General features: G+C 33.4%; 1 protein-coding gene across 2 annotated transcripts; it reads left to right on the top strand.

Annotated features, from left to right (window-relative positions):
- The first annotated feature begins 13,192 nt into the window (after nt 1-13,192).
- LOC126885066 (uncharacterized) lies at nt 13,193-67,523 on the top strand. Of its 2 annotated transcripts, XM_050651493.1 has the most exons (5): nt 13,193-13,282; nt 41,654-41,785; nt 52,822-53,038; nt 53,731-53,866; nt 67,300-67,523. In XM_050651493.1, the coding sequence occupies exons 2-5, from the start codon at nt 41,744-41,746 to the stop codon at nt 67,421-67,423; spliced, it is 519 nt and encodes a 172-aa protein (XP_050507450.1). In that variant the 5' UTR covers nt 13,193-13,282; nt 41,654-41,743; the 3' UTR covers nt 67,424-67,523. The 2 variants fall into 2 exon arrangements, with proteins under 2 accessions (XP_050507450.1, XP_050507451.1); XM_050651494.1 differs by lacking the exon at nt 41,654-41,785 and having other exon boundaries at nt 13,214-13,282.
- Nucleotides 67,524-72,089: the final 4,566 nt, after the last annotated feature.

Genomic DNA, 72,089 nt, shown 5'->3' with positions numbered 1-72,089 from the left:
ATAATACTTTTACTGTGTTGTTTTCATAAAACAATTCATTATTTCCTTTTCCTCGTTATATCCAAATATGCCTCGTTATAGAGGTGTCTAGTTCAATAGGAATTTCATGGGGGCCATTACAGCGCTAAAAATAGATAAAGAATAATAAACATACATATTTTTCGATTTCATTTTTCCTCGTTAAAATATCCAAATATGCCTCGTTATAGAGGTGTTCAGTTCAATAGGAATTTCACGGGACATCTAGTGTACCTCGTTATAAGCGAAACTTAGTAATAACCGCGTTCGTTATAGAGCGAATCTACTGCATTATAAATAAGAAAATGCTTAGCGCAAACGCAGTACTGCATTTTTCCTAAGGAGGAAGAAGTTAATTTATGTAGTTTACTTAGAAAGAATGCAGTAACATGAGTTTTTAGAGTAAATAATATATATCTTGCCATTCTTATGTATACCTAAATATGAATTCTATGATATCTATTATGTATATAAATTAGAAAACAAAAAAAAATTCTAAATAGTTTTTAACGGCTAGACTTTTAAACAATAACCGATTTTAATCAGATGTGATCTTTCTGCAGATACGGCGTTTTTCCTAAGGACGGCAGAGTTCATATCTTCCCCCTCTCAATATCTGTCCCAAGTCTATGTCTCTAAACCTATATTGCCCCAGTTCGCAATATATTTTTTCACAACTGTAGCAGTTAGTGCTAGGTTTTTTCTAGTTTGTTCTGTAATTTAGTAGTTTGTTCTAAAAAAATAAAAGAATTACAAAAAAAAATATGTGGCATTTAATTTTGTATAAACTTGTACGGCCCACTCGAAAACAATAACTTTCCAGAATATTCAAACAGATTAGCCACTAGTGCTAGGTTTTCTCTACCTCCAGGTGAAAGCAAGTAATTAGTTTCCCATAAACAAAAAAGTTATTCAACATGCAATGTGGCGCTCCAATTTTACGTAAAGCTGTACTGCCCCAAATAGAATCCAGACGATTAGAGAAAATCTGAATAAATCACAAGTTAGTGCTAGGTTTGTTCTGCATTTTTGCCAAAGTCTGTAATTTGTTCTGCATAAACAAAAAAGATATACAAGATATAATGTGGCGCTCCAAGTTTACGTAAAGCTGTACTGCCCCATATAGAATCCAAACGACTAGAGAAAATATGGCTAAACCACAAGTTAGTGCTAGGTCTGTTCTGCATTTTTGCCAAAGCCTGTAATTTGTTCCGCATAAACAAAAAATATGTACAAGATATAATGTGGCGCTCCAAGTTTACGTAAAGCTGTACTGTCCCACAGAGGCGTGCGATCCATGGAAACGGGGGAAGCACCGCTTCCCTATACTTCGATATAAGAAAATATATTATTAATTAATATTTAATTATCAACAAATTTTCCCTAATCTAAGTAATCTATTATGCAGACAATAGGATCGAAAATATTTAAAATTGATCACATAAACGAACTCAAATAATAATAAACACACAATTTAACGCATCCTATACCAAGGGTCCGTGCCTGTACGGAAGCTCTTTTCAAAATCAGCGCAGTTGATCCATCCAAGAGTTGGCCAGGGGTGGTCAGGGTTTAATGACCGCACCCACACCACAAGTCATCTTGAGTTCCCCTCGAATTTTCTTACCCTGGAAGCGATTCTCTGGTCGTCTTAGGGTTTGTTCACTACGCAAACCAAAGGATGGTATCCTAGCCTAGAGCTTAGTATCCTACTCTTCATTTTGGTGAACGCTCGCATTTAAAATAATGCATCTAGCGATCGATAATATGGTACGAACAGTACGAGGGACACCAGGGAGCGAGGGTTGGCGCCTCGTTGTGAGCACAACTTAACGGCCAGCGGCCAGCATTTACTTAAGTCAGTCGAAATCCGTAGGGTTGCGAGGCGACGTTTTTTTAAATTGTATTTTTGTGCTGTCGTTTATCTTTTTCTGCAATGGAAGGAGCGAGTGGACCGTCCTGTAGATTTATGAACAATATAGACAACTGTTTTTGTATTTGTATTGTGTGTAGTTTATTAAAAACTGGATTTTCAAGTCGAAGTTAAGTATACAGAGAAAGTGGACAATATGAAGTCTGGTAGGTCAAAGGAGCTCATTAATTTGGAGGCAAAAGTGGAAAAATCGGCAAAGAAATTTACCAGACATTTCCATGTGGGTTTTTATGAAAAATATAAATGGTTAACTGGCTGCAAAATTGTATGAAAATTATTTTGTTGGCCCTGTATTCTTTCTAATACAGGGGAAAAAGACATTGGAAATCGGTCGGCATTACAGATTTATATAATTTTCACAAAAGTGTAAAGCGACATGTAAATAGTAAGTGCCATTTAAGTGCTACAATTAAAGAAAAAACATTTGGGGCATATCGCATTGAACGTAGTTTGGACAATCATTTAAAAATAAGCCATAGGCTTCACAATGAAAGCGTTAAGAAAAATAGGGATGTGTTAAAACGGTTGATTCACGTAACCTGTTTCTTGGGAGAGCGTGAATTAAGTTTCAGAGGTCATAATGAGACAAGTGAATCGGCCAATCGAGGAAATTATATAGACCTTGTAAATTTTTTGGCAAAATATGATGAAACCCTAAAATCATTTTATTAATTCCGCAGTTTTCCTAGGTACCCCAAAGAGAATCCAAAATGACTTAATTAAATGTACTGCTGAGGTTGTAATGGATCATACTAAAAATGAGATAAAAAAAGCTCCATTTGTTTCAATTGCACTTGATGAAACAACAGATGTAACCAATTTTTGTCAGTTATCCATTGTTGTGTGATATGTGGTTGATGGTATTCCTCAAGAGAGATTTAAGAAATGGAGACTACAGCCAAGTACTACAAAAACTGAAGTATCAGCTTTTCATCTAAACAACAAGTTGGCAAACAGAGAATTACGAGTGTATTTTAATAACAAGCTGTTAAAACACAATAAATACCCGAAATACCTTGGGGTTACTCTAGACAGAACGCTCACATTCAGAGAACACCTGACGAAAACAGCAGCAAAATTGAAAACACGCAACAATATAATACAGAAACTCTGCGGCACTACATGGGAGTCCACAGCATCAACATTAAGATCCTCTGCTCTTGGCCTGATATATCCGGTGGCAGAATACTGTGCTCCAGTGTGGCTAAATAGCAGGCATACCCACCTGGTCGACACCCAACTAAACCGTACTATGCGTATGATAACAGGCACAATTAAGCCCACCCCTACAATGTGGCTACCTACCCTTAGTAATATAGCACCACCCAACCTACGCCGCGAACATGCATTGGTTAAAGAATATAACAAAATAATGGACAGTTGCCAGCTTCTAGTCCACAACGACATCCCCGATATTCTTGGAAACCGTCTCCGATCCAGGTTACCCCCTCTACAATCTGCTCAAGCGCTGCAGCAATCCAACTTTGACTTAAATACCCGATGGAGAGAAGATTGGGAAAGTAGGACAGATCCGCATTACCATAGTCTACCGGACATCATAGGGAAACCTGGCGAATTTGAACGTCCCCGTAAGATTTGGGCAGCCCTTAATCGAATTCGAACAAACTGTGGAAGATGCGCCGACTCCCTCCACAGATGGGGTAAACTCCCCTCGCCTTCTTGTGACTGCGGCGCTGCAAGACAGACGATCAGTCACATTGTTCAGGACTGCCCACGCAGAGCATACACAGGCGACCCTATAGACTTTGTAATGGCAACCGAAGGGTCAATCGAATATATAAAAAAATTGGACATCTGTTTGTGATGCGTTGTATAATGCATAAATCTAAATATATTCTGTGATATACTTAAGCCATACGCTAAATAAAAATAAAAAAATAAATGCAGTAACGGCTGGTCAGTTAGCAGGTCTCCAAACTAAAGTAAAGGAACAGTTTAAGCATGCAATTTTTGTTCACTGTTTAGCACACAGACTTAATTTGGTTTTATCGTGAGGCATGGATAATATTAAAGACGTTAAGTTTTCTTTTCGACGCTAAGTGGCTTGGCATCCTATTTTTCAAAATCGTCAAGAAGATCGTTTTTTATTAATTTTTTAATTAATGGTACTTTAATTACAGTTTCCGCTTATTCCTGATTAAGAATGTGAATCGGTTTAGAAATTAATTTGTTGCGATTCATCCCCCTAATGAAATCTCATAATAATATTTTTCCTGCTGAAGCTACTCTTAAATATTTTATTACTCAAGCCCTAGCTTCTGCTATTGTATTATTTTCAATTCTTTTAACTTTAAATTCTTCAGATTTTATTTTAAGAAATTGAAATTTAACATATAATTTAATTCTAAATTCAGCTTTAATAACAAAAATTGGAGCAGCCCCCTTTCATGCTTGATTTCCAGCATGCTTTGGATATGCACGTTCAGAAAAGGTTTCCAAAAGTTGCTCAGATTAGATGGACCTACAATGGACGCTTAGTGCAAACGGTGTTTTAATACCGTGATTCATTGATAGACTTTTTTCAAGAAGTTTGGGATAATAAAAAAAATGGGATGCTGAGAGGGGGGAAGTGGATAGTCTGGAGCATTGGGGCGGGGTGGAGTGACGGCCGCTTCTGGGAGTAAATCCTCCTCTCCCCAATGAATTGTATCACCGGAATGTCTTTATCAAGGAGCGTGCAAGTCTCTCAAGCTGGGTTAAACACTATTGCTTGCATGCTTCGTTCTACAGGCAATTTTTTATAGTTTTTGTTTTTAATCCATATAAGTTAAGAAGTCGTATAATATTAGGTATATACCTACTATTTACCTATTAATTAGGTACATAATATATACTTATCACATAGTATATATTTTGATCTCGACCCCCGTAAGAAAATAATTTTATACTCTTATTGAATCGCTTCCCCTTCCAAAAATGTCAACGCACGCCACTGCTGCCCCATATAGAATCCAAACGACTAGAGAAAATCTGAATAGACTACAAGTTGGTGCTAGGTTTGTTCTTCATTTTTGCCAAAGCATGTAATTTGTTCTGCATAAACAAAAAAGTTATACAAGATATAATGTTGCGCTCCAATTTTACGTAAAGTTGTAAGTACTGTTCCATATAGAATTAAAACCATTGAAGAACTTCTGAATATACGTCCTTCCACGAATATACGACTATTTTGGATTATCGAGACGATTATTAACGAATATTTTAGTGTGCAACAGAAGGAGGACGAAAGTAAATGGCTCTATTTATTTCAATTAAGCAGTAATATAATTTGAAATTTAGTTTCGTTCTTCACATTTTGCACAGTAAAATATTCGTTGTTGAGATAATCCCAAACAGTCGTATATTCGTGGAATACCCACAAGTTAGTGCTAGAATTATAGTATATTATTTAACGAGCATGTAATGATTAATTACTACATTTAATTTATTGATGTAATTAATCATTACATCAATCATTACTTTTTCTGCGACCTTTTTTATTTGGATTAGTAGAAAAATATAATTATCAACTACTAACATTATTCAAAACCGAAAGATTTTATTTTTCATAAGAAAACATATTTTATATAATATATAACTATGGCAAAACTGTTAGAATTACCCCCATTGAGCTTATGAAACAATGAAACAGTTGACATTAGTGTCATGGAATGGCGGTGCTTTTAAAAATAAGACATATTTTAAGGCAATTACACGAAAAGGAACGTGTGCTCTCAATAAAAATTTATTGTACAATCAACAGTAAGTAAAACAGAAATCATTGATAAAAATTTCATATCCGTAAGCCCTTTTACGGAATTAATAGCGATTGTTTATATTTACCTTTTAATAACGTCAATCTTAAAATGTCAAATGTTGAAATTTAAACGTAAAAATATACTAACCCATTGTTACAGTTAAAAATCCTTTAAACATTTTTCGAATTCAATTTTTGATATAAATTACAATGATTGTTTCATTCATAGGAGATTTTGACCAATAGAAAGCTACATAAATCTAAATTAAATCAATTATTTTTTAATGATTGTAACTTCCAATCGTATAGTAAGATATTTGATCACGTGTTTAATTCTGTCGACTCAGATTAAAATTATACTGAGAATTATCTAATGTAGAAAATTACCGATAGAATTTTTTTAAGTAGATTGTTTCTGTTTAATGGCAACCAGTTTCCTAGTTTTGACAACTGTGACATTTAAGAAAATATCCTTAATATACGTATTAAAAAATAATCTTAGGAATATCACACGACAGTAAGAATAAATAAAAAAATAATGCTTCATTTTTACACAAATTTGTTGTCATTGGGCAATAGCCACTCGAGCCCTGCGGGCTCTCGTGTCTATCGCCAGAAAACAAATTTTCGAAAAACTGTCGCATTATTTTCAATTTATTCTCACTCTGTTGTTATATTTATTATACCCGATAGTTTTTGATAATTTCCCGTCGTCAAGTATATCACATCAGATGCCCTTCGTTGCTAAGAAAAAATACATTCAGTGACATTAATGACAAGTAATGTTTTGAAAATTATTAAAGTGATGACTTTCAACCGTCAAATGAATATTTATAACAACTGTGTGTTTAATTGTACTAATTTGTACTTACGTAAATAAATTACAATAAAATTTTGGTGTTGAACAGTTTTATTCATGAAATAATCGCAACAATTTGCACTCGATCTCTAAAATTAATATAGAATTTTAGAGCTCTTGTGCAATTACTACTGATTATTTTATTAAATAAACAAGTTTAAGTACCGAATTTTATTTGCCTGTAAGTATATTAAAAGAGCTATTCACCACTTGAATCTTATTTCAACCCGTGAGTAATGACACGTGAGTAACTTCAGCCCGTGAGTAATGAACCATTACTCACGGGTAAAGTAATGCGTGTTATTATATAAATATTCAAAAAGAGCGAATAATGAGCATATTAATAAACGGTCGTAAAAAAAATAAATTACATACGTTCTTATTTTTGTGTTAATTAATTAATTTAATTTCAAAGAATTGGACGCCATGTACAAATAATTATGTTAATATTTATATTACTGATAGGGCAGTCAATGAGGGTATTTGGCTCCGAATTCCATCCTACTACATCGATTTACTTGATATTTTTACAGTAAGTAGTGAATAGCTCAAGAAACAAAGTCTACCCAATGCCGATGGGCACTTTTCTCAAAAAAGTGGTTCCCACTCCTTCTCGGGGGTGAAAAATGTTTTGGTTAAAATAGCCACGGAAGAGGCTAGAGAACCTAATTTAAATCAAAAACTGTTCAATAAGTATTTTTAGAAAACTCAATATTTTTTGAGTAATTCGTGGTTGAAAATTGGCCATTTTCATTGAAAAATGACACTTGTCGGACGGATTTTTGAGAATACCTTAAAACTACATATATAAAATATTTATGTAGGTTATAAAAAATCAATACGAATTAACAATACATTTTTCCCTCACAAAGAACAATACAAATACACTTTTGAAAACACTAGAGGACAAAGATCTATGATAGACTATATTCTGTCGAATAGAGAGTTACACCCGTCTCTAATCTTGGATGTAAGAGCACTAACATCAGCAGAAATAGGAAGCGATCATAAATTGGTATTGTGCAAAATCAGAATGAAAACACATCTATGTGATAACAAAACAGCAGAATACACCACCAAGATTAAAGTCGAAAGCTTACAGGACGACTACACCAGATACCTATTCCAAAAAAACTAACGGAAAAAAGCAGCAACATGTATATCACAGAAAGTGACGGAGTCGAAGAAAGCTGGGCAAAAATTAAGTCTAATATCTTAGCCTCAGCCAAGGAAGTTCTTGGTGAAAGAAACATTAATAAAAATAAATCGCTTCCAAGACGAAGAACTCCATGGTTTTGTACAGAAGTGAAGGAAAAATGTAAAGAGAAGAAAAAAGCCTACCTAAAATACATGTCAACTAAAACACAAGAGGCATACGATAATTATAAGACCATAAGAAACGAAACACATTCAGTAGTAAGAAGAATAAAAAACGACCACTGGGAACGTTTTTCGAAAGAAATGGAACATGATTTTTATGGTCTCCAAAAGGAAATATGGCGCTTTATAAGAGGTCAAAGAATGGAGGTAAAAGAACTAATAGAACCAAAACACATAGAAAAGGATACATGGATTGACTATCTAAAAAAGCTTTATGCAGAGGAAGAACAAATAATGCTAGAACCGGAAACACCAGAAATTACCACAGATGAAGATGTTAATATAAGTGCACAGGAAGTACGAAAAACACTCGAAAAGCTGAAGAACAGAAAAGCTGCAGGTAAGGATGGAATACCAAACGAACTACTGAAATATTGTGGAGCAGCAATGACAGAACAATTAACAACATTAATTAACAAAATCATAAAACACGGTAAAATACCGGAAGAATGGAGAACGAGCGAACTAATCCTACTATTCAAAAAAGGAGATAAAAAGCAGCCAGAGAACTACAGAGGTATCAACTTGTTAAATACTACCCTAAAACTTACAACTAAAATCTTACAAGACGTAATGAATCAGAGGATAAGTTTAGCAGATGAACAACAGGGTTTTCGTACTGGAAGATCGTGTACAGATGCAATATTCGTCATAAAGCAAATTACTGAGAAATCACTAGAGTATAATAGATCAGCATTTCTATGTCTGATTGACTTAAAGAAAGCATTTGACAGTGTAAGACTCAGGGATGTAATCCACCTTCTGTATAATAGAGAAATCCCTCTAGATATCATAAAAACTATTGAGAACATCTACCAAAATAACAAGATGGAAGTCAGAATAGATGGACAACTTACAGAACCTGTAGATATAGGCAGCGGAATAAGACAGGGAGACTCATTGAGTCCTCTGCTTTTCAATTTAATCATGGATGAAATCATCAAAAACGTCAACAAAGGAAGAGGATATAGAATGGGAAACAAAGAAGTAAAAATACTCTGCTACGCAGACGACGCAATATTGATAGCCTAAGATGAAGGTAGTCTGCAAAGATTAGTCCGCAGATTTAACATAAGAGCAAAAGAATTCAATATGACAATTTCATCTCAAAAAACTAAAACTTTAGTAATCAGTAAAGAACAAATCAGATGCAAAATAGAAATTGATGGTATCAGTATTGAACAAGTAATGGAAGTAAAATACCTTGGAATTACATTGTCAAGTTACGGAGACCTAGACAAAGAAGTAAGAAATCAAGTACAAAAAGCAAATAGATTGGCAGGATGCCTTAATAACACTATATGGCGAAACCGACATATTAACACTGAGATGAAGTCAAGAATTTATAAAGCCAGTGTAAGACCAATTATGACATATGCATCAGAAACAAGACCCGATACAGCCACAACACAAAGACTACTGGAAACGGCAGAGATGAGAGTACTGAGAAGAATTACAGGAAATACACTAAGAGATCGAAAGAGGAACGAAGATATTAGAAGACAATGTAACGTACAGTGTATAAACGAATGGACACTAAATAGAAAAAAAGAATGGAACAACCATATAACCAGAATGGGGGAGACACGTGTGGTCAAAATAGCACGAGATAAATCACCAATCGGCAGAAGAAGTATCGGCCGACCGCGCAAAAGATGGAGCGACAACCTTCCATAGAGGTATCAATCCGCCAATGAACAAGCAGAATTGCTTATAAAGAGGAAGAAGAAGAAGAAGATAAAAAATCAAACAAATCCTTTCCTTCATAAATCTTCTAGTTAAAATACAAAGAGGGATGTGGTAGGGAAGAAGAGAAACTGACGATTTTAGGTGTATAATGATACTAATAGATTTTGTAGTTCTTAAAAAGACCTTCAAAGTGAGCAATACTAAATGTCGATTACATTCAAACTAAGCGAGATGTTCTGCAAAAAAGTTGATGACTAATGTATTCTAAGAAGAAATGAGAAGTATATTTAACCCCTCATCCATCAGCATCTCTTTTTGTATTATAACTAGAAGATTTGTGAAAGCAAACGTCTCTTTTTTTTTGTATAACCTACAAAAATATTTAATATAGTTTTTTTAATTAGATGCATAGTTTTTAAGGTATTCGCAAAAAACCGTTCGAAAAGGTATTATGTTTTAATGAAAATGGCCAATTTTCAATCACGAATATCTCAAAAAGTGTTGAGTTTCAAAAAAATTTATAAAACAGTTTTTTCTTAGAATTAGGTTCTCTAGCGAATTCCGTGGTAATTTTAACCAAAAAATTTTCCACCCCTAAGAAGAGGTGGGAACCACCCCCAAGATAAAAGCACACATCGCCATAGGACAGACTTTGAATTAGGAGATAAGTATGGGCTAGGCCCAAAATTTCATTAAAATCCATGTAGTAGGATAGAATTCGGAGGTAATATGATCTTGCTCCCATTGACTGGCGTATGAGTAGAAAATGAGCTAGCACATGATTTTAAAATGAGATAGAACACAACCCCTGTGCTCGCTAAAAAAATCATCGGATACGTCATCACGCCCAGATGGTTGACGTCACTATGGTCTGTTTTTAAACCAAGAGGAGTAATTCAAATTTACCGCGCCGCAATGCTTGTTTGTAATTGGTCCAACCTCAGGCAATTTTAGTCCACTGTTATTAAATTTTGACACTAATGACGTTTATCAAATGTTGACACTACTGACATTTCATAGGTTAATTAAGTTATATCGGCGACTTTTTGTGTTTTCTGCATTATTCCTTTAATTTTTAGATTTTTAGTCTGCTTTTATATCAAAAACAGTTGTTTTTGGAACTCTTTAGCGACTAGTATAATATAATATTTATGAATTACCGTCGAACGCCGCCATGATCAACCAAAAAAGAAGATATATTTGGTGATTTTTCTAGTGACTTTCTTGGGTGTGAATCTGCCTTTTTAGTTTACTCCTCTTGGTTTAAAAACAAACTATACAAACAAACACCTGCATACCAAATAACGAATTTGTTCCTTACATTTGCACCATACTCAATATTTATATTATTTTATTATAAAAATATGTAGTTTTTATTTGTATATAGGGTGTTAATTTAAAAAGTTGCCATCCCTATAATTTGGTCCCTATAAAAAATCTAAAAATATACAAAAACACTTCAAATTTATTTGTGAGGGGGACAATTTATAGACCAGTTTTCAACTAAATTACACTAACCCTCTAGCGGGGGCGGACACAACCCCCAAAATCTTTAATGAAAAGGGGGGTTGAGTGATACCTCATTTTAAAGGTCGTTCGATTACCTTTTCAAAAATACCACATACATTATATTTCTTTTCAGTAATTTTAATTTTTTTATAATTAATTTTCATAATTAAATATCGAGTTTAGAACTCCAAAAAGTTTTTTGGAGTATTGATCTCCAAATAGAATTTTTTTGGGGTGCTGAAGTATTTAAAGTATTTTTTTAAAGTATTTTTGGAAAAATCAAGTAAAACCGTAAAGATATTAAGTATAGAGTTCAGAACTGCAAAATTTTATATAGTATTGAGTCCATGATTTTTCCAAAAGTACTGAAAAGAAATATAAGGCATGTGGTGTTTTTGAAAAGGTAATTTAATGACCTTCAAAATGAGGTACCACTCAATCCCCTTTCCATTAAAGATTTTGGTGGTTGTGTCCGCCCCCGCTATAGGGTTGATGTAATTTAGTTGAAAACTGGTCTACAAAATGTCCCCCTCACAAATAAATTTGATGTGTTTTTGCATATTTTTAGATTTTCTATAGGGACCAAATTATAGGGTGTGGCAACTTTTTAAATTGACACTCGTATACAGGGTGTTTCATTAATAATTGTCCATATAGTAACTGGAGAAACCTTAGTATAAAGTATGAAGATTTAACCTAAAACACTTAAATAAAATGTGGTTCCTTACTGAGTTACAGGGTGTTTTATCTAAAAATTTAAAAATTTTTTTTGCTCGGAATTTTAAAACTATTCGACGTATCCTTCTTATACTTGGCAGGAAGTATAGGTATTGTACAAACTACTAAATTATGTTGAACAAACGTTTCTGCCTATTACCAGAGGCGTACGACGGGGGAAAGTGAATGGTTGACCCTTTCCAAATTCTACGCCACTGGCGAAATTGCTATTTTAGTTCAATTTTTGGATTCTCCAATGCTTTCTATGAAAATAGTATGCTCTTCATTTGTAACGATAAAGTCATTAGTTTTCGAGATCTTTGAAGTTAAAAATGAAATGACACGGTTATTTTTATCAGTGTTTTGTGTCGCTTCATTTTTAATTTCAAATATCTCGAAAACTAATCATTTTATCGCTACGAATGAACAGTATATTATTTACATAAAAAGTATTGCAAAATCAAAAAATTACACTAAAATAGCAATTTCGTCAGTGGCGTAGAATTTGGTAAGGGTCGGCCAGCCACTATCCCCTGTCGTACGCCTCTGGTAGTAGCTAGAAACGTTTATTTATCTTAATTTAGTAGGATCTACAGTACCTACACTTTCTGCCAAGTATGATAAGGATGCGCCAAATAGTTTTAAAGTACTGGGTACAAATAATTTTTAAATTTTAATCATATGAATCATTCATAAATTAATCATAATAACTGTGCCGTTTTATATTTAACTTCTAATATCTCGAAAACTAATGACTTAATCGTTACCAACGAAGAGTATATTATTTACGTAGAAAGTATTGGAGAATTTAAAAATGGCACTAAAATAGTAATTCATCCAGTGGCGTACAATTTGAGAAGAGTCGACCATTCACCATCCCCTGTCGTGCGCCTCTGGTAGTAGCTAGAAACGTTTGTTTATCATAATTTAGTAGGGTGTCTAGTAGTCGTACTTTCTGCCAAGTATGAAAAGGATACTTTGAATAGTTTTAAAATGTTGAGCAAAAATAGTTTCTAAATTTTTAGATAAAACACCCTGTAACTCAGTAAGGAACCAAATTTTATTTAAGTGTTTTAGGTTAAATCTTCGTATTTTGTGCTAAGGTTTCTCCAGTTACTATGTGGACAATTATTAATGAAACACCCTGTATATTATTGTATGCATATTATATTTTATTTATATTTATTACAATGTATGTAGTGTTCATTTAGTTAGAAAAGACCGGAAATACCAGCAAATTTGGAAAATAAATTTGATAAAATATTATTAAATAAACAAATAGATAATTAAGCAAGCATGTATAAATACAGCTTGGTTTAAGAAATCAAGTACATATTAACTGAAAGTAGCTGTGATAGTGACCAGTACCAAAACTGCAGTAAGATGAAGTGGATGGTGTTAACCGTTGTTGTACTTCTTGGTGAGTATTTCTTGAGAAAAATTAAATAATTATAGTAAAAATAAAAGATAGTATTTAGTTTTAGATAATGACCCAAAATATATTTTTTTATAAAATAGTAATAAATTTGACAAAATGAGTGTGGACAACTGGTGGAGAGCATCCAGAAACAGAGATACTTGGAGTGGAGGCGGATGCTGGGGAAGGCCAGAGCCCGTAGCGCCATGGGGAGAGAGAGCGAGAGAGAGAGAGAGAGAGAGAGAGACAGAGAGAGAGAGAGAGAGAGAGAGAGAGAGAGAGAGAGAGAGAGAGAGAGAGAGAGAGAGAGAGAGAGAGAGAGAGAGAGAGAGAGAGAGAGAGAGAGAGAGAGAAAGAGAGAGCGAATAAATTTAGGAAGTTTTTAATTATGTATTAATTGTTAATTTAATTAAGTTATTAAATTTTTAACCCTCTAAAATATAAGTTACATTTTAGATAAAAACCTAAGTTATACATAGCTCCGTATTCTGTAAAAACAAAAATAAAATCATTTTTCATCTTTTTATTCTTTGTCTTTGTAAGCAATTCTGCTTTTCCATTTGCAAACTATTGGTATCTATATTAAAGGTTGTATCTCCCAGTTTTACGCATTCTCCTGATACTTCTTTTACCGATTGATGATTTAACTCTTGCTATTTTCTCCAAACGCGTCTCCGCCATTCTGTTGCCAAATAGAAAACATTAAAGGAAAAAATATATATACATACCACAAATTCATATCACAAAACAAAATAATAAAAGAATCAAAACACAAAATAAAAATAAAACAAAATTTATGTGTGATTTAAATAGAATTATAGTACTAACATTCTGATAATAAGAAATTTTTGACTATGAATCTACAATCATTCAAAAACAAATCTGACTTTTTACTTCTGCCAAAGCCATTTTTCAGGGAAAAGGGACACATAATTATTTATAGTAAAGTATATCTGTTCATATTTATTTACAAAAAGTAGAATGCATGTAATTTATTTAATTCAAAATAAACTTTATAAGCACGGATCCCGCGTACAAAAAAAATGTTTATTAATAGCAAGCTGAAAATTTGTTAATAGCTTAACACATTAATGCTAAATTAAAAATTTTTTTTTTGCCTTCAGGCTCCAAGTTCAGAATCTCAATATTAATGTAAATTATATTTAACTCACTGAGCGCCTGGACCAAACAAGGCATCAGTTAAATACAACTCACGTGGCGTGTAGTGTGGTAACGGTGTCTAGTCGGACAAATTTTAATGTATAGGAATACTGGAACAGGGGAAGTTTTAATTGTGGAACAGCTTACAGGTTTTGAACGTCAGACTACGAAGACGTTGTATGTACTAATGTACCTAATGATTACGAAATATATTTTGTCGGACAGAACTTCCAATTAATTTGTTACCCTTTCGTTGAACTTTCATACAAAAATCAGACATGCCCAACACATTTGTCAGCCATATTATATTAAAAATATAATACGGCTGTTTTTTTTCATATGTTTATAAAGTTTGCTATTAAATAAACTATTTTTCACAAACATAAACTTGTCAGGATGACACCTTCCACAATTAAAATCACGTTCCACAATTAAAACATCCCCTCTTCCAGTGTTCCCATGCATCAAAGTTTGTCCGACTAGACACCGTTTGTTAATAAATTTTCAACTTGCTATTAATTAACTTTTTTGTATGCTGGATCCAGGCCTATCACTGCTGTCAGAAAACATAATTTTTTTTTCATTTATATAGTTGTATCTTTTCAATAAAATAAATAAACTTTCGCTTGCTAAAAAATTTTTCTGTGATCTGACAACAATAAAATGTATTTTGAATGAATAAATTATATAATTTTCTTCTGTTGTGTCAACTAATTATTTTCAAAAAAATTTTTTTATAAAAATTTATTAATAAATATATTATGTTAGTGTATAAATAATGAAAATTAATAATATATCTAGAAATAGTAGTAATGTAGAGAGATTTTGAATTCCTGCGTTTGTCGGTCTGATATATATCTCAACCCCTTACTTTTCCTTAAACGTTTCGGCTATTTGCCACTTTCAATAAGCACTTTAATAATTATTAAAAATTACACTTCTATATTATTCTATAAACATTGATTCATTATGCATACATTAAAATTTACAAATACACATGTCACACCTCTCTTTTTTAGGTTTGACCTAAAATTAGGTTTGACCGTAATCGCTGAATGGCAAGAAACATTCGAAAAACGGTTCTAGGCCATACACAATGATTTTACACAGGAGATGAAATTACGTCTAGCAGAAATCCGATTAACATTCAATAATAAGCGAAATGTACTTTACAAACTTGTTCTGAGCCTGCGACTCAAATTTTGAATAATGAGGTGGTATGTGTTTTCTCTGTTAATATGGAATGGAGGCTTGGACACTAAAAAATGATATGAGTATCAGACTAGAAGCGTTTGTAGTGTGGGCTTTTGATAAAAGAATTATAAATTAATAATAGAAGAATTTTAAAACTCGTTAGACCGATCAGGTTATGAATAACGAGGTTTATTGAAAGGAAGAAGGAAGCAAAAGGAGATATTAAATACAACTAAAATAATAAGATTGCATTATCTGGGATATATCATGAAAGGGTGAGTCATGAGGAACTGTACATACTCCTACCTCGTATAGAGGCCCATATGGGGAATAACAAATGACCATTAAAAAGTGTCTGCTCCCATTGTTTAATAATATACAGGGCGAGTTTCGCATTTTGACAGAAATTTGTATTCGTCATAATTTTTGAACTGCCAGATTGATGTATCTCTTATTTTGGTCAATCGTTACACTATTACCACCTAATCGACTGATTTATTCAAACTAGAAAAAAATCAGGTCCGGCTTTATAAAATTAGTTCGTTTGTGTTTTAGAAACAAATTCACCCTGTATACGCTTTTTCAAAACTCTAATATGAATTTTACAAATTAGACAAATAGCTAATTAAAATGGCATATTGATTTCCTTCCCCACACGATTACTTAATTTTTTATCATCATCATTCTCTTTGCCTTATCCCTATGCGGGGTCGGCTTCCCTAATTGCATCCCTTTACCAACATGTCCTGCCTTATCGTCTCCCCCCAGGTCTTCTTTGGTCTTCCTGTCCTACTCCTTCCAGGAATCTGCACTTCAGATATTCTTCATATTGGGTGGTTAACGTCTCGACGTTGAACATGACCAAACCATCTTAACATATGCTCTCTCATTTTGGCATCAATTGGTGCCACACCTAGACTTCCCCTAATATACTCATTTCTAATTTTATCTTTCTTTGTCACTCCACTCATCCATCTAAGCATTCTCATTTCAGCCACATGCATTCGCTGTTCCTCTTTCTTTTTCACTGCCCAACATTCAGTTCCGTACATCATAGCTGGTCTTATGGCTGTTTTATAGAATTTTCCCTTCAGCTTCATTGGAATTTTTCTGTCACACAACACACCACTCGCTTCTTTCCACTTCATCCATCCAGCCCTAAATCTACTGCATGCATCTCCATCTATTTCTCCATTACTCTGTAATACCGATCCTAGGTACTTAAAACTATTGCTTTTTACAATCATTTCACCATCCAAAGATACCACTTTATTTGTAGTAGCTCCATCTTTAAATGAACATTCCAAATACTCTGTTTTTGTCCTACTAAGTTTTAAACCTTTTTCCTCCAGAGCTTGTCTCCACTCTTCCAGTTTTTGTTCTAAGTCTCTTTCACTATTTCCTACTAACACGACATCATCAGCATACATTAAGCACCATGGAATGTTACCCTGTATTTTCGCTGTTATCTGGTCCAAAACTAATGAGAATAAATACGGACTAAGCACAGAACCTTGATGCAATCCTACTTTCACATGAAATTTATCAGTCTCTCCCACACCTGTCCTAACACTAGTCATTACTCCCTCATACATATCCTGTAACAAAAGTACTACTTTGCAGTAGTATTTGGTTGAACTAAAATGATAAGATGAAATGAATGAAGGAGGGTGATGAACTGATAATGGAAGTATGGAAAGACAGAGGCAAACTGAATAGAGTTGGCTAGCTATAGATGCAAGAGAGCAACTTGACACTCAAGGATGGATACGGCTCGTTTGCATGCCTGTCGAAGAACAGTAGCTCAACCTAAAGAGAGATGATGACTAGAAAAAGGGAAATCTTTTAAGTTAAAAATATATGTTCAGAAAATAAATTAGATAAATATAATAATATAATAAAAATAGAAGAATATAGGAGATAAATAAAATAGACTGAATTATGGGCGCCAGAAGTTGGAATGGACCAAACTTCCAGGTATCTTACACTGCTGTTAAATAGTAAATATATTAAATTCAAAAATGGGAAAAAAAATAATGGATATACAAAACAAATAAATATTTATTAAATATAACTACTTAGATTTTTGACAACCTCTGAGTTAGAAAAATACAAACTATGTAACTCTAAAATGACAATAGGAAATAATTACCTATAGTAATATAAATATAATCTATAGTTACATTAGTAATGGAGTAACTCTTATATGGAGCATACCCCCAACTTACATATACTAGGTTAAATAACAACCTTCACCAAATAATTGTACGATTGCAATACGTACAGCAACGTTAAACCCTATAGAACTAATGAACCAGAATATAATTAAGGGAGGATTATTCACAATGAATAATTTCCGTAACTCTCAAAGAGTTAAATAGGCACTAGCCTCATTAAGGTGAACCTACGGTCTACTTGATATATAAAAATCAGTTGCTTCGACACGTAGTCACTAAAAAATATAACAAGTAAAATGGATAGCTATTCAAAGGGAATAGCGTCCAAAGATATAATTAGAAATTGATTAAATGAATTTAAGTAAAGTTAAGCAAATAAGTTAAATAATTATGATTGACTAAAGAAAGATTAAAGTTATATGAATAAGTTAATAAATTAAGCAAATTAAGAGGACAAAGTATATAAATTTAAATTGATAAGTGGAGACAAGCAAGGTTAGTACTAAAAATATAAAGTTAATTAAGTAAATAAATGGTACAAGTAAATTTCAGGTAATATATAAAGGTAAAGAGAATCTCATATGGGGAAAAGATGATCTGAGCTCAAACCTCTTTGACCAGAGAGTTTACTGGTTTGGGGAACACTATCAACTATTATAGATATATAAAAACAATATGCAACTTAAATATTGAAACAAAATATGTGCGATAAACTATAAAACTTAATCATCAAAATAAATGTCCCGAGTCTTATACAAAAAATGAATGTGGTGTAATAGTGGAAGTGACAATCACTAGCAGATACTAAGTGTCCCAAAACAAACCCTAAATGGTCCCCGAGAGTGTCCTTGCTACGGATTCCAAAATCCCTGGTAGGCGAATTAGCACAGGGATGGTGCTAGCTTGTACCAATTAATATACCGATGCCCTTCTGGGGTGCAGAGGGCAGGATACAAAGTAGGTATGTGGGAGGTTCTCCAGGCTGGTCTCCAAATGACCTGGCTTGGCGTAGAACGGTTGCTCCCAGTTGTGAGGGGAGCTGACGGACTGGTTACAGTTTAAGATTTCCCCCAAGTGGCTAAAAACAAACATGTCCCGTTTTAGTTTCAATGTCAGAATCTAAGGAAAGGTCAAAGAGCCAGAGGAAAAGAAATGAGATATCTTTTTTTCAGAATGAACAACAAAAAGATCATTAGCAAAAACAATGATGGATTTGACCTTGATTCACATTACACACATTAATTTGGGATTTAACTTTAAATTCAATATTTAATACAGAATATGATTTTTATCTGAAAAATATGTCTATAAAGGGTATTTTTTTTATTATTAAAAATGGTATGGGATAATGTAATGTGTTGTAAATTTTAAGAAAAATACTGGCTTTTGGAACGAATTTAAGGTGGCTAGAATACACACAATCTAATAGAATAGAGAATAATGAATGTAATCTGTAAAATTTGAATTCAATATTATGAGGTTGACATAACCACACAAATCAAATGATATAATTTACAGGATATGTGACAAGATAATCTTCATCTGAGTGTATATTTTCGAACTATGGATATAATTAAAGATACTAAATTCAAAGAACAACTTCGATTCATACATTTACAGAAATAAATTCAATAGGAATTTAATATGACATGAGAGCGGCCATATTCGTTCCTTTTTCTCAAACTTTTTTTAAGAGTAAAAAATTTACCGGATGACATGACTTCCAATTCCTCCGGGATCTCCCAAAACTTAGTCTCCTAGCTTCTCCAAAGCACCACCAATAATTTGCCACTAAATATCACTTATAAAAGCTTGAAACTATTGTATTAAAATTTCCGTCCTTTTCAATCAGTCATCCGCCACTTTTCCGTTCTAGCGTACCAAGCGAAGTGACAATTATTTCCCGTCGTTAGACGAGGAGCCTCACAGAACGAAACTCACATGACAGCGAATGGTGTCTAATACCAACTGAACAACTTGTGCCAACTAATAGTTAAGTATGACGTCAGTCAAAGATTTATTTTAGTTAGATCTTATTATTTTTAAGTATAATTTAATGACAACCCGTTATTAAAATTTAAATAAAATAACTATAAAGATAATTAAAGTTAACGGACTGTTATATTCCCCTTCTACTCGGAGAAAAAAAAATTTTAAGCAAAAAAAATTTTTTTTTAATTCAAAATATTAATAACCAAGTGGTAATAATCTATCATTCTACGTTGACCCGCAAGATTACAAGTAACCACAAATTAGGGATCAGGGAAAGAAGGATGATCACTACACCAAAACTATGAATCGGAAAAGATGACTCGAAGTCATATTAAAATGTCATCGACATTTTGTCTGCAAACCAAAACATAAGCTAAATAATGTACTAAAGTTCATAATGACAAATAAATGTCGAATTGGCACTAAATGCAAAATTGAACAATCCATGGACATCAAATTTATAAAGAGTATATCCAAGGACGAACAACCAGGCAAAGATATGAGCCAATTCGCACCATAAACCAAATAAATATACTAAAGTAAGACAAAAGAAATCAAAACTAAAATCAGTGACGAATCGAACACTTAATCCAAAATTGAACTACCAATGGACACCAGATTCATAATAGCATGTCCAGAGAAGAACAATCAGGAATATTTATGGAACAATTCTCACCAGTGCCAAATAATACAAATAGTAAGCATATCAAAGTTATCCAAAAACTCATTAATCAAAATAAATGTGGAATCGGACACTTAATCCAAAGTCGGACTATCAATGGACACCAGATTCATAAAGCATATCCACAGAAGGACGACCAGGAAGATTTATGGACCAATTCACACCAATACTAAATCACATAAATTAATTAGGCCTATGTACAACCACAACCGGTAATACGAGCCTATACAACCAAATAAACAAAATAAGTGAGGACTCGGACGCTTTATCCAAAATCGGACTATCAATGGACACCAGATTTATAGGAGCATATCCAAAGAAGAACGATCAGGAAGATTTGTGTACCAATTCTCACTAATACTAAATAAATTAAATTAGGTCCATCGACTCAAGTAAGTCGTTGACTAACTAAAATTGGTCCGTGCTGTTGTTCACTAGCTATAGCTATAGCTGATAACGTACCAATTGTAATAAAAAAAAATCTAAAAGGTGAACTGACAAGGTCTATGACACCATGATAAATGATAGAAAAAAAATATGACAAGAACGAGCAACCAATTTGGAATAAAACTGTAGATTCATACGTTCTCGCATACATAGAATTATCCAGGAAATATTCCTGAATCTCAACAACAAACTAATGCCTCAGGAAAGAAGAGGAAATCTACTAAAATAAGCAATTCATTTGTCCAAACACCTCAAATACTAAAAGGAACCTACTACCTATGAAGTACGGGACATAATGTAAACTAAATATTCCCTATCAAATGCTAAAATGTAACTGGAATGATTGGAATAATTACACAAGGATGGTTAGGACATGTGGCCAACATTTCCTGACCAGAAATATTTTGATGAATAAACATCTGCGTACTCTGCTATGAAAACATAGGTTACGAAATCGGATAGCAGTGATCAGTTGCTGAATTTCGAACCCACGCATTCACTAGGTTACCTAGGAACCCAAATTACAGAGCATTGGCAGACTAGTTCTTAAGAAGAAATCCATACATACATCAGAATTCCAAACTAATTCCAGAATCATACTGTGTAGGGCATAAGGATATAAATTATTATAAAGTATTTAGGATATCTGTGACAAATGTTGATAAAGTAAACCAATATAAAATTAAGAACCACCCCATCTTTCCAATATGGCAAATCTAATAACAAGATAATAAAAGATACATATAAAAAAAATAGTATGTAGTCAAATATCAAAAATACAACACACAACCTGAGATAAGTAGTGTATAATATTCTTAGTTCCATAGTTCCATACCAAATATCAATATTAAACCAACGTACTTGCATGAGCTTACATATTCAAATATATAAATATACAATAATCAACAACCCTTCTATGCTAAGGGGGTAGGTGCACAATCTAAAAATTACAAGTTGGTTCTTATTAACTGGGTAATCCTACTAACAGTATTAATAATTAATAATGTTGATGCATAATAATTAAAATGCAACATTAATAATGAAAAAAAATGATAAGCTCATACATAAGCGTACTAAAAAAAATAATTAACCTAATGATTCATAAATTGGAAGTCATCTAACAACCATGCCAAAAGATAAAAATGGAGATATGTACCTGCTCTATCTGGTGAATAAAATATTAAACTAAAATACTGAATCTTAATAAGGATCGAGCTAAAGACAAATAGAGGAAGAAGTTAGCTCAAACAACCCTATAAAGTTAATCTTCTTCCGAAGATGATGAATCAACTTCATCCATGGTGTTATCAGGCAGTAAATCCTTTATGTGAAATTGTCCAATTCGTTTGTTAGTCGAATTGTCCTTCAATTCATACACTAAAGGAGATATTACCTTCACAACCGTACAGGGAATATATTTCTGGCAAAATTTTGCCGAAATAGCATCACCCTTATTAGACTTTACAAAGTTTCGCTTCAACACTCTATCTCCAACGAAGAATCGCAGATCTCTTTTCCTCAAGTTATACTGCTGCTGGTTCCTTAGATAGGAAGTTTTTAACTTCTTCCGAATGTCAGAAAAAATTTGAGGTAGAGTCTGGAGATCTTCTAAGCGATGAAGGTTATCGGATATCTGAGGGAGATTTGTGGAAGTGTCGGAAATTGTACCAAAATAGTCACCAGATAAAGCAACATTTCTACCAAAATTGAGATATGCAGGAGAACATTGGGTAACCTCATGGACAGAGGTCCTTATGGCTTGAGCTATGGAATGGATATATTGATCCCAAGCTCTGTGATCTGGGAATGTATAGGACCTTAGGGCGGTGACGATACTGCGATTCACTCTCTCAGTATGATTGGCTTGAGGATGGTAGGCAGCATTATAAAAGGTCTTCTGGACCTTATATTTAGCTAAAAGATCTTTAAAAGCCTTCGACACAAACTGAGGACCATTGTCACATGACACAATTTGGGGAACACCAAACAACAAAAAGACTTGTTCCTCTAAATATTTCAGAATGGCTGGAGTTGTGGCCTGACGAAGAGGACAAACTACAGGAAATTTGGTGAAATAATCCACAACTACCAAGCAGTAAGTATTACCCCTATAACTACGAGGATAGGGTCCAATGAGATCCAACGAGATCATCTGCCAAGGAAAATTAATGTTCCTAAAGGAACCCATGAGTCCAGCTTGTGGTAAATTACTGGGTTTACAAGTCGCACAAACTAAACACTTAGAAATATACTTTTTGATAGACTTGCGCATGCCAGGCCAATAATATAATTCGGCAATACGATGAAAAGTTTTATAAAAACCAAAATGTCCAGCAGTAACTTCATCATGAAACATACGTAATATGTTCTCCCTATTTGGCGTAGGTACAACTATTTTCCAATCTGACATATTGGATAAGGCCTCTATAGGACTTAAGATATGTTTGTACAGTATATTGTTCTCTACCTTAAAATCAGGATAATTTTGTGGGTCTTGAGTAACCCTATCAATCATATTCTGATACCACTCGTCAGGAGTTAAGGTGGACAAATCTAAGACATTAAGATCATGGACACGGGAAAGAGCATCAGCAACCACTACACCGTTGGCCTTTCGATGAACAATCTTATATGAATAGGCAGCCAGTTTGCATATCCATCGGGAAAGTCTCTGAGATGGGTTTTTCATACTATGAAGCCATACCAAGGAACTGTGGTCCGTAATTATGGTGAAATTACGGCCCTCTAAATAATAACGAAATGCTTCCAACCCATGTATGATAGCTAAGAGTTCTTTCTCAGTGGTGGAATAGTTTTTCTGGGCCTTATTCAATTTCTTACTCGTGTAAGCTATGGGATGTTCCGAGCCATCTTTCAACTGGAACAATACGCCACCAGAAGCAGTATTAGAGCAATCAGTCATCAAATAAAAATGCTCATTAAAATTAGGTGACATCATGACTGGTGCGCTAGTTAAAGCCTCTTTAACGCGCCTAAAAGCTTCATCAGCCTCAGGAGTCCAGGTAATGGTCTGCCCCTTTTTCCTGTTCTTCAAAAGATCCGTAAGAGGTGACAACAAGGTAGAGTATGAAGGTACAAACCGGCGATAATATCCACACATTCCCAATATCCTACGGACTTGGGTGGTGGTCTTAGGTATAGGAAAATTCTTAATAGCAACTATTTTCTCAGGATCAGTCCTTAGACCCTGATTATCAACAACATAACCCAAAAACTTAAGACTAGGACGACAAAACTGACACTTATCCAGATTAATTGTTAGATTAGCTTCCTTAAGACGTAAAAACAATTTATCTAAAATTTCCATATGAAGGGAAAAATCAGGGGTGACTACTAAAATATCGTCCAAATAATAGAAAACATAGGGCTCTAACTGTGGACCAATGACTAAATCCATCAGACGACACATTGTCTGAGGAGCAGAAACAAGACCGAAAGGCATGGTGACAAACTGGAATAATCCTTTACCACTGACAGCAAAAGCAGTATATTTCTTGCTCTCTTCACTCAGTGGGATCTGTAAAAAGGCCTTAGACAAATCAATCGAAGAGATGTATTTGGCATTCTGAAGTTTGCTCAAAATCACGTCGATTCGGGGAATTGGATAAGCATCCCTGTTAGTGGTGATACTGTTTAGTTTTCGACCATCAAAGCAGATCCTGAAGGATCCATCCTTCTTCTTTGTTAACCAGAGTGGGGAACAATAGGACGACGTTGAATGTTCTATGATATTTAAAGCAAGCATCGAATCAACTTCTTTTTCTAAATCTGCCTGCCAGGCTTGAGGTATGGGATACTGATATAATCTGAAAGGAGTAGGATTTCCCACCTCAATAGTGTGAGATATTAATGAAGTACGACCTAGTTTGTCATTTGAAGAAATAGTAGTAAACTGAGAGATCATATTCTCCAATTGCCTTTGTTCAGAACTAGATAAACTGGAAAAATCATGAATAGCACTAAGGGTAGACAGATTAAATTCAGATATGGAAAAAGAAAAATCAGAACAACTTAAGGTGCTATTAAAAGCATTGAAGAAGTCCATACCTAAAATTATAGAATTCTGTACAGAAGGAATAACATAAAATGTAATTTTCCTACATAAATTTGCCACTGTGATTTCAATTTGGAGTTTGCCTGTAATAGATTGGACTGTACCATCTGCAGTAGATACTTGCAAAGATGAAATGGGCATAATGGGAATATTAGCATTTTTCAATAAATTTAATGAATGTGCTCCTATCAATGAAATATTAGAGCCACTATCTAATAAAGCTAAACACGATTGTCCTAAAATTTGAATAGGTAGATATGGCCTATTATCATTTTGTTTCCTAACTAATAAAGAGTTAATATCTAAATCTAAAATATTTGGTTGGATACAACCATTATATGGAACTACTTCACCATCAAAATTATTATTATACTTAACACTACCAATTAAAGAAGAATTTGTGGCTTTGCAACCCTGTGAATCATGTGCGTTCAACGTATCATGACTAAAACTTAATTTCTGGACTGATTTTGATTTGTGGTGTGTGCTTGTTTCCTGAACGATGCCTTCTTCCCTTTCCGATTGGAAGATGGGTTTGAGTTGCTTGGTGTGCTTGGGCCAGCTGTCTCGTTTTCTGATGGGGTTTGATTCCCTGATTGGGTGTTGGACGGAGAAACGCTCAGGGGACGGACCTCCGACATTTCGTTTCCCGAACACTTGAGACAATTTCTTTTGAGGGTATTTTCCCTACCACAACCGTGGCAGAAAATACGAGTTTGTGGGATACCACAATCATTGAACTTATGATTAGACTGGTGACAATTCCAGCAAACAACGGAACTAAAAACAGAAACATTACGTTCAGGGCCCTTATTTTGCCAAGAACGTTGTCTAAAGGAAGTTGGCTGAGAAGAAGAATTAGAAGAGGGTCGAGATGTGGATGGAGGCTGAGAAGACCAGGATAACGTTTCCTCCAAACGTTTGCACTTTACAGTGAGGTCATCAATACTCTGGATGTCCATAAGAGCTAACTGTTGATGGTAAAAAGGCAATAAACATTTTAAGATGATTTTTATTTTGGACAAATCAGATAAAGGAGTGTCTAAACGGCTACACATGCCTAAAATAGTGTTAATGAACATAGTGACAGACTCCCCTGGTTTCTGCTTATGGTTTTTGATTTCATCCAAGAGATCATCCTGGTATGAGTAAGGAAGAAAATCTGACTTCAACTTGCGAACCAGATCAGACCAACAAGATAAATTTCCTCTATTATTCATGAACCAGGTAAAAGCAGGACCGGTAAACAATTCAGCTGAAGCAGCAAACAAATTTTCTTCAGAGACACCTCTAGATACACGAAGACATTCGACCTTTTCTAAAAATGTAATCACATCATTGTGCTGTTTTTCACCGGAAAATGAAACACCCCATTTGTGTACTTGAACGGGTTTGGAGTATGTAAAACTAGGAACGACACTGACTGGAGCATTAGGAGTAGATGTGGCTATGGGGTTAACTTTAGAATCAAGCTCACCCTCCAATGTAAGGATTTTAAGAGAAACAGACTTTTTAAAAGATTCCTGCTCTTCCGTAGTACACTGTAACAAGTGTACTCGGCCAGAAATATGAGCTAGACGAGATATTAATCTAACATATTCGTTGTCCTGTACAGTTCCCCTAAACTTCTCTATTTTCTTCGACAAGCTATCCAACGTTTCGGATATTCCTTTCCGTTGGTCCTCAAAAGGGATATGTACAGCCGAAAGTTGGGTGAAACTCCTATTGCCTTCTTCTTGCTTCAAAGCACCCCGCAGAAGATTGCGTTTCCTATCGACAGTTGCCGACTCCTCTGGTACTACGTCCCTAATTTTCAACTCATAGTCCAATTCGTCCACCAGAAGATGTTCAACTTTAAAAGCACACATGATGAAAGCAAAAATTATTGACAAGCAATCCAAAGGTCAGAAATATGAAATATACTTAAGTTTGTACGCAAAATATATAAGTACGGAGAAAATATTAGCAACACACCAACAAAATCAAAAATGGCCAGCAAAATATATGTATCAAATAAATAAAGTAAATAAGGTATAATCAAGTAAATATAGTACCTAAATATTGGAAAAAAAATTAATTATTATACTTGTACTAGAAAAAAAAATATGTAAGTATTAACGATTACTGTACGTACAAATACAACACTGGCTGAAAGAGTAAAATAATATAATCTAATAGGTGCTAGTTACTTATACTTCGTTTCAAATTCAACCCAGAATGTAAGCTGTATGACAAAACTATAAACAAGGTTTCAAAATCTCAACTAATTAATAGATACAGCAGTGACAGTATACCTGTTAAGTATTAATAAGTAATTAAAAACAAAATAAATCAGAACAGAATGTATAAAAAGATATCAGAAGGAAATAATATAAATAAAAGAAAAATGAACTAAAAGAACTACTGTCTTAGAACCTATAAAAGGTTGGCACCAAGTTGGGCTGCCGATGTAACAAAAGTACTACTTTGCAGTAGTATTTGGTTGAACTAAAATGATAAGATGAAATGAATGAAGGAGGGTGATGAACTGATAATGGAAGTATGGAAAGACAGAGGCAAACTGAATAGAGTTGGCTAGCTATAGATGCAAGAGAGCAACTTGACACTCAAGGATGGATACGGCTCGTTTGCATGCCTGTCGAAGAACAGTAGCTCAACCTAAAGAGAGATGATGACTAGAAAAAGGGAAATCTTTTAAGTTAAAAATATATGTTCAGAAAATAAATTAGATAAATATAATAATATAATAAAAATAGAAGAATATAGGAGATAAATAAAATAGACTGAATTATGGGCGCCAGAAGTTGGAATGGACCAAACTTCCAGGTATCTTACACTGCTGTTAAATAGTAAATATATTAAATTCAAAAATGGGAAAAAAAATAATGGATATACAAAACAAATAAATATTTATTAAATATAACTACTTAGATTTTTGACAACCTCTGAGTTAGAAAAATACAAACTATGTAACTCTAAAATGACAATAGGAAATAATTACCTATAGTAATATAAATATAATCTATAGTTACATTAGTAATGGAGTAACTCTTATATGGAGCATACCCCCAACTTACATATACTAGGTTAAATAACAACCTTCACCAAATAATTGTACGATTGCAATACGTACAGCAACGTTAAACCCTATAGAACTAATGAACCAGAATATAATTAAGGGAGGATTATTCACAATGAATAATTTCCGTAACTCTCAAAGAGTTAAATAGGCACTAGCCTCATTAAGGTGAACCTACGGTCTACTTGATATATAAAAATCAGTTGCTTCGACACGTAGTCACTAAAAAATATAACAAGTAAAATGGATAGCTATTCAAAGGGAATAGCGTCCAAAGATATAATTAGAAATTGATTAAATGAATTTAAGTAAAGTTAAGCAAATAAGTTAAATAATTATGATTGACTAAAGAAAGATTAAAGTTATATGAATAAGTTAATAAATTAAGCAAATTAAGAGGACAAAGTATATAAATTTAAATTGATAAGTGGAGACAAGCAAGGTTAGTACTAAAAATATAAAGTTAATTAAGTAAATAAATGGTACAAGTAAATTTCAGGTAATATATAAAGGTAAAGAGAATCTCATATGGGGAAAAGATGATCTGAGCTCAAACCTCTTTGACCAGAGAGTTTACTGGTTTGGGGAACACTATCAACTATTATAGATATATAAAAACAATATGCAACTTAAATATTGAAACAAAATATGTGCGATAAACTATAAAACTTAATCATCAAAATAAATGTCCCGAGTCTTATACAAAAAATGAATGTGGTGTAATAGTGGAAGTGACAATCACTAGCAGATACTAAGTGTCCCAAAACAAACCCTAAATGGTCCCCGAGAGTGTCCTTGCTACGGATTCCAAAATCCCTGGTAGGCGAATTAGCACAGGGATGGTGCTAGCTTGTACCAATTAATATACCGATGCCCTTCTGGGGTGCAGAGGGCAGGATACAAAGTAGGTATGTGGGAGGTTCTCCAGGCTGGTCTCCAAATGACCTGGCTTGGCGTAGAACGGTTGCTCCCAGTTGTGAGGGGAGCTGACGGACTGGTTACAGTTTAAGATTTCCCCCAAGTGGCTAAAAACAAACATGTCCCGTTTTAGTTTCAATGTCAGAATCTAAGGAAAGGTCAAAGAGCCAGAGGAAAAGAAATGAGATATCTTTTTTTCAGAATGAACAACAAAAAGATCATTAGCAAAAACAATGATGGATTTGACCTTGATTCACATTACACACATTAATTTGGGATTTAACTTTAAATTCAATATTTAATACAGAATATGATTTTTATCTGAAAAATATGTCTATAAAGGGTATTTTTTTTATTATTAAAAATGGTATGGGATAATGTAATGTGTTGTAAATTTTAAGAAAAATACTGGCTTTTGGAACGAATTTAAGGTGGCTAGAATACACACAATCTAATAGAATAGAGAATAATGAATGTAATCTGTAAAATTTGAATTCAATATTATGAGGTTGACATAACCACACAAATCAAATGATATAATTTACAGGATATGTGACAAGATAATCTTCATCTGAGTGTATATTTTCGAACTATGGATATAATTAAAGATACTAAATTCAAAGAACAACTTCGATTCATACATTTACAGAAATAAATTCAATAGGAATTTAATATGACATGAGAGCGGCCATATTCGTTCCTTTTTCTCAAACTTTTTTTAAGAGTAAAAAATTTACCGGATGACATGACTTCCAATTCCTCCGGGATCTCCCAAAACTTAGTCTCCTAGCTTCTCCAAAGCACCACCAATAATTTGCCACTAAATATCACTTATAAAAGCTTGAAACTATTGTATTAAAATTTCCGTCCTTTTCAATCAGTCATCCGCCACTTTTCCGTTCTAGCGTACCAAGCGAAGTGACAATTATTTCCCGTCGTTAGACGAGGAGCCTCACAGAACGAAACTCACATGACAGCGAATGGTGTCTAATACCAACTGAACAACTTGTGCCAACTAATAGTTAAGTATGACGTCAGTCAAAGATTTATTTTAGTTAGATCTTATTATTTTTAAGTATAATTTAATGACAACCCGTTATTAAAATTTAAATAAAATAACTATAAAGATAATTAAAGTTAACGGACTGTTATAATCCCTCACAATCTTTACATATTCACCAGGGACTCCTTTCTTATTGAGTGCCCACCACAGAATCTCTCGAGGAACTCTATCATATGCTTTCTCAAGATCAATGAATACCATATGAGCGTTTGTTTTTTTACTCCTGTATTTTTCCATCAACTGCCTTATAATGAAAATTGCATCTGTTGTTGATCTACCCTGCATAAAGCCAAATTGATTCTCGGATATTTCGGTCTCTTCACGTATCCGTCTATCAATTACTCTTTCCCATATTTTCATGGTGTGGCTAAGCAGTTTTATAGCCCTGTAGTTTGTACATTGTTGTATATCTCCCTTGTTTTTGTAAACAGGTACCAGTATACTGCTTCTCCATTCGTCTGGCATTTGTCCAACTACCATAATTCTATTAAATAGACCTGCTAGCCACCTTGTTCCTGTCTCTCCCAATGCTCTCCATACTTCCCCAGGAATATCATCTGGTCCTGCCGCTTTTCCTTTCTTTATTTTTTGAAGCGCTTGAGCCACTTCCTCGTTGGTTATTTTGGTGACCATTGCTACTACTGTGTCCGTTGACTCTACAGGCTGTCTGTCAAATTCTTCATTTAGTAAGCTGTCAAAGTACTTTCTCCATCTCTTTTTGACATCTTTGTCGTGAACTAGTATTTTATTATTTTCATCTCGGATACATCTAATCTGATTAAAATCTTTTGCTTTCTTTGCTCTCTGTTTGGCTATTTTATATATCTTCGTTTCGCCTTCCCTGGTATCAAGTTGATCGTATAGGTTTGAATACGCTTCTGATTTAGCTTTTGCTACTGCTACTTTCGCTTCCTTTTTGGCGACCATATAGTTTTGAAGATCTATGTCCGATCTGGTTTCTTGCCACTTTTTATATAATTTTCTCTTCTCTTTTATTTTTCCTTGTACTTCATTTGACCACCACCAAGTCTCTTTATCCTCAAACTTCTTTCCTGACGTTTTCCCAAGTATTTCAATAGCCGTCTCTCTAATAATATTGGCCATTTTTCTCCAAATTGTGTTAGGGCTTCCTTTCATGTTCCAACATATTTTTTCTACTATTCTTTCCCTGAATAGACCTTCCTTCTCATCTTTTAGCATCCACCACTTGATTTTTTGTGGTCCTCTCCGATATTTTTGTTTAGTTTCGCTTTTTACTTCGATGTCCAGAACAAGTAGCTTATGTTGTTGGCTTACTGTCTCACTAACTATTACCTTGCAGTCCTTGCATTCACGTATGTCTTCTTTCCTTATCATGAAGTAGTCTATTTGGGATTGATGTTGTCCATTTTTGTAGGTAATAAGTTGAGTTTCTCTCTTTTTAAAGAATGTGTTAACAATCGCCATATCCAATGCTGTTGCTAATTATAGCATGTCATCTCCAGCTTCATTTCTAGTTCCAAAGCCTAATCCCCCATGTATTGTTTCATATCCTGTCTTGGCTTGGCCCACATGTGCGTTGAAATCACCTCCTATTATAACTTTCTCCTCCGCTGGAATATCACTCAGTACGTCACCTAATTGATCATAGAAAGCTCTTCTTTCATTATCATCCAGACCTGTTTGAGGAGCATACACACACACAACATTCAATACCTCTTTATCAATTACAAATTTCACTGACATCATTCTATCACTCGTTCTTACAACTTCTACTACGTTATCTTTCATTTCACTATCAGCAATTATACCAACTCCATTTCTAGTGTTACTACTCCCTACATACCACAATTTATATCCATCACCTAGTTCTTTCGCCCTTTGTCCTTTCCACCTAGTTTCTTGAATACAAGCAATTTGAACTCTTCTTCGGTTGAGCGCATCCACTAACTCCAGACTCTTACCAGTAAGACTACCAAGATTCCAAGACCCTATCCTGATTTTTCTAACCTACAATGGTGTTCCCCCTGAGATAGTCCTCGCCCGGAGATCCGAATGGAGGCTCATTTTACTTCCGGAACATTTTACCTCAGGAGATGCCATCATTTCAGTATAAGTTTTTATTTCGTTTGGAGAAGGTCTTTTCATTATTATGGCCTGAGAAGATTTTTGGATATTTGATGCCTGAATGCCTTTTCTATCAGCACCATACCCTGCCCTGTCCTGCACGTTTAGCCAATACACCACCAATGCAACCAAAGTGCAGTATTACCCCACACCCGCCTGCATTTTTCTGTATAGGCCAGGATCCCTACTGTAAGGACTGCCCTATAAGCCAATGTATTGTTGCCCGTATCCCGCCACTAGGAGGCACGTACTTCATTCGGATTACTTAATTTTTTATAAAAAATAAAATTTGACTATAAATTAAAAGTTCGGTAAAGTTAACCATAGATATAAAAAATTAACTTTTATTACAAAAATTATTTTTTTAACAAATATTTAATTTATGTTACCACCCAATCAACTGCTTTATTCAAACTAGCAAAAAATCAGGGCCGGCTTTTAAAAATTAGTTCATTTGTGGCTTAGAAAAAATTTCACCCTGTAGACGCTTTTTGAAATCCCTAATATGAATTTTACAAATTAGACAAATAGGCAATTAAAAATGACATATTTATTTTTTCCCCAAACGATTACTTAATTTTTTATTAAAAAATCAAATGTGTCAAAATCGCAATTTTACCATAAAAATAAAAAAAAATTAAACAACGTTTTTCTTAAAATTAAAAGTTTCACCATTTTTTTTTTCTATAACACTTCTAGATCTAAAACTCCCCATAACACTTCTTTTTGGACTCTATAGTTTAACATAGACGTGATCAAATACATAAATTTTAAATTTTTTCACTTAATTTTTGCGATTTAACTTTGAAATTCACGAAACTGCACCTTTTATTTTTAAAAAAATTCATAACTTTTACGAGAAGAAGACTGAAGGTCTACAACAATTTTCAAGTCTTCACAATGGTAAGGGATATGTGCTGTAAAAATAAAAAAAAAATTGGTAAAATGGAACAGAGTTGTAGCAAGTTAAACCGTGATTTCATTTTTTTTTCATTTTTAGGGTAAAATTCCGATTTTTACAAATTTGATTTTTTAACAAAAATTAAGTAATCGTGTGGGGAAAAATAAATATGCCATTTTAATTGCTTCTTGTTCTAATTTTTCTAATTTTTTAAATCCGGGCCTGATTTTTTTCCAGTTTAAATAAATCAGTTGATTGGGTGGTAACATAAATTAAATATGTGTTCAAAAAAAGTTAATTTTTGTAATAAAAATTAATTTTTTTAAATCTGTGGTTCACTTTACCAAACTTTTAATTACTCATAGTCAAACCTGATTTTTTTTTAAATCGTGTAGGGAAAAAAATAAATATGCCATTTTGGTTACCTATTTATCTAATTTGTAAAATTCATATTAGAGTTTTTAAAAAGCATATACGGGGTGAAATTTTTTCAAAGACCCAAACGAACTAATTTTTTAAAGCCGGACCAGATTTTTTTCTAGTTTGAATAAATCCGTTGATTGGGTGGTAACATAAATTAAATATTTGTTTAAAAAAATTAATTTTTGTAATAAAAGTTAATTTTTTTATATTCATGGTTCACTTTACCAAAATTTTAATTCATAGTCAAATTTGATTTTTTTTATAAAAAATTAAGTAATCGTGTGGGGAAAAAATAAATAGGCCATTTTAATTGCCTATTTGTCTAATTTGTAAAATTCATATTAGAATTTTCCAAAAGCTTATACAGGGTGAAATTTTTTCTAAGACAAAAACGAAATAATTTTTAAAGCCGGGCCTGATTTTTTTCTAATTTGAATAAGTCAGTTGATTAGGTGGTAATAGTGTAATAATTGACCAAAATAAGAGACACATCGATCTGACCGTTCAAAAATTATGACAAATACAAATTTCTGTCAAAATACGAAACTCGCCCTGTACATAATATATTCTTAAACAATGGGAGCAGACACTTTTTAATGATCATTTATTATTCCCCATAGAAGCCTCTATACGAGGTAGGAGTATGTACAGTTCCTCATTACTCACCCTGTGTATCCGTTGCTGTAGATTATTAAACAAGGAAAGATACTGGACAGAAGAAACATAGGCCAATGACGTATATTCTGGATAAACAAATTGAGGTAATGCTACAATTGTAAATGTGTTAAGCTGTTTAAAGGAGTAGTGTCAATGGTGGAAATAGCCGTGATAATTGCCAACCTTCTTAAGGGAGCTGACACTAGAAGAATAAGAAAAGTCGTATTTAAATTATCTGCCAATGGTGTGTTAAAAGAAAATCCAATCAAATTGTGATATATGTATTATGTATAGTGGGGAGCTCCTGAACATCAGTCTTATTATTTATGCAGTTTTGGTCTTTTTTTATGTGAATCATGTCCAATATATTTGACTATAATTCTGCTCTTTTACTTGAAGGTATACATTTTAAAATCAAAATCATTGTTATTTTCTACAGCATGTTTGATTAAGGGAGCGGTATTTACTTTGCTGGTTTGTACACTATGATTGTGTGCAACAACCCTTTTATGTAGGTATTGTTATGTTTGCCCAATAAATGTTGAGTTGCAGCCTTTACAAATACCTTATAAAAACATCCCACTACAGGTCTTTAGTAACTGTAAGTCTAAAATATTTTGAATTTCTAAAATATTTTGAAAATATTCCTCAAAAATTTGCTTTTTGATATCATCTTGGCTACCATATTTGCTACTGTGACTTTATTAACAGCAGATCTAAATAATGATATAGCCAATTTTCCATACCGTTGCGTTTTTCAGCCATGATGTTCTTCTTCTACGAATATACGTTTACCTTGGATTTTTCCCTGAATAATCAAATGAAAAGTATAAGTATAATATACTTTTCAGGGTATCTTATGTAATGTATCTTTTTTATATTGACCAGTTGTTTGATTCAGCTGTCTAAGTAGATGAAGCAACGAAGAACTAAAAAGCCCAAACCCTAGGAATTTTGTGCAGTAAGATGAATCATCATGCAACTTTTTGCATTCAATCCGAGAGAGTGTCACGCAATTTTGTGAACCAAATTGATCTCCGGCAAAAAATTTTGTGCATGAGAAAAGGCATTTTCAAAGTGCATCTCGGAGAGATGGAAAATTAAAAATTTAGAACTCATGAAATATTCACGGAAATGAGTTCAATTTTTATATTCGAGAGTTTTGGAGGTCAGTGAATACAAATTTCATGACGGCGATGGTCATGTCTAAGTAGATGAAGCAACGAAGAACTAAAAAGCCCAAACCCTAGGAATTTTGTGCAGTAAGATGAATCATCATGCAACTTTTTGCATTCAATCCGAGAGAGTGTCACGCAATTTTGTGAACCAAATTGATCTCCGGCAAAAAATTTTGTGCATGAGAAAAGGCATTTTCAAAGTGCATCTCGGAGAGATGGAAAATTAAAAATTTAGAACTCAGGAAATATTCACGGAAATGAGTTCAATTTTTATATTCGAGAGTTTTGGAGGTCAGTGAACACAAATTTCATGACGGCGATGGTCTCCGAGGTACCTGGTGCCCAGGGTGAAGCTCGTGGCCTGGGATAATCGAATAATTCGCGGAACGATCGAATAATTCGCGAAATGACGATTGGATCGAAAAACTGAAAAATACGCGTTTAATATTTTTCAAAAATCTATCGAAAGACACTAAAGACGAGGTAAAGACGTTTCTACCACTGGAGGTGAAGTGGGCGTAACTTTAAACTCTTAAACGGAAACGCCCATTTGATTTTACAGATTTGGATTGCTTACGTAAAAATAAACAATTCGAGAAATTTTTTCGAATTGTGGATAGATGGCGCTATAATCTTAAAAACGGTCGTATACCTCGAGAAATACACTTCCAAATAAAAGACCAAAAAATATTTACTTAGTATTTTTCAAGAACCTATCGAATAATTTCAAACACGACTCTCCACTCCACCCCTGGAGGTGTGGTGGGGGTTAACTTTAAAATCTTAAATGGACATCCCCATGTTTTATTGCAGACTTGGATTCTTCATGAAAAAATAAGTAATATTTATTCGAAACATTTTTTAGAATTGTTAATAGATGGCGCTAATAAAGAGTGTTTTCCGATTATAGCGCCATCTATCAATAATTCGAAAAGATGTCTCGAATATAAGTTACTTATTTTTACGTAAGGAATCCAAATCTGCAATAAAAAATGGGGGCTCCTATTTAAGATTTTAAAGTTACACCCCACCCCACCTCCAGGGGGTGGAGTCAGGGTCGTGTTTTATGTTAAAATATATAAAAAAAGTATTTTTTGGTTTTTTATTTGGAAGTGTATTTCTCGAGATATTAGACCGTTTCTATAATCTACCTATGGTTTCACGAAAAAATCGTTTTTTCCGATTATAGCGCCATCTATCCACAATTCTAAAAAATGTCTCGAATAAGAGTCGCTTACTTTTACGTAAGCAATCCAAATCTGCAATAACAAATGGGGTTTCTGTTTAAGATTTTATAGTTACCCCCATCCCACCTCCAAGGGGTGGAATGGGGTGGTCGTGTGTAGTGTCATTCGATAGAGTTTTGAAAAATATTGAACACGTATTTTTCCATTTTTCGATCCAATCTTCATTTCGCGAATTGTTCGATCGTCCCGCGAATTATTCGGTTTTCCCCGGCGACGAGTTTCACCATGGGCACCAGGTACCTCGGAGACCATCGCCGTCAGGTACCTCGAAGACCATCGCCGTCATGGTATTGGTGTTCAGTGACCTCAAAACCCCTAAGTATAAAAATTGAACTCATTTCCGTCAATATTTCCTAAGTCCTAAATTTTTTATTTTCCATCTCTTCGAGATGCACTCCCGTGAGTAGTCGCGCGGTGAGATAGAATCTCAATTTTTATCCTTTTTCGCGATAACTTGGTGAAAAATTTTGCAATTTTGAAAAAATTTCGTAAGTGCCTCGAGAAAGGGTGTAGTAATGCGTAGGAATTTTTTTTTCTTCTTCTTCTTTTTGTTGAATTTATGGCTTTGGGGAGAGCCAATTAGCTTTAACCCGCGAGTAGTCGCGCCGTTAGATAGAATCTCACATTTCATCCTTTTTCGTAATACAGTAAAACCTGTCAGTAGCGGCAACTAAAAATGAAAGAACTATTGGCCGATATAGAAAGGTGGCCGCTATTGCCAGTTTTTGTAGTCTACATATAAATTGGTTAGGGAAATTTTTAAACTGGCCGTTAGGACAGGTGGCCTTTGTTGGCGGGTGACCGTTAGCACAGGTTTTACTGTACAGTAAAATTTGTCAGTAACGGCAACTAAAAATGAAAGAACTATTGGCCGATATAGAAAGGTGGCCGCTATTGCCAGTTTTTGTAGTCTACAAATAATTGGTTTGGGACATTTTTAAACTGGCCGTTAGGACAGGTGGCCGATGTTGGCAGGTGGCCGTTAACACAGGTTTTTTTTAATAAAATTGTTAGAAATATATATTTTTAATATAAAAAATAGATAAAAATAGTACAAAAAAAAATTTGTTTTAAATTCGTATTTTGAGATAGAATCTCACACGCGACTATCGACGTTACAGAAGTGAGCGCGACTACTCCCGGGTTAAAGATGATTTTTCTCATGCACAAAATTTTTTACCGAAGATCAATTTAATTCACAAAATTGCATGACACTCTTACGAATCGAATGAAAAAGTTGCATGACGATTCATCTTACTGCACAAAATTCCTAGGTGTAATGCTTCGGTGCCTCGTCTAAAGGAACTCCTCATTTGTAATTCTGTAGACCCTGCTTATGCTTAGTAGTCGACTACTCTTGTACACCCATATCTCAATTAAGCATAGAGTTAACTGTAAAAAGCCTTTTTAAAATTATTGATTGTATAGATGTATTCGATTTGATATCTGAGCATCTCTGTATCACACGGATACCGAACAAGTTTTCTGTCATACCCAGCAACTCCTAAATCCGAATTGAGTATTTTTAATTATCTTTCCTAATATTATAATAATACAGTAGAACCCCGATTATTCGTGCTCCTCGGGACCGGACGTTGGCACGGATAATCCGAACATTAATTTCTTATTATAATACATAATATGTACGTATATCCATACATATACATACATATATATATATATATATATATATATATATATATATATATATATATATATATATATATATATATATAAAATGATGTTGGATAATCGAGTACAAATATAAAAATAAATAAGCAAAATTATTGGCTAATACTGACTTATACTGACGAAGCCCAAATAGGCCGAAACACCGGTGTATATAGTTGCACAGAAATGTATGGAATGATGACCCTTCATCATTTTATATATTTCCAACTAAATTCACATTCACTTTACGAGTATTAGCCAATGATTTTGCTTATTTATTTTTATATATATATATATATATATATATATATATATATATATATATATATATATATATATATATATATATATATATATATATATATATATATATATATATATATATATATATATATATATAATCGGTTCATAACGTTCTACGACGTCTTCCGATTCCCAATCGCCATTGCTCTCGATCGTAGCACATGTCTTCGTTTAAGCCTCTTTCTCCGATTTCCCTATGGATTCCTTCTATCCAGCTTTTCCTAGGTCTTCCTCTCTTCCGCCGTCCTTTTGGTGCCCATCGTAGCACTTGCTTGGGTAATCTGTCTTCTTCCATACGTTGTACGTGGCCAAACCATCTTAGTTGCTTTGTTTTTATATCGTCCATTATTGTATGCTTTACATCCATTATCTCCAATATTCTTGTATTTCTGATTTTTTGTATTCTTGATATACCAGCAGATATTCTCCAGAAGTCCATTTCAGTTGTTCTGAGCATATTGTCGGATTTTTCTTTAAGTGGCCAAACTTCGCTGCTGTATGTTATATTGCTCTTAACAATGCTGTTATAGATGTTACGTTTATTTTCTTTGGAGATACTTTGGTCCCATAGGATTTTGTTCAATAATGCGATAGCTTTCCTTCCTTGTGTGCACCTTTCTTGAATATTCTTGTCCAACGTTCCATCTTGTATAATAGTAAGACTTAAGTATTTATATTCCTGACAGTGATTAATAGTTATTTCATTTTCCAACGCTAGATCCTGCTGTATACCTCCAACGCACATATATTCCGTTTTCTTGGTATTCACTTCTAAACCCCAGTTCCGGTACTCTTCTATGATTTTTCGGGTCATATATTCAATATCGTGATAATCCTGGGCCATAAGAATCTGATCATCCGCAAAATATAGAGTGTATAGCATGTTATCATCATTTAGCGGTATACCCATATTCTTACATTTCCTTTTCCAGGTTTTCAAAACTTGCTCTAAATATATTTTAAATAGTGTCGGCGATAGACAGCAGCCCTGTTTAAGACCCTTATTCACTTCAAATCCTGACGAGATTTCCTTGCCTAGCTTAACTTTTGCTATATTTTGTTGGTATAGATTTTTTACAGCTTTAATGAGGTTCAGACTGATGTTAGTTTTTCGAGGGCTTCCCAAAGTTTACTTTGTGGTACAGTATCGTATGCTTTTTTTAAGTCTATGTACACTAAATGCAGTTCTTGATTGTAGGCTATTTGTTTGTCTATTAACTGTGTTACACAATATAGGTGGTCAGTGGTGGATCTGCCAGCGCGGAAACCGGCTTGCTCTTCGGCCTCTAAGTCCTTGTATTCTTCTTCTATTTTATTTTTGATAATTTTTCCGTAAACTCTGCTGATGGTGCTTGTGACAGATATTCCCCGGTAATTATCGCATATATTTTTACTGCCTTTCTTGTGTATTGTAGAAATTACAGACAATTGCCATTCTTTTGGTATGACTTCGCCATTCATACATCTATTAAATAGATCCCTTAGGTATTCATACAGGGTGTTGCTACCGTATTTGAGCAGTTCTGGTGCTATGTCGCCAGGCCCTGACGCTTTTCTATTTTTTAGGGATTTGCATGCATTTCGTACTTCTTCCAGTCTTAACCGAATCGGTGAGCCACTGACAATTACATTGAAACTTTCGTGATCTTCGTTTTTAATAAAATCTTCTCTATTTTCTACTAGTAACTGCTTGAAATAGCCATCCCACTTTTCCACAGTAATCGGTGTTATTATATCCCTTTTGGTATCTGTTCTCAACGTTTTAAGGAATTTCCAGCTCTCTGTGTTTCTTGTCCCCCCTATATAGGCGTTAAGTTGATTGCATTTGTTTGTCCACGTTTCGTTTTTCTTCTGTGTGATTTTTTTCCGCACTCTTGCTTGTGCTTCTTTGTATAAAACCTTATCGGAATCTTTCTGTGTACTCATATATATTTCCGGTACTTTTCTCTCTTATCGTCTATTTCGACATATACATATACCTACCATAAAAAGGCAACAGAACAAATAAATCTTTCATTATGAGTCTCCTTCTCCACGTATATAGTTTCCGTCGAGTGATTTACAGTGACGCTATTTTGATAAAACCTCAAAAATGGAATTTAAGTAATAAAAATGATAGCACGGATAATCTGCAGCCCAGACAATCGGGGTTCTACTGTATGTATTCTGCTTTGTATTACTTACAGGAAGATCTTTAAAACGTGAATAATCAGATTTATTGTCCGATCATCACTGAATGTCTTTGCACGACCGACGTTTCTTTGGTATTGTGCGAAATTTTAAAGTAAACCAATTGGTTGATAATAATATTATTACAGTGGCACAAATTATGTTAATGAGACCAGACAGTGCTTTAATTTTATTTTCTACCAAAAACTTTGGTATTTTAGAAGTCACTTGCTCAGGGCCAGATGCTTTTCTTTTTTCCCTTTTCCATTGCCCATGTAACCTTACTTTCTAATATAGTTGGATCTGTTAGGAATCGGTGTAATGTTCTAGTTTTTATTTTAAAATAACTCAGAAAGATAGTCTTTCCGGGATTTTAAATATCTATCGATATCTAATATTCTGTGCACGCTTTTATCTCCTAAATTTTGGGATAGTTCTTTCTGGCTGTTTCCTGCGAATTTCTTGCGCAGATGAAATGTTTCGTATTTTTTCATAATGTTTAGTAACTGTATTATATTCTTTATTATGAAACCTAGTTGCGACTTCTGCTTGCTTATTATGTGGATCTTCTGGTATTCGTTTTTATCTACATTAAAAACACTTTTTCTCTATAAACCTTGGGGGTATTATTATCAAAGAATATAGACCTTTTAGAAGGGTACTGCCCTGTAACGATTCAGCATAGGATTTTGAGCACCATCTAAGTTGGTGCATATGGCCTGACAATGACTACGGTATTTTCAAGGGACAAATAAACGTGACCGTCTGTTCCATTCAAACTATAATTCTAGGAGAGTATATATTCTTTTGATATTATGTTAAATAGGACAATTTTGAAATTTTTAAAGCATCATTTATAGGCCTCTGGAATTTGAAAAACCACAATAATAAGCACACCTAATTACATTTTAATTTGATGATATGTCCTTAGCCCTTAGAAGAACTACTACACAACCCCTAGGATCCTTAGGAACTTCATTTTTTTTTTGGCAACAATGAACAAAACATTATAGCCAATTGTATGAAAAATGGACTATCAAAATCTGGAGCTGATAATCTACAGGTAAAAATTCAAATATTAAGTCGAATATTACAAAAACGCATTTGTAGAAGTAAATTATAGAAATTTTATCTATACATTTTATCTTAAGTTTTATATATTTTAAAATTTATTCTAACATTTACGTGCTGGGTGATATACCATATTAACCCTTGCATGGCCACTCGTTTATTAAAAACAGCGAGAACCAAGGGGTGTCAATAAATGTCCACACATAAATTAATCAGAAATGTGCTTCTTTATTTAAGCTGATTAAAAAACACACAAATAATTTTTTTTTCCTAGATAGGCCAGAATCCCGCGTACCAAAAGTTGATTAATAGCAAGCTGAAAATTTGTTAATAGCTTAAGGGTGTCTAGTTGGACAAACTTTGATGGTCGGGAACACTGGAACACGGGAAGTTTTAATTGTGGAACAGGTTAAAAATTTCGAACGTCAGACTATGAAAACGTTCCATGTATTTTGTCGGACATAACTTCCAATTGATTTGTTACCCTTTCATTAAACTTTCACGCAAAAATTAGACTGCTATTATTTATCATCTGTCATATTTCATATCATTCGGCATGTTCTACGTGTCGGATTTATTAAAATGCAAAGTAGGTGATAAATGCCAGTCTGATTTTTGCATAAGAGATTAATAAAAGGGTAACAAAGCAATTGGAAGTTGTGTCCGACAAAATACATGGAACGTTTTTCAGCTTGCTATTAATCAACTTTTTTTAGTACTCGGGATCCAGGCCCAAGACATTAATAAAACTGTTAACAGATGATAATTTGGGCCCCGGTGAATTCGTAACTATTTTAATCCCCCATCCTAATTACAGACCAACTGGTAACCCTGCCGAGCAGGTAATTTTTCGGTAACCCATCAAGTACCGGTAAATTTGTAACTTTCTTTTCTAAGTAGTTACTAACGATGTTGATAAACTAATACTGGTATTTCAGGTATGTACTTGTATAAATTACCCTCTTTGAAGGTGGTGTAAAAGTTATTCATCACTTATGTGTATTGTCTCTTGGACGAGTTACATGAGAAAGTCGAAATAATTTTTTTAAATTGAGACAAAAGAAGAATGTAGGTATATAATTTATTTAATTCGAAATACCTTTTACTGTTGTCCTAAAACAGAAAAACAATGTTTTATTTGATAAACAACTATTGTTTTTCACTTAATTCAGTATTACCAGCCTCTTAGAAATTTTAACATTTAATTTTTTTCTGTTTTCTGACTGCAGTAAAATGTATTTTGCATTAAATAGATTACCTACATTCTTTTTTCTACGGCCGTGCTAAGAGAGCCACTTTCACGCACGTATTTCGTTTCCGAAAGTTGCACTTTCCCGCACGGCGTGCGTGAATGGAAATTTTCCCGCATGGCGTGCGGGAAAGTAAAATACCTTGTAATATGGCATTGTAATATATTATAATACCTGCAATAAACTAATGTTTAGATATTATTTACTAATGTATTTTAAATTTATCTTGTTGTGTTCATGTTTTAATGAAATTAGCGCGGTTATTTCATTCATAGGAGATTCTGACCAATAGAAAGCTACAGAAATACAAATTAAACTGATAATTTTTGATAATTTCCCGTCTTCAAGTATATTACGTCAAATGCCCTTCGTTGCTATGAAAAAATACATTCAGTGACATTAATGACAATTAATGTTTTAAAAATTATAAAAATGATGACTTTCAACCGTCAAATACTTATAATAACTTTGTGTTTAATTGTACTAATTTGTACTTACATAAATAAATTACAATAAAATTTTGGTTTTGAACAGTTTCATTCATGAAATAATCGCAACAAATTGCACTCGATCATAGCACTTCGATCATTGCACTTCGACATAATTTCACTCGCCTTCGGCTCGTGAAATTAAAACTGGCAAAGTATCACTCGGGAAAAATTCAATAATTTTAGAGCTCTTGTGCAATTACTACTGATAATTCGATGTATCAGTAGACAATTACAATGGTTTTGAATCGTCGTCCACCTTGTCAAATAATTAATTTGTGTATTTTCACTTATAAACAAAAATTGATATAACTCTATTTTTTGTGGCTTTTTTCCAAACGTACGGCCCTAGAAAAAATATTGTTCCTAACTCATGCGTAAAGTGTCTTCCCCGCACTCGACTGCTTGCCCGAACTCCGCTATCACGTCGTTCGGCAGTCTCGTGCATGAAAGTATCACTTTCCGCACTAGTTAGGAAAAAATAATTTCCACATACCTCTACCGAAAGTAGACTTTTCCGGACCTGATTGTGGGGAGCAAAATTGTACTTTTCCTCCCTAGGGAGGAAATAAATAAAATTAAATAAAATTACTAATAAAATATTTTTTAAATGTGATTTTTTACAGGAGAAAAAGTATTGTTTATAAAGAAAAATTTATTTTGTGCCATAATGACTAAAAAACAATTGAAATATGTACTTATATTACGAATTATATTGATATAATCGTGGCGTATATTGTCCACCACGGAAAACAACAAATAATAAACTGTAAGTTACGATCTTTCCAGAACGCCGATTATAACGAAATTAAAACAAAATTGTAAAGCACATTCCACTGACAGGTTAGAGAGATAAACAAGGTCAAAAATTAAATTTTTAAATATATTTGCAGTAGAATTCTTATATCTGGCGTACAAAATACGCCAGCGCGTGTAGTTAAAGGTTAAGTAAAAATGAAAAATGACTTGTTATGAATTTGAGAAAGGTGGAAAAACCATATGTATAACATGGGAGTAAAGTGCCTTTTCCTCCCTTAAATGATTACTGCCCTCCGCTACGCGTCGGGCAGTAAACTTCATTCTCGGGAGGAAAAGTAGCACTTTCCTCTCTTGTTATACAAATAGCTATTTTGTCTTAATTAAATTAATCCAAAAAATTTTTTTTGGGCACCCTGTATAAATAATTATGTTAATGTTTATATCAGTGAATACAAAATTAAATAGCCTTTCGAATGAGCTACACACACGGCCTCTATTCTCATTTAAAAAAATCATCGACTGCGTCATCACGCCCAGATGGATGACGTCACTAGTATGATATTATGTATACCAAAAAATTAGAATTTAAAAATAAAAATCGACATATTTCGGGATTTATCTCCAGAGACGCCCATTCTCCAGAAAATGAATTTATTTCAACTCAAACGTCCTCACTGTATTTATTAACCTTCGGAGTACGGAGATTATTTGACTTACTTAGAGTACGAAGATGGGTCAAGCGTGACCCATTCTCATTTTATTTATAAGGATGTTTTAAATAGTCAGTATTATTAAACAGTATCTTTAATTTAACAAAAAACAAAGAAACATAAAAATTATAATCCTAAATTTTTGTATTTAAATTTTTTAAGATGGTTCACCATCCTGGTCTTTTTGGCAGTAGTTGCATTTAATTTTGACAATATGGACTTCTTCGCGTTTTGAATGGGTGTTACAAACAAATCTTTTACACATGTCACACCTTTTTGAATATTTATTGTCACTACCCCTACAAGAATAACAACGACCTCGTTTTGTTGCAGATTGCGGCACTTCGATTTGCTTTTTTACACTAACACTGGTGGTCTCTATTGCAGCGATTACGGATTTAGGGTATCCGGTGGGTTCTTCTTGTATTGCTTCCGCTCTTCGGTTTATATTGGGCGAGGTTAATTGTTTTCCAAGCTCCTCCAGAAATAGTTTTCTGCGATGTTTTATATTTACTTGGCTGTTCCATTCGGGATTTTTCGTATTCCAGAGAACGAAATCATTGTAGCACGCAATATCCAAAAAGTTGAAAAATATTCGTAAGGGCCATCTTCTTGTTGCTCTTTTAAATGTGTACTCTCTGATCAATTTATCTAAAATATCGACTCAACTTTTGGTTTTGTTGTAATCCAAAATAATCTTTGGTTTAAACTTTTGGTTTTCATCAGAAATTTCATGTTCATTATGTAAGGTCGATAATAATACAACAAACTTGTTAGGCTTGGTTACATATGAAACTAAGGTAATGTTTTTAGTGAACAAAAATTTTAAAGAATATAGTGAGCGATCTGTCATTTTAAGCAATGATTTGGGTAAACTCTTCCTATTTTTTCTGATAGTACTCAAAAGAGTTAAATTTTTGGATAATAGTTCTTCAGATAAAAAAATGTCGGTAACAAAATGATCAGTTGTAATATTTCGACCAGACCTATACCAATCTTCTGCAAGTGTTTTGACAACTCTTGGGCCTTGATTACGTTCAGATTGATCACCAATCTTTCCAGTAAATATCTCAAAGTTACAGCAATAAAAATTTTCAGCGTCACAATGGGTCTAAGCCTTTATACCGTATTTCTTTGGTTTACTTGGTATATAAATCAGAAATGGACATGTGCCTATTAGACACTACATTTGCTCCCAAGGTTAACTATCCACTAATATTTCTACAAACATAATCATTTGCCCTTAAATACATTCACCGGTAAACAGAGACGGCTGCGTTTTACGTGTATCTACAAACACATTGAAAAATTCTTCGAAATCCGAAGACCGGGTCAAGAGTGACCCGTCATTATAGATTTTACGTAGAGGAAAAACTGCAATTTGCATGTTCACGAATGATACACGAAAAAATAGATTGAAACAAATGAGGAGAACTTACGATCAATCAGATTTGTAAAAAAATTATTTCATGAAATATTAAGAAATAAGTGAATTTCGGGTCACGCTTGACCCAGTCTTCGTACTCCGAAGGTTAATAATGGTAGGGGAGCCCAAGTGGGGATTTTTGCAGTTACTCGAGCGCGTCAGATTATCATATGGGGAGAAACCTGGTACCCTGTAGATGCACCTCTACCATATATTGGCTCTTAACACAGGGGATTTCGTTAAGGGGGGCCCGAAAAAAAAAATCTATCCTTAAAAAAACTCGAAATTGTCAGATTAAGATAAGGTAAGTTAAGTACATGCAAAAGAGTGTATATTTCAAAAATCTGACGATTTGAGCCGGGCGTAAGAAATGGGCGAGTCCCAAAGTTTCACAAGAAAAAAGCGAATATTTCGCGAAATGATTGACAGATCGAAAAACTAAAAAATATGTGCTCAATATTTTTTAAAAATCTATCGAATAATTCCAAACACGTCTTCCCACGGAGAGGGGTGGGGAGTAAATTTAATATTTTAAATACGAATCCCACTATATTTCGCGAAATAAACATCAGATCGAAAAACTGTAAAATACATTTATTCAATATTTTTGAAAAATCTATCGAATGGCACGAAACACGACCCCCCACGGAGGTGGGGTGGGGGGTTACTTTAAAATCTTAAATGGGAACCCTCATTTTTTATTGCAGATTTGGATTCCTTACGTAAAAATAAGTAACTTTTATTCGAACCATTTTTTCGAATTATGGATAGATGGCGTTATAATCGGAAAAAACGATTGTTGGAAGTGGAAAATTAAATTAAAAAATGGCAAGCGCCCACTAAAATGGAAAACTTTACTTAACTTTTTTTGGTTTTAGGACCTACTCTTCACAACCCAATAGGTCCCCAAAGCGCTCGAATGACTGCACATTTAGCATACTTTGCTCCCCTACCATAAGCCAAAAAATTGTTTATAATTTTAAAACAGTGCTCAGGCCGCTTAGATAATCCGATTTTAATTCTTTAAAGTGTATTAGATAGGTAGAGAGCCTCTTTATATGTGAAAAAATTAGCAAACTTCTAAATGGTCTACTTTTTTTTCAAAAATTTGAACTTTTTAAATAAAAATTAGATTGCAAAATTATTATGCAAAATCTATCAAGTCGATTTTAATGAAATTTGGTGGACGATTTAAGTATGTTATAAGGATCTTCTGTGCGAATTACGAAGGTTATAAGTGCAACCGAAGTTGTTGAAAAACACTGAATAAAAAGAAGCTTATTTTGCCCCCTTATTTTGTATTTATTGCTATTTTACAGAAAGGGTAATACTTTAAGACATTTTTAACTAGTCGTATATCATACAAAATTCAATTATCTTTATTTTATTTCCCTACGACTTTGCTCCAAAATGAATCGTTTTAAAGTTATAAGCAAAGAAAGTAGAAAAATCAATGTTTTTCGAAATTTTTAAATATTTTAATTTTTTTATTAATGTTCCGGGCATATTTGCGAAGGAGCATAAGTCAATCATTATTATTGAAGTTGTCACCTACTTTTATCTGCAAAAATCCGAATGCCACCTCGCACATCCGCAAATAGACGTTTTTTTACAGATCCGCCCTGGTATATACATACATCATATTGTTTCAATTATTTTATTAAGAGAATTTAATGTTTGTTATTTTTTTATAGGTACATGTAATACACAACATGTTTTAAGCAAACCAAGAACCATTCGCTTAAATATGCTATATGCCCCGTGTCGGCTTAATCCGTTACTGTTCAAATTTATTTCTTATTTTTTAACCTATCTACCTGTGGTATTAGAATTAAACAATGGTTTCGAATTCACCTGTATAAAGTTGCGAGTTGGGAGAGTCAGGTAATAAAAAAGTTCCGAATTGGCCGGTGTACATTTTGATTTGAAAAAGTTTGTCATAAGAGATACGAGTTGGCGCGTGTCCGATAATTTATATTTTACCCGGAGCCTTCGGCTTCAGTGTAATTGGCATCATCGTAGGATACAGAAACATTTGACTTCTTGATGTGCTTACCGCATACATATTTCTGGCATTTTGAACAAACTATGGTTGTTTTTGCCAACTTACTGGTATTTTTTATTTAAGATTTTGCTAATTTGCAACATAAATGATATTGTCCCTTTCCATTTTGGGGTGGTGTTGAAGATATTCAATGGGGAATATATTTATATTCCACTGTCAAGTTTTTCTAAAAGCGTGAGGAAATTAATTAAATTATAGAAATGCTAATTATGGCATCTAATGGGAAGGTAGTACGCCGACAACTACTCATTCCGTATACTTGAGGTTGCTAGGAACAAAGAAGGTATTTAGAAAATTGGATATATTGCAATGTTGTGGATACTTTTTAACGCCCATTGGTCCTTCTAGGGTTGAATAGATTAACATTTTAATTAATTTTAACATTTACTGAAATGGTTATTGAATTTAAATAATTTGAATAATATGAAGAGTCAAACTTGTTGACGTATTTTGTTGCAAATTCTAAAGTATATCATTAAAGTAAAGTGATCATTAAAATTTTTCTAGTGATAATTCATAGCACACCAATGCTAAAAACCATGACCTGGCAGGCCTCAGCGGTGCACGTGTATCTACCATGTGAATAGAAAAGTGCATCGCACACATCTTATGGAAAATATAATGTCACTCAAATTCAATAAAATTTATACGATTAGATTCGTTTTAAATTAACGATCAATTCTTATCATTGCGCCAACTCTTAATTATGATTAACTACGGCGCAAATTGCAATTGAAGACCTTGGAACCAGAAGGGGACAAGCCACAATTTCGTCAAAAATGAGTTAAAGTAGAAATCGCACACTTTAAGATCATATTAATGTTCCAAACAGAAAATTTCAGCAGTTTTCTTATAGATGGGGCCGTTGTAGTTAAGTCCCGTTATGTCACCATTACTTTATATTGAAACAGAAGGAGACAAGCCACAGTAGTAATCAACATAGCGGCGGAACAATCCCGTGCATATAAACGGAAAATAGACTTTTCTGAGCTTGATTCTGAACACAGTGACCAAGATCCGTTTTTAAATAAAAGCGAAGATGACAAAGACTATACAGTATCCAGAAGTAGCAGCGATTGGGAAAATATAAACTCAAGAACAGTAAGTTTATTAAATGTGTGGCTTGTCCCCTTATGTTATATTTTACGAACCTAAAAATATTAGGATTGTTCTAATGGTTATTTTGTGGTTTATCCCTTTTTAGTAAAATACCTACTTTATTGTAGGAAAATGAATAGGTTTATACCCCACAGACTTCTCGAGTTCTCGATGGAGACACAAGGATACCCAACTATCTATCTACATAAAAAATTGAGCGCAAGACTAAAAAAATCTAGTTTACGAATATGTATATAAATACAAAAGGAAAGAAAATGGAACCAAAAAAATTAGGTGCACCTTGCGGTTGCAAAAAACAGTGTAGGCAGAAATTGGTGCTTGCCAGCAGATTCTACCAGATATTAAGAATAATGAACCACTGGAAGACATTGAATATTTGGACGACTTTTCAAATATTGAAAATTTTGACAACTGAATTATTTTATTGTTGCATTTTGTGTTCATATTTTAGAATATAATTTTTTATACAAAAGGGGATAAGCCACATATTTTTTCAAAAAATGTTCAAAAACTCAAAAACCGTTAAATATACATTTGTGTTACTTTTACTGTGTATTTAATATCATATTTCCAAACGATTATGGGCCTTAATACCAAGAAAAATTTAAAAATTGGATTTCAGGATTTTAAAATAAGTTTGAAATGATGTTTTCTCCAAAATATTATTTGGTGGCATGCCCCCTTCTGGTCCCAAGGTCTTCAATTAAAGTTTATCGAAATCACATTTTTGGAGTCCATAAAATGTTAGTTACAATCATTATTGCTCTGAGTGCTATTCATAACAGCTTAAATCCCGCTGGGCCTAAGCGGATTAGTGAAACTAATCCGCTGATTTATGGAGTACCGAAAATCTGGGTATTTTAAAATATTTTTTCTCTCTCTAACTTATGTACCTACCCATTTAATTTCAGATTTATTTATATCAATTTCTGTTCTTATTTTTGAAAATAGAGAGTTGGCGTAATGATAAGATTTGATCGTTAATTTAAAAGGAATCTACTGGTATAAATTTTATTGAATTTGAGTGACATTATATTTTCCATATGATGTGTGCGATGTCCTTTAGGGGGTAAAATAAACTTTCTCCTGTAATGTTTAAATTTAAGTATGTGTTTGAGTAAGTCATTTAGAAGAAATGTGTACAATGACAGGCGATTCTGAAGAGCATAAGACCTTGCCAGGCGAGGGGAAAAATTAGGGGTTTTTCCTAAAATTATTCTTTTTGCATCGAACAATTTTTTTTTAGGTTTTTTGAATCATTTCAAACAGAAAACGTCTTTAGTGGTTTTTCTCTTAAGTTAATAGTTTTTGTTATATGAGCGATTGAAAATTTTGAAAATTGAGAAATCGGCCATTTTTAATCCTACATCGGACATTTATCTAAAAATTTCAATGTTTCCAAGGTACGTAGATATTCTTTAAACATTGATTGATGAAATCACGAAGAGTTTTTAGCAATAAAATATCGAAAACCCCTTTGTTTTTTTAATTGCTAATCAAGCGTGTGCGACACTGTAGTATAAGTGAGGACGTTTGAGTTTGCATAAATTCATTATCTCGAGAATGAGCAAATTTCAAGAGAAATCCTCAGACAGGTCGATTTTTATTTTTAAATTAGGACTTTTTGGCATATACATAATACTAGTGACGTCATCCATCTGGGCGTGATGACGTAATCGATGATTTTTTAAATAAGAGTAGGGGTTGTGTGACAGCTCATTTGAAAGGTTATTTAATTCTCTATTCAGTAGTATGAACGTTAACATAATTATTTATACAGGGTGTACAAAAAAAATTTTCTTCTATTTGTCAAATTTAATCAAAGTTAATTTAATAAAAAAAAATTTTTTGTACACCCTGTATAAATAATTATGTTAATGTTTATATTAGTGAATAGAAAATTAAATATCCTTTCAAATGAGCTATCACACAACCCCTTCTCTCATTTAAAAAAATCATCGATTACGTCATCACGCTCAGATGGATGACGTCACTAGTATTATATATATGCCAAAAAGTCCTAATTTAAAAATAAAAATCGACCTGTCTGAGCATTTCTCTTGAAATTTGCCCATTCTCGAGATAATGAATTTATGCAAACTCAAACGTCCTCACTCATACTACAGTGTCGCACCTGCTTGATTAGCAATTAAAAAAACAAAGGGCTTTTCGATATTTTGTTGCAAAAAACTCTTCGGGATTTCATCAACCAATGTTTAAAGAATATCTACGTATCTTGGCAACATTGAAATTTTTAGATAATTGCCCGATTTAGGGTTAAAATGGCCGATTTCGCAATTTTCAAAATTTTCAATCACTTATATAACAAAAACTATTAACTTAAGGAGAAAAATCACTAAAGGCGTTTTCTGTTTGGAATGATTCAAAACCTAAAAAAAAATTGTTCGATGCAAAAAGAATAATTTTGGGAAAACCCCTAATCTTTCCCCTCGCCTGGCAAGGTTTTATGCTCTTCAGAATCGCCTGTCATTGTACACATTTCTTCTGAATGACTTACTTAAACACACACTTAAATTTAAACCTTACAGGAGAAAGTTTATTTTACCCCCTAAATTTGCACTTTTCGATCCACGTGGTAGATACACGTGCACCACTGAGGCATGCCAGGTCATGGTTTTTAGCCTTGGTGTGCTATGAATTATCACTAGAAAAATTTCTAGCCTTACAGGACGACCGTTAGTCGGAGGGTTCACTAGCGCTTAGACTATATTATGCAAAATGAGAGTAGATGTACAGTTACGGCCAGTGAATAGTTTACAGGCTGGCTTATCTAGGAGCCGATTTTTTAAATTTTTACCTCGTTTAAACGCACCACTTGCGTGAAAGTGACGTTGCCAGTGGTGTACCTAGAATAGGTTGATTAAATTTAGAAAATCAAAATAATTAAAATAAATTTTACAAAATTTATCAAAATGGAAAATATAGAAAGAAGTTTTTTTGAATAAAATGGATTATGGTCTTAATATGGTTTAGTTTCTTATTTTATTTTTCAACACTCACGAAATTTTTGACAAGCATTGACTTTTTGAGATTTTTGACTTTGACTTTTTTTGATTTATCAAATCCGTACGACACTGCAATTTTACAGTATTACAATATAAAAATTAAAGTGTAAAGTATTCAGTGACCGTAACTGTACGTGCAATTAAATAGGATATTGTTTATTGTTTTTTAACTCCTTTTCTTTTAGGTTACGTACGATAAAATGAACTCATGTATATCCGGCGTAAGATTATTTGAAACTCCTATGAATGAATTGATTAGCAAAATAGAAGATTGCAGTCGTGACGCAATTAAAGAAAGTAAAGCTTGTTTGGCTAAAAACCAAACTTATTTCCCAGAATACTTTTTGAGTTATGCAAAATCAAACGTTAAATATATGTACGATGACAAAGATCTACTCAGTGGTAAGTATAGTTAACTTACAGAATGTCTGAGTCGTGATAGAAAAGCTCTTACAATCGCTAAGCCTATAAATCTTCTTCTCTTCTACTTGTTTCATAATTCTTAGTGCCCTTCAGGGCGGCGGATGTCGGGTTCCGCCTATTTCCGCCTTTCTTCCATGTGCTTCTATTGGTGGCCAGGTTCTTTATATCTCCTATAATACTCATGTCTCTCCTTTCACGTATATCCTGTATCTGGTCCCTCCATGTCTTTTTTGGCATTCCCTTTTATCTTTTGTTTCCCATTTTGGCTTCACTTTCTTTGTTACACTTTTTTGGTCCATTCGTTGAATGTGGCCAAACCAGCTCAATTGTTTGTTTTCGGTCTTCCTCATTACCGGTTCTTGTTCCAGCTCTCTCCTTATATCTGCATTCCTAAACCTATCCAACTTCGTAATTCCAACTATTCTTCTCATATATTTCATCTCGGTCGCGTTTATCATTGACTCATGTTTCTTTTGCACAATCCATGTTTCCGCCCCATATATCATTAGCAGATTTACCATACTGTTATATACTCTGAGTTTAAATTTGTTGTCTGTTTCTAACTTTCCAAAAATAGTATTATTTAAAGAGTAATACACGTTATTAATAGTAACCTTCTTTATTTATTTATTTGTTTTATATTTTTTAATATACTTTTTTGGCCATTACAGATTCAGAAATTATCTCATGCCTAAATAACGTTTGGAGATACACAGTAAAAATTGAGTATGATAGATGCTTAACCACTGTATATCAAAAAACCGGAATCAGTGGAAATATTCCTGACTCTCGACAAGAATTTTGCAGGTAAATATATTGCACCTACGTAAGCACTATAGTTAATTTACTCCTATAGAATAAGCAATAGACACAATAGAAGAGTCAATAGAGATTTTGACTTCGGAAAAAATCAAACAAAACAGAACTTTTTGTAATTTGATTAAGAAATGTTTAATTAACAACATATCAAAAAGTTCTTCTCCAGAAGTGGATGCTTTATTTTATATTAAACAAATGAAATGCGAAATTAGTTGTTTTTTTTTTAAATAACTACGAAAATATAAATACTAGAAAAAACTGACTTTACCATTGAAAAATACAGAAAATTTGACACAAAAAACTTATACAGTCTGGTGCAAATGAAAGGAATAAATCCGTTATTTCGTAAACCGGCGACATTAAGGAAAAATCCTGAAACGGGTCGGTTTTTATTTTAAAATTATGATATATTAGCAGAGAAGTCATACTAGTGACATCATGCATCTAAGTGTGATGACGTAATCGATATTTGTTTTAAACGACAATAGGTGTCTTGTGCTAGCTTATTTGAAAACTCATTTAATTCTCTATTCAGTAAAATAAACATTTGCATAATTATTTTTACTAATATTTTTTAACCCTGCTGTCCCGTTCGATTTAACTACACAAATGTACTGTTCGGGTCAATATGACCCAACTATGGTTTACGCTCCTTAATCGAAATAAAATAAGCTAATGGTGATAAATAAAACTTTATTAAATCATACAGAAGTAAAAACTTCGTTTGTATAATGGTATATAAAAGTTTATTAAAACCATTAAAAGTCATCCAAAAGGATTCGTAAAATGTTTTCGATCTAGATCAGATCATCTTCAGTGCGTTCTGTTTAGTACATGAAACTAGCAACCTTATGAAATTGGTAACATCGAGAAATATTGTTTACATGATAACTATATAATATTCGTAGCGACTCCAAGCCGACGTTAAGTGCCGGCGCAAATTGAACCTAAGCGAACACAACCTGGCACCGGCGGGACGGGTGACCTGTGTAGTTATTTTTCTAGCGCACCGCATATTGTTCACAACAAAACCCAACCGTTGGCTGTCACTGCAACGAATAGAGGGACGGGCAAAATCAGTGCGGACGTGTAACGGTTACTTTTGATACCGGGTCTCAGTGGTAGATACTGATTACAAAATACTGATGTATCTGTATCTGATGTGTTTCATAGATTATAACAAGGCCTTTGATAAAGTGCGGCATGATCATTTAATCAGACTCCTGGCAGAAAAGAATTTAGATAAACGAGATATTCGACTAATAGCAAATATGTACTATAATCAGAAAGCAGTAGTGAGAGTAGAGAATAATACCACTGAAGAAATTGAAATAAAGCGAGGTGTGAGACAAGGGTGTATACTGTCACCAACCCTGTTTAATCTCTATTTCGAAGACGTAATGAATAGAACACTCTCTGAGCAATCCATAGGTATTAAAATAAATGGTGTTAGATTAAACAATCTGAGATTTGCCGACGACACCGTTCTGATCGCAGAAACACTTAAAGAGCTACAGACATTGGTGAATAAGATAGCAGACTGCAGCGAAGAATATGGACTATCTTTGAACATAAAGGAAACTAAATTTATGGTAATATCGAAATCAACACGAAATGTCCAAAATTTATATTTACACAATGAAATTATCGATCGAGTTAGCAAATACAAATATTAAGGCACTTTTACAAATGAAGACAACGATAGCTCAGCAGAAATCAAAATAATAATAGAAAAAGCCAGATCCATATTCACTAAAATGAAAAGAGTGTTCTGTGGAAGAGATTTGAGCCTTGAAATGAAATTTTACCTGATGAGATGTTACGTACTTTCTATGCTATTCTACGGAATGGAGTCATGGACGCTGAAAAAGATTGATACCAAAAAATTAGAGGCATTTGAACTGTGGACGTATCGCAGAATCTTGAGAATATCATGGACGGAGAGAGTCACAAACGTCGAGGTCTTGAGAAGAATGAATAAAGAAAAGGAAGTCATATTTACGATCAAAAACGAAAACTGCAATACTTGGGACACAGTACAAGAGGCGAAAGATATGAACTGCTTCGAATAATTATGCAAGGGAAAATAGCAGGAAAAAGGTCCATAGGAAGAAGACGAAACTCCTGGCTAAGGAATCTACGGGAATGGTATAGCTGTAGCAACAACGAATTGTTTCGGTGTTTCGGTCAGCAGTTTCGAAAATACGTATAGCCCTGATGATCGCCAACCTTCGGAACGAAGATGGCACTTGAAGAAGAAGATTTATCTGATCCTTGTACTGAATTGAGTAGGCAACTCGCACCTTTGGAGAAACACTGACGTAATTGCAAATTTTTCACAAAAATTTATTTAATCAACACTACGATATTCCTAATATTCGTATTTGTCTAAAGGAACAAAAAAACAAAGAATTATAACTATTCTCCATTTCGCTAGATCAAGTGTACCTGTGTATATCAAAGAATGTCAGATTGTCAGTTGTGCGTGACACAACATTAGTATACAATGGTAAAATTATGGAATTTTTCGGGGAACAATGAAATAGTTATTTTCTAATTTTTTGAGAAACAATACAATGAGATATTTGCTAATTTCCTTCCCTTTCAGGCACGCGGCTTTGAGGTGTTGTTTAAGAATAATTCTACTCCTAAAATTCTAATAACTAGGACTGTGGACAAGAATTTCTACTTCCTCTTTTAATTTGCGTCTCATTTTTGGCTTTAAGTACCTTTTAAAACTTTAAATGCCTACGTTTTCTCAACAATTAACAAATTTGCTTTTATGTACCTTAGTGTCCACAAAGGTGCCAACTTTGCTAAAAACTAATTATTTTATCAGCCGATGCCGATACTATTATTATAAACAACACTGATTGTGATTGGATTGTCGTTGCAAAAACTGCTTACCTATTACATATATTTATATCTCGTCTACATATTTTGTTTTTAAGCATGAACAAGCCCGGTATGATGACACATTTTATTTAAGGGTAATGCGATATTCACAGATATGCATAACGGTTTTTAATAATGAATCATTTTTAATGATAATGTTGTGTAGATTTAAGAAATGAATGATATTTACAAAATTTTTATACCTATAGAAAAGGGATTACACCATCATTTGTGACATTGTATTTCTAGGCCTAGATCCTAGATCCCGCGTACTACCAACAAAAAGTTGATTAATAGCAAGCTGAAAATTTGTTAATAGCTTAACGGTGTCTCGTCAGACAAACTTTGAGGTACGGGAACACTGAAACTGAAACAGGGGAAGTTTTAATTGTGGAACAGGTTAAAAATTTGGAACGTCATACTACGAAAACGTCCCATGTATTTTGTAGGACAGAACTTCCAGTTGATTTTTTACTCTTTCATTAAACTCTCATGCAAAAATTAGACTGGTATTTATCACCAACTGGGCATTTTAATAAATCCGACAAGAGAACATGTCAAATGACAGGAATTATGACAGGTGATAAATAGCAGTCTAATTTTAGCATGAGAGTTTAATGAAATGGTAAGAAATCAATTGGAAGTTCTGTCCGATAAAATACGTGGGAAGTTTTTGTAGTCTGACGTTCCAAATCTTTAACCTGTTCCACAATTAAAACTACCCCTGTTCTAGTGTTCCCATACTTTAAAGTTTGTCCGACTAAACATCGTTACGCTATTAACATATTTTCAGCTTGCTATTAATCAACTTTTTTTGTTACTCGGGATCCGGGCCTGTTCGTTTTAAGTAACCTTTTTTTTTCTAATAATGTATTCTTGTAAATGCATATCTGTTATCGCCGTTTATTTTGTCTACGAGTAGGTACCTAATAAAGTTATTAGAATTTTAATGACAAAGCGGTGTTGGGTTTTGATTATATTTTACTAATATTTATTTATCACAGTAAATTTTACTTACCATTCGTATGAAGTTCATTTCCGATTTTCTCCCATACTTCGTCTTTAAGTTTCGTCCTCATGTAATCCTTATTACTGGTATCATATACACAGTCCGAACGAGTTCTATTAGCTTCTCTACGTCCATCTCTAAACCAAAACCACATCAAAAGAATTGAGTCACGCGTCCCACGACACCAGAAAACTGTGTTTCGATGACAAACGTTCGCATGTGTAGACCTGGCACTGTATTCACTGATATAGGATGCGCAGAACTCTCTACGCACCTCTCCGGTGCCAGCTTGTGTTCGCTTAGGTTCAATTTGCGCCGGCACTAAAAGATTAAATGTGTTAGGAGTTCTCAAAGGACAACATGGTTCCCTGCTCGATAAAAACTTGTGTTTCTTGCCAGTTCAATGGACACAGACCAACAATGGTGAAGCACTCCTAACACATTTAATCTTTTAACATCGACTTGGAGTCGCTATAAATATTATATAGTTATCATGTAAACCATATTTCTCGATGTTACCAATTTCATAAGATTGCTAGTTTCATGTACTAAGCAGAACGCACTGAAGATGATCTGATCTAGATCAAAAACGTTTTGCGAATCCTTTTGGATGACTTTTAATGGTTTTAATAAACTTTTTATATCATTGTACAAACGAAGTTTTTACTTTTGTATGAATTTTTAATTATGGTATACAGCCAGCTACTGGGTATTTTCCCATTCATTTTGTTAAAATTTTTTTTTATTTAAAACACAAAACCACATCAACCGCGCAGGGTTATTAGTGGATATAACAGTACAAAGTATTACATTAAATAGAGTTATACAAGTTGATGTCTTTTAAATATGTTAACACTGATGAAACGTTTTTGGTGAGGATTGACTTGAGGTCATCGTCTGTGATTCTATGGGATCTTCTTTCTTTTTGAAATTGAGGACACTCTTAATGTGATTGGCTTAGCTTCTAGGTCTGTTCTTACAAAGATGGCTACTCTGCCACTTGCCTGTTGTGCTATTCTGTTTTTTGGAAAACATTGGTAGTTTTGAAGATTAATATTGGATTGCTTAAAATGAGTTTCTTGAAGACATAAGATCTTAGGGCATGTTTCATTTATTAGAAGTTTTAACTGTTCTAAATGGGTGTGGAACCCATTGATATTCCACTGTAATATATAGGGGTTAGACATTTTCGAGTTCTGACTGAGAATGTGTTTCATCAGTCTCTTCTGTGGAAGAGAAATTATTGGGGCTTAGTTTCTTTCTTAATCGAGTTATATTATTTTTTAATTTTGAATTGTGGGTATAAGCGTGAACAAAATTAAGGATCTGAATTAATTCGGCTGTTTCGTTCGAATAGTTTTTTGAGGTTATTTCGGGATGTTTTGCGTTTAATGTGCTTTCGAGAAAGTCACATTAGACCGGGCAGTATCGTCGCCCCCGCTAGCGAAATTATTCCGATTCGATTTTTTTGCACAAACTTACTAAAAAAGAGATCCTTATAACATATCCACAGGGTGCCGGGCGGTGCCGTGGTCGAAAAATTGTTGAAATAATTTTTTTTAAACAAATTCACAAAAATAATTTTATGATTTCGAACAAAATTTTTTTCGATAAATTGGCTTATTCTGAGCAAAAAAGGTCTCTTGTCATTTTTTTTCTAAAATTGATTGGTGTCGAGTTATATGTGATTAAAAATGTGAAAAATGCGAAAATGGCCATTTTCAAGGCTTAATAACTCAATTAAACATTATTATTATGAAATTCAAAAAGTCGCCAAATCAAGGTTCAAATTCCTTCTTCAAGGTCCTGAAGAGATTTTTGTCATTATTTTATCAGAAAGCTGTTACTTTTAATTATTAACAATTAGCGCTATAGTCCAGGATTTATCGTCGCCCCCGTTAGTGAAATTATTCCGATTCCATTTTTTTGCAGAAACTTACTCAAAACGAGGTCCTTATAACATATCCACAGGGTGCCGGGTGGTGACATGGTCGAAAAATTGTTTAAACAATTTTTTTTAAACAAATTCACAAAAATAATTTTTTCACTTCGAACAATTTTTTTTTTAGATAATTTGGGACATTCTGAGCAAAAAATGTCTCTTGTGATTTTTTTCTAAAATTGATTGTTGTCGAATTATACGCGACTTATAATTTGAAAAATGCGAAAATGGCCATATAACTCGACAACAATCAATTTTAGAGAAAAATTACAAGAGACCTTTTTTTCTCAGAATAACCCAAATTATCTAAAAAAATCGTTCGCAATAAAAAAAATATTTTTGTGAATTTGTCTAAAAAAAATTGTTTGAACAAATTTTCGACCACGGCACCGCCCGGCACCCTGTGGATATGTTATAAGGACCTCGTTTTGAGTAAGTTTCTGCAAAAAAATGGAATCGGAATAATTTCACTAACAGGGGCGACGGATTTATCCTGGACTATTGCGCTAATTGTTAATAATTAAAAATAACAGCTTTGTAATAAAATATTCACAAAGATCTCTTCAGGATCTTGAAGAAAGGGTTTGAAGCTTGATTTGGTCACTTTTGAATTTCATAATAATAATTTTTACTCGAGTTATTAAGCCTTGAAAATGGCCATTTTCGCATTTTTCAAATTTTTAATCGCATATAACTCGACAACAATCAATTTTAGAAAAAAATGACAAGAGACCTTTTCTGCTCATAATAAGCCAATTTATCTAAAAAAATTTTGTTCGAAATGAAAAAATTTTTTTTGTGAATTTGTTTAAAAAAAATTGTTTAAACAATTTTTCGACCACGGCACCGGCCGGCACTCTGTGGATATGTCATACTCACTTTTGTGCCATATTTCGCTGGATTGCATGGAATGTACCATTTGAAGGGAGAGCGGCCTCTGAAGGCTACTAGTTGCTTATCGACGGTAACATTTTCATCAGGGTTAAAACATTTTGGTACATTTTCTACCTATATATCCTAAATTTCACGTATTGCAGAAAGTTTATCAAAACATCTCCTATCCTGTCTAGTAGTTTTGTTATCAAAACCTATTACTTGCAAACTTTTTGTAAATATATCAAGCAACATTGTTGCTTGAATTGAAATATATTCCGATCCGTTTCTTCATTTCACAAACTTTTAGTTGATTCACCATGGGACTTATAAACTCGAGCTAAAACTCGAGATAAAAGACCAATGTATGCTTGGAAACCAACTTTATTCATGCCTTTCCACTTGGTTCCAAAGATATTCTGTCCGTCCATATTGGCCATATTTATAATTTGGTTTGCAACATTGTCCAGCTATACTAAAATTTCTAGCTTGCCGTTCTAGCAAGTTCTAGCTTGCAGAAACCTGTTTTTATTTACAGACGTATCCGGCTGACACATACATAGGTAATTTTTAACGGTTTAAATACGCGGGTCATATTGACACGAACGTATCCTAGGTAACAATTTTATTATTATCAAAAAAATCAGGAAGTTGATTGTTTATCTCATGTGCAATTGAGAGACCTTATATTAGGTAATAAAGTCACGAAACAATAAATCGTTACGCCGCGTAATAATTTGTAAAATAATAAATAAATTATTTTTTGGGTCAAATAGACCCGAACAGGACAGCAGGGTTAATTAAAATATTTGACAAAAAAAAGAAGAATGGATGCCATTTAATTAATTCAAAATACATTTTACTACTGGTAAATGTTTATTTCATAAACATTACTTTTCGTTTAAATTCCTGCCTCTTGGAAGATTGGACATTCAATTTAAGCGAAAAGCAGTGTTTATTTGTGATATTTTTGTGAACATTTTTGTCCGATTTATGACGAGATATATGACGTCATTATTGGTATGATATACAGGGTGTTAGTAAATAAGTATGAAATATTTTAAGGGCTAATTCTACATGAAAAATTAATGCCGGTTTGCTCTATAACCATATGTCGGCAAATGCTTAGTTTCCTAGATACGGGGTGTTGAAATTTTAATTTCAAACTACCAATCTATTTCTTGCTCTAAGACCAGTTGAGCTATGAAAATAAAATTTGGTGAGATTTAGGAGGTAGTTATTGCGCATTTTTTGACACACAATTAAAAATTTTGTATTCATCATTGGCGCGCATACGGGTAATAGTCTGAATTTTTTTAAATAAAAAAATTGTACACCACTGAGATATTTCAAATTAAAAATGATTTTTAAATTCCACGTTTAATTTTTGATAATAAACCTTTCTTGCCTTTTTTTCATATAATGCACCGTTTTTATGCAGAAAAATAAAACATCTTGGCGCGTATTTATCATTTCTTAATACGTCATCAAGAACTATCCAATATAATAATTCTAAACTAGAACAATAACAGAAAATATTACTAATAATATTTCAACTAGGTGCAAAGCTGCAAAAAATGGTTAAAATGACCTCCTTTAGAGGTTATAGAAGAATTTTATATTGATCATTGGCGCGCGTACAGGTAATTGTCTGAATTTTTTTAAGAGAAAAATAGTACGCCACTGAGACATGTCAAATTAAAAATCATTTTTGAATTGCTGGTTTAATTTACGACGAAAAATATTTCTTACCTTTTTTTCATATGCGGCGCCGTTTTTATGTAAAAAAATAAAACATCTTAACGTAATCCTCAAAAGGAAATATAGAAAAATCTATCGAATACAACCGACCATTGGTCCTGGCTTTCGTAGACTTTCGCAAAGCATTTCATACGATTGAAATTAACAGCATAATGAGAGCATTGGAGGAAAGTCGTATAGATTATCAGTACTCCAAACTGATAGCGAACATATACAATAATGCAACCATGGTCGTCCGACTACACAAAGATACCAAATCTATAAAAATCAAAAGAGGAATTAGACAGGGAAATACGTTATCTCCCAAACTCTTTACGGCAGTCCTTGAACATGCTTTCAAACAATTGGAGTGGGACGCCAAAGGAATAAATGTCGACGGTGAAAAGCTCTCCCATCTACGATTCGCAGACGACATAGTTCTTATAACAGACAACTTAAAAGAGATTAGAACTATGCTTACTGAGTTAGATGTCGCCTGTAAAAAGTTGGTTTAAACGTAAATTTTGGAAAGACACAATACATGACAAACCTGGTACCAAGCGAAAATCCAAAAGTCGACGTCAACGAAATAGCATTGGTCCATAAATATAAATACTTAGGGCATGAAATCCAAATTGCCAAGGACAATCAAACTGCTGAATTACAGAGAAGGATTACCTTAGCATGGGCCGCACATGGGCTCTATCAGTCATCTTCAAGAGCAACTTGCCAAATTATTTGAAAAGGAAGACGTTCAACCAATGTGTGCTTCCAGTCATGACTTACGGCGCTGAAACATTATCGTTAACCCAGGCCATAGCAACGAAACTTAGAGTGGCCCAAAGAAGAATGGAACGGTCACTACTTGGACTGACTCTTAGAGACAGGGTCAGAAAGGGTCATAGAGCGAGTAGCATGGCTGAAGTGGAATTGGGCGGGCCATGTAACCAGAATGAAGGACGGGAGGTGGACCCAAAAAATTACAATATGGAGACCAAGAGAAGACAGAAGAAGTATAGGTAGACCACCTACACGATGGACAGACGACGTCAAAAGGATTGCTGGGAATTGGTTGCAGAAAGCCCAAGACCGACAAAATTGGAAGAAATTAGGGAGGCCTATGTTCAACTTTGGATGCAGAAGGCTGGATGATGATGATGATGATGATGATGATGATGATGATGATGATGATGATGATCTTAACGTTTACAAAGTATTTGGACAAGTTTCTATGCATATGGAAACTACCTCATATACTTTGTAAGCGATAAGATATTTTATTTTTTTTGTATAAAAACGGCGCCTCGTATGTAAAAAAGGTAAGAAGATTTTTTGTCGTAAATTGAACGAAGAATTCAAAAATGATTTTGAGTTTGACATATGTCAGTGGCGTACTATTTTTTTTTTTCAAAAAATTCAGACCATTACCCGTACGCGCGCCAGTGATGAATATAAAATTCTTCTATTACCTGTAAAGGAGATCATTTTAAACATTCTTTGCAGCTTTGCACCTAGTTGAAATCTTATTAGCAATATTTTCTGTTATTGTTCTAGTTTAGTATTATTATAGTGGATAGTTCTTGATGATGTATTAAGAAATGAAAAATACGCGCCAAGATGTTTTATTTTTCTGCATAACAACGGTGCATCATATGAAAAAAAGGCAAGGAAGGTTTCTTATTAAAAATTAAACGTGGAATTTAAAAATCATTATTAATTTAAAATATCTCAGTAGCGTACTATTTTTTTCTTTAAAAAAATTCAGACTATTACCCGTATGCGCGCCAATGATGAATACAAAATTCTTAATTGTATGTTAAAAAAATGCGCAATAACTACCTCCTAAAACTCACCAAATTTTATTTTCATAGCTCAACTGGTCTTAGAGCAATAAATAAATTGGCAGTTTGAAATAAAAATTTCAACACCCCGTATCTGGAAAACGAAGCATTTGCGGACATATGTTTGTAAAGCAAACCGGCATTATTTTTTCATGTAGAATTATCTCTTAAATTTATTTCATACTTATTTACTAACACCCTGTATATGCGAAAATATATCATGATTTAAAAAAAGCGACCTGTTTCGGGTTTTTTTTATTAAAGTCGCCGGTTTACGGGATATTGAATTTATTCCTTTCATTTGCACCATACTGTATAAAGGTTTTTCTAAAATTAAACCTATAGCTTCATAAATTTTTATTTATAACGCTAAAGTCACCCTTCTCTAAAGTTGAGCTATTTTAATAAAATTGTTTAACTAATAATAATCAAATGAAATTTTACAAACTGGACATCGAAGTAGAACAATTAAGCTAGGTAAGAGTTATAATAAAAAGCAATAAAAAATATGGGCATAAGTACGGTGTGGTTGGAAAGTGAGAGTTACATGAATTTTGTTTAAAAATGATTTAAAAATTTATAACAACTAATACAATTTTACTTGTATAACTATTAAATTTGAAAACTTGCTTTTTGAACATCTTACTACTAAATGATTAAAAAAAATCTAAAAATTTAATTCAAATGATTGTAAATCTCCAAAAATGTGATATTTGAAAACTTCGTAGTTTTTAAAATAGTATATTTTTATATTCTTAGAAGCTACTTCACAACCTCTACTCAAAAAAGTGTATTATGTAGGGTCCGTGATGAATAATACAGGGTTTTTAAATTATTCATAAATTTCGCCAAGACATTAAATACAAAGCTCAATAGATTTGTACTAAGTTTAGAAAATGTATGTCTTTATTGAGCTAATTTAAAAAATAATACCGTCATTTTTTAAAGTCTGGTAAATTACTAATTTTAAAATTCTATGTAGGTAATTAATATCTTGATGAAAATTATACATAATTTTAAAATTTCACCTTGTATTATGCATATTAGGCTCTACGTACTACACTTTTTGATGTGAGGTTGCTTATCAGATTCTAAAATCATAAAAATATATAGGGCGTTTCATTAAAATTACAGATCATATATTATGATAGAATTGTGTGAGTCGCCCTGTACATTTAAATGTATGTTTAAGCAGTGCATATTTGAATTTAAAGTTTGACGTATCCCAGCTTTTTTATAATATTCTAAAATAAGGACACAAACAATTTTATTCCATAAGTTGTTTCCACACAGTATAATTTAAAAAATTCACCTTGTATTATTCATAATATACCATACATGATATGGTTCGTTGAAATCAGGTTGTTAAGCAACTTAAAATCTAAAAATATATAGGATGTCACATTAAAAATAAAGCTTATGAACTATATTTGGCTTGCGTGGATCACCCTGTGCATTCAAATTTAGGTTTGAAAAGCGTATATTTATAAAATCAATGGGAAAATCTCAATAGGGGGTTTACTTATATTTAAAAATGGGAGCATCTTAGCGTTTTTTTTTAATTTATTAAAACAAAGACAGAAATAATTTTATTCCATATGTGCCTTTCACCCTATATAAAGGTACATTACTATTTTACGAAATTCATATTTTTGACATACCTCGTATAAAATTGATAAAATTGATATCTGATGGTTGAATTTTAGATGTTAGTGTTAGACTATGCAGAGTATTTTATAAAGAATTTCCCAAATGGTTTCTAGTTACGCAGACATACTGTATAAGAGCTAAAATTTTTTGAATTTTCTAATTGTAATGCCATATTCGGTTTCAGCATAATCATAAACAAAATAGAAACATATTTTATCAAAGTAAAATAAATTCAGCGACATTTTTACAATTATTTATACAAACTAATTGTTATTGTTTAAACAATTAATAAACAGTTATCGGCTAAATCTGTGAGTAGAACTTTTTACTTTAACATGTATCTACACTAACAAAAGAAGTTTTAGAAAATATAAGCTTGTTTGAATTTTTCCGAAACAATGAATATTTTTGTTCTTTATTGACACCCCTACGACTAATTTATGAAATTCTCTTATTGTATTGGGAGTTAAATTGGATATAATAAACAGCATATACCTATGAGCAACAAAAAATAATACATTTCAATTGGTAGATGATAACCCTACTGCAACTTCTATAAGATTTTGAAAAATATTTCGATAACCTTTGTAGAGAAACTTTGTAAACTTAAATAAAAGAGCCAGAAACCTATTCCCAGATATAAGCACAAAATCACAATATACAGCTCTCTATACTGTGACAAAAGTTCAATAATAATACGCTAATAAAAACTAACATCTTAATTCGGGAACCGTCGCGCCGTTAGAAAAAATCTCCCAGTTTATCATTTTCCGTGATAACTTGATGAAACATTTTGCTACATTACTTTCCACTTTTAAGTGCCTCGAGGAGGATCGTAGTAATGCGTGGATTTCTTTTTTATTTTTTTTTAGTTTTATATTTTTTTTGTTGAATATATGGCTTGGGTGAGAACCAATTAGCTTTAAAATTGTTACAAATAGATATTTTTAACATAACAAGTAAATAAAAATATTATAAAATAAAAGTTTGTTTTAAATTCCTATTTCAATTTGTATTGTGAGATTTTTTCTCTACGTGCGACTACTTACGTGACATAAGTGAGCGCGACTGCTCCCGGGAATTATTATACTCAGTTTTTAGTCATGGCAAATATCTCTCAAAAAATAAACGAAATTGCAATGACTTTCAGAATAACAAAATATGAAGAAAATTACTGAAAATTCTAAAAATCGACTGAAATAGCCTGCACGAAAGAGAAATGAGAAGTTATCAACAAAAGGAATACACACAAATTATTTGTAAAATAATCTAAGATTAAACAAACTAGTTAAACAAATTTTTTGTGGAAGATTAAGAAAGGAAATTGTTATCATTATCATTGGAATATCAAATATTATTAACCCACTAAACATGGGTTCTTGGTCTGCTTATAACGGTGAACAAGTAATAAGCATGCGCGTTTAACAAAAAACGCTGTCAATAATTTTTCAGTTTCTGTTTTTTTTTTTAGATACTACGTATCAGCAGCTCAATGTTACCCAGACACCATTAAACCGTACTGTTCAAGTACTGCAAATATCAGCAAGTTCTTCAGCGACTACATTAATACTGTCAAATCAGCATGTCAAGATTGAACTAAGCAGTGAAAGAATCTAACTAATTTTAAGTTCAGTCTCAAGTTATATGATGATTATTTTAAAACACTTAAACGTTAATAAAAACAATTTTCTATTATATTCTGCTGATATGATTTTTATTAATTTATAATTTTTATATAAAACCCAAATAATAAGTAATTTAATTATATACTCCAGTCGTCACAGACTTGATCTCTAAAAACCGAACAAGATGAATTGTGCTGAAAAAAAATTTTGAGACACCTAAAAAGATCCAAAAGAGTTTTCAAAAAAATATTTCAAACAAAAATTATGTAGCTGAGATAGTTCTAAACAAAAATTCTTATTAGCACTTTTTGTTTAGCATGAACCGTTCTCTCAGAAACAATGCTTGAAGTGACCGGTAATTTTAAATGTAAGTTAAAAATACGTAAGTTAAAAGACTCAATTTTTCTTTTCATAAAACTATCGTAACGACAAAAATCAAAATGCGTTCCAAAGAAGAACAGTGTGGCTTTCTTATGCTGCATTTGAATTTTGCTGCAAATGAAAATAGTTTCTATAAAGCTGAAAAAAAAAATAAACGTTGTAAAGTTTTGATATTTTTTATTATTCTAATGAGATCAATCAAATTTATCGCTTCCAGTGACCAGTCGGAAGCTAGGACAAATAATCCCCGGACATATAATCCCGGACAAAAATCCCCATAAATTATCCTTGGACAAGAAATCTCCAGACAAAAAATCCCAGGACAAATAATCCCCGGACAAAAAATCCTCACAAAAACTCCCGGACAAATAATTCTCGTTAATGCAATCTACGCAAATGTTTTTCAGCCTCAGTTCATGAGAGTTAGAGATAGCAATCGCCATGAAACCGCTTTTCGGCACGAATAGAATGAATAGAAATTAAGATTAAACATGAATTGTAATTTCAATTGCCAAATTTCGAATTCCAATTCCATCTCGAAAACTTCAAATTTTACAAGAAAAAAGAGGGTGAGTTTTTTTTAAAAAATCGTGTAAAATATGGGGCATGAGCTAAGGCTGTGGGAATCATGTTGTAATTTTTCGCTTAAACCTTTTGCTCACTCTGCTTTGAATAACTTTGTTCAAAACATTGTGTATTTGTGATGATAACTTCTGGTCTTGAACACGGTGATCTTGATCGTAATGCTAAAAAACCTGTCTCTTTTCCGCTGGTCTTAACAACGATAATCTTGATTGAATTGCAAAACAAGCTCTTCCTTTTTGTAAATTTAACGTCAAAAATATTTAGTCATCACCATCATCAATGTCGTTATACTCCTTCCAGAGTCTTGGCCGAGTTTACTATTAACTTCCATGTTTGTCAGTCCTGTCCCACTATTTCCCATTGTCTCACTCCCATTTTTCCAGATATTCTCTGACTGCATCTTTCCACCTTTTTCTAGGCCGCCCTACAGGTCTTCTTCCATCTGGCCTCTCCCCGAGCCGCTATGTCTGGTTTGATTTTTGGATAAATTTTTCGCATGACATATTCTAAGGCTAGGAACAATGGGATCTCCCTGTCTTAGTCCAGAATTTACGCAGAAAGCGTTTGATATTCCCCCTCCCCTATTCTAACTTGTGTAAAGAAGTTACTAACATACATTTCCGTTACCGCAGTTAGTTTCTTGGGGTTTCCATATAGTGTTGGACGATTAATTTAATCATAAGCCTGTTTGGAATCTATAAAGATCTGATGCAGTTGATCTGATCTTGATTATACTGCCCATCCCAATTTTTCTAATATTAAATATTTTATCAACAACCGATCTTCCAGGCCTGAAAACACACTGGTAGTCACCAACTATTTGCTCGGCGTATGGCAGTAATATTTTTAGTAATACCAAACAATATTTAGTCACCAGTTTCAATTCAATGCAAACTTCAAGATTCTTGCAAATTTCAAAAACCTGCTTCAAGAGCTTTTAAAAGCTATGTACGTCAAAAACCTGTCTTGTGTGTTTTGTGCGTTTTTATAACAAAGCTAAACATTCGTAAAAGGGCAAAAGTTTTGCATGCATAAGGGCAAAAGTTTTGCATGAACAGATAATAGGCCATATTTTGAAGATAGTTATTCCAGGCAGACATGATTCCCACAGCCTTAGCTCATTCCCCATATCATCCACGATTTTTGAAAAAACTCACATTTTTTTTGTCATGTAAAATTTGAAGTTTTCGGCATGGAATTAAAATTCGAAATTTGGTAAAGTTTCGGGAAAACTTTTAGAGAACTCTTCGGTAGCAAATCTTTCTTGGCAATTTTTTGCCCGAGATTTTTTGTGGGGATTTTCTGTCTGAGGATTATTTGTCCGGGGATATTTAGTCTGGGTATTTTTTGTCCAGGGATAATTTGTGGAGATTTTTTGTCCGGGATTATTTGTCCGGCGATTATTTGTCCGGACCCCAACCGGTCGCTAGGGGATTTTTATTGTTAAGCCCGCACTTCACTCTCGCAGAAGTCGATCGAGGTTTAACAAGTACGAGAGTGTAGACGGCCACCTTGTCTAACTTTGCCTGACTTCGTTCTACTTTCATTTTCTGTCGGTCTGGTTAAAGCGATTTTTGTCGGTATCGCACTTCGAACGAGTGTGTAGAGAGGGTACTTCGGACTTTGGTAAACTTTGGCGAAGTAACTTCACCGATGGTGTGGAGACCGTTTTTGAGTTAGAGCCTAATCCTCCAAACCTATAATATTAAAGTTTGATTTTGAGTTTTGGCAACAAAGATGAGGTATTTGAGATATGCCTAAAGAATGATAAGTTTAAAATTTCACGTGACCATAAATGCTTTTACGAAGACGGAATTGTATAGAATTTCTAGTTGAAGTTGTTCATGCAGGATCCGAATCTGGGTCGACCTTCACCCATCTGTTTACCGGATGAAACATTGTTTTTTATTAAATTTCATACATAGAAAATAATTACGTCTTGCATGTATTGTCTATCAAATAGTAACTAAAAGTTTCAAATAAAATAGGTCTATAAGGTACTTCCTACTTGTTAACGTTCATGGCTACCGTGCAAGCAGGTGTAAAGAGGTAAGCAAATGTAGGTGCCTGCACTGATCTATTTACCAATCAAAAAATTTACCAAAATAAAGGTTATTTAATAATACAACGCGGTGATATAGTATCGCCTTCCATAACCGTTCGTGAAATACTATTGCCAGGCTTTAAAATTTAACAAGCTGAAAATGCGAACATTATGCATAACAAATGTTTATATTACTAAATAGAGATTTAAATAAACTTTTAAATGAGTTAGCACGCGACCCTAATCTCATTTAAAAAATTCATTGATTACGTCATCACGCCCAGATGGATGACGTCACCACTATTAAATATATGCCAACTAAATCATAATATGAAGATAAAAATCGACATGTTTCGCGATATACAGACTGAGTATTTTCTTATCGTTGGTATGCGCTTTAATAAGAGGAACAGCATAGGCGTAACCGGGGGGTTTTGGGGGTTACAACCCCCCATTGCGATGTACTTTGAGCCCTATCAGCTTAACACCATACCCCTCGGAGACCTTCCAGTAGTTGTAACCCCCCTGTTCCAGTAGTTGTAACCCCCTTTCCAGTAGTTGTAACCCCCCTTAGGATTACCTGGTTTTACGCCTATGAGCAACAAGAGACATAAATTAATATTATACATTTAAAACGGGTTAGAAGATATGGAACGGCCCCAAACTAGGAAGGGTCACCAAAAAATTTCGCGTCGTAGGTATGGATTTGTCAGACAGCGTTGCCAAAGTTTGAAACAGAAAAAATAATATATTTAACTTTTTGTAAACAGATATAATAAACAAATTATTTAAAAATAATGAAAATGTTGAATTTTAATTCAATGTTTATTTTTTTAACTATATTTTTCTTTTAAATAATATGTTTAGCAGATGTACTTATTTGTTTACAAAAAATTAATATACAAAAATAAGTGCGCTAAGAAACGGCAAAATAACGCAAAAGATGGAAAACATAATACGTTGTGAAATAAAAAGAGATGAGACTAGTAGAGATGTAAAATTATCGATAGGAACCTATAAATTTACATTACATTACATAGTTTCCCACCTTTAGACCTATCTGAGGAGTATAACAACTCTAACTGTGACAAGAGAATTTTATAAAATTCTCCATGTTTTTTGTCACAGACGTCTAAAGGAGGGAAACTATGTGCCTAATGTAATGTAAATTTATAACTTATATAAATTTACATAAGCACAATGTATCAAATACAGGTTATAAAATACGTTGTGACATAAAAAGAGATGAAACTAGTAGAGATGTAAAATTATCGAGAGAAATCTATAAATTTACATTGCATAGTTTCCCACCTTTAGACCTATCTGAGGAGGATAACAACTCTAACTGTGACAGGAGAATTTTATAAGATTCTCCATGTTTTCTGTCACAGACGTCTAAAGGAGGGAAACTATGTAGGTACTTAGTGTAATGTAAATTTTTCGGTTCCTATCGATAATTTTACACCTCTACTAATTTCATCTCTTTTTATTTCACAACGTATTATGTTTTAAATCTTTTACGTCATTTTGCCGGTTATTAGCGCGCACATCACTGTATTATTTTTTTTCTGCTTTGATGGATGATCAGCCCTGTGATGAATCACTCACGTTAAATATAATAAAGTT

Source organism: Diabrotica virgifera, chromosome 5 (genome assembly GCF_917563875.1).
Source record: "Diabrotica virgifera virgifera chromosome 5, PGI_DIABVI_V3a".
Taxonomy (NCBI): Eukaryota; Metazoa; Arthropoda; class Insecta; order Coleoptera; family Chrysomelidae; genus Diabrotica; species Diabrotica virgifera.
Note: the sequence above shows the minus strand (reverse complement) of the source record. Positions and strands in the feature narration are given on the sequence as shown.

Bases quoted from the DNA above. Each gene is read 5' to 3' on its own strand.
- LOC126885066 (XM_050651493.1), top strand. From the start codon at position 41,744: ATGAAAAATGGACTATCAAAATCTGGAGCTGATAATCTACAG. The intron at 53,039-53,730 runs GTAAGTATAGTT...TGGCCATTACAG, and splicing joins TGACAAAGATCTACTCAGTG to ATTCAGAAATTATCTCATGC. The intron at 53,867-67,299 runs GTAAATATATTG...TTTTTTTTTTAG, and splicing joins TCTCGACAAGAATTTTGCAG to ATACTACGTATCAGCAGCTC.